The sequence below is a fragment of the Helianthus annuus genome, chromosome 6 (genome assembly GCF_002127325.2).
Source record: "Helianthus annuus cultivar XRQ/B chromosome 6, HanXRQr2.0-SUNRISE, whole genome shotgun sequence".
NCBI lineage: Eukaryota > Viridiplantae > Streptophyta > Magnoliopsida > Asterales > Asteraceae > Helianthus > Helianthus annuus.
Window position 1 is genome coordinate 24,664,360 of NC_035438.2, and position 72,089 is coordinate 24,736,448.

General features: G+C 37.9%; 3 protein-coding genes across 7 annotated transcripts; 2 read left to right on the top strand and 1 right to left on the bottom strand.

Moving 5' to 3' along the window:
- The first annotated feature begins 9,989 nt into the window (after positions 1-9,989).
- LOC110865007 (transmembrane protein 45A) lies at positions 9,990-12,594 on the top strand. 2 transcript variants are annotated; one of them, XM_022114195.2, is made up of 3 exons: positions 9,990-10,199; positions 10,650-11,024; positions 11,840-12,594. In XM_022114195.2, exons 2-3 carry the CDS (start codon positions 10,678-10,680, stop codon positions 12,333-12,335), a joined length of 843 nt encoding a protein of 280 aa, XP_021969887.1. In that variant the 5' UTR covers positions 9,990-10,199; positions 10,650-10,677; the 3' UTR covers positions 12,336-12,594. The 2 variants fall into 2 exon arrangements, with proteins under 2 accessions (XP_021969887.1, XP_021969886.1); XM_022114194.2 differs by having other exon boundaries at positions 9,991-10,199; positions 10,668-11,024.
- A 2,390-nt stretch (positions 12,595-14,984) lies between these two features.
- LOC110865006 (MOB kinase activator-like 1A) lies at positions 14,985-29,931 on the bottom strand. 4 transcript variants are annotated; one of them, XM_035974451.1, is made up of 9 exons: positions 29,796-29,931; positions 28,742-28,790; positions 28,507-28,615; positions 28,293-28,386; positions 27,620-27,753; positions 27,401-27,535; positions 17,760-17,788; positions 17,631-17,683; positions 14,985-15,114 (listed from the first exon to the last, which is right to left on the bottom strand). In XM_035974451.1, the coding sequence occupies exons 1-9, from the start codon at positions 29,816-29,818 to the stop codon at positions 15,096-15,098; spliced, it is 645 nt and encodes a 214-aa protein (XP_035830344.1). In that variant the 5' UTR covers positions 29,819-29,931; the 3' UTR covers positions 14,985-15,095. The 4 variants fall into 4 exon arrangements, with proteins under 4 accessions (XP_035830344.1, XP_035830343.1, XP_021969884.1 ...); XM_035974450.1 differs by lacking the exons at positions 17,631-17,683; positions 17,760-17,788 and adding an exon at positions 27,243-27,295 and having other exon boundaries at positions 27,372-27,535; positions 29,796-29,924; XM_022114192.2 differs by lacking the exons at positions 14,985-15,114; positions 17,631-17,683; positions 17,760-17,788 and adding an exon at positions 27,053-27,295 and having other exon boundaries at positions 27,372-27,535; positions 29,796-29,929.
- LOC110865005 (protein mak16) lies at positions 18,524-23,486 on the top strand. Its single transcript, XM_022114191.2, has 10 exons — positions 18,524-18,630; positions 19,245-19,329; positions 19,715-19,824; positions 19,923-20,041; positions 20,131-20,228; positions 21,606-21,693; positions 21,785-21,937; positions 22,010-22,106; positions 22,563-22,687; positions 23,117-23,486. Exons 2-10 carry the CDS (start codon positions 19,268-19,270, stop codon positions 23,159-23,161), a joined length of 897 nt encoding a protein of 298 aa, XP_021969883.1. The 5' UTR covers positions 18,524-18,630; positions 19,245-19,267; the 3' UTR covers positions 23,162-23,486.
- Positions 29,932-72,089: the final 42,158 nt, after the last annotated feature.

The window sequence follows — 72,089 nt, forward strand, 5'->3', positions numbered from 1 at the left end:
TGTTCATGACCCTCCTTGGTTGTTTTTTTTACATCAAGTGTAGTGGTGAACACATAGAGGTGCCTAAATGGAAGACTTGATCTTCCTACCTCCTACATGACTTCTATGACATTTAGAGGTACTAAAATGAAGATTTTAATCTTCTACCTCATGCTTGAACTATTGGACATATATTATATAACCTAAATATATTATTCGAATAATCGAATCTTTGATGATGAACTAGTGTTCATATGTCGGGGTACTAGGTTACATCATCCTAGACTATGATAACTTGTCACGATTCTAATGGAACCTTGTTCCATGAAAACATCTAAACTCCTTCGAGTTTCCTAGTGTCAAGAACAAGCATCATATGTACTAAATGATTATTTTCCATGTTATTCTCATATCTTATTTTTATGTTGTTTTAAACACCGAATCTCGACTCTAAACATACTTGAACCTTAACCCTTATACATTCGGACTCTAAATCTCTACTCGTCAACAATTGGATAATCGGAAAACATATGCAAACTTTGTGAGTATACTCGTACTTTTCCCCTTTTTACTTTTACTACTTTTGGGGTGTAACATGTTTACCTATTGAAACTTACACATGAACTTTTGTCTAAACACATGAACATTCCTATAACATGCTTGTATATGTGATGACTTGATACTTTAAATTTGGGTGATTCTTATGTGTTGAACTTATCATTAACTTCGTACGAGCCAAACCTTGACATATGTAGCGCTATAGGATTAACGACCTGCCTCTACTAAAACTTTGGTTATGTCATGAGCAAGTTGCGTTTTCTTGGTTTGATATGTTATACACATGCCATATTTAATGTTTATCTTGAATCGCATGCTTGCTATGAGGAATTGTTCACACTTTTATCTTATGCTATGTATGTACCAAACTTGTATACTCGCATTTGCTTTTGCATTGAATTGTATTTTAAACATGTTACAGGTTGATGATGATGAAATGAAAGAGGTAGCACGATGCCTAGATACACACTTTAGATGTTAGGTTTAAATATGTTGTATCGAATTTTGGTTATGTTGGTTTGTTATTTTGATTAAACTTGTTGTTATCTGGGATCTTGTATTGATGACTACTTGAAGTTTGGAAATGAAATTTGGATTATTAAATTATTGTCACAAATAGCGTTATGATGTCTCGAGCAATCTTCACACTTCGTCTCATCCCGATGTTTCCGCCATTGGTTGGGGTGTGACAAGTTGGGTCTAATATGCCCCTTCTCATTACAATGGAAGCATGTGGCATCCTTAAGTTTCTTACAATCTATCGCCTTGTGATCCGGGGACTTACAGATTCCACATGCTTTTGGTTGGGACTGCGATCTTGACTCTTGTCTGCACTTCCCAAAGTGGTGCTTCTTACAAACCTTGCACCGGGGTTTATCACTTGACTGATGATCACCCTTTTTAGATTCTGACCCTTTCTTCTGGTCGTTGTTTCCCTTACGCTTCTTATCTGAGCGTCGCGAACTATCATCTTCGCGTTTTCGTTTCTCGACATCTGCAGCTCTCAGGGATCTCTGTCTAACTGCGTCTAGTGTAAGGGACAGAGATATGTCAGCTACTGATCGAAAAGTTGTGGGCCGAGAGGCCTTGACGCTTGCTTTAATTTCTGGGGCCAGACGCCCAATGAAAAGGGCTATCCTCTTCGGTTCAGGTGTTACAAGATAGGGAACTAGCCTTGACAAGGTATTGAAGGTTGTGAGGTAAGCCTGGCAGTCCAGGTTCTTCATCACCAGAGACAGGAAATCGGACTCTATTCTTTCGACCTCATGCTGAGGGCAGTAATTCTCCTTGATCAGGGCAACAAATTGTTCCTAAGACATGTTGTATAGAGGTACCTTTCCGGTGGCTTGAATCAACGACTTCCACCATGATAGGGCGTCACCCTTGAAAGATTGTGACACAAACTTCACAATATCTTTTTCAGCACAACCACTTATATCCACCATTGTTTCCATTTCATCAAGCCAAGTCATACAGTCCACTACCCCCTTCTCTCCAGTAAAATCCCGGGGTTTACAAGACACGAAGTACTTATATGTGCACCTTTTGACATAAGGCTTGTCTTCCAATACTACCCTTTTGGATGGGACGCTGTTTTCGTTGGAGGAATGTCTGTCATCCTCTTTCTTAGATTCATTTTTTCTTAGACTCATCTTTCTTAGACTTTGGTGGGGTAGGTGGTGGTTTGCTGTGACCTCCCGAATGAGTTTTGGATTTGATATGCGGTGTAGACAAGGTCCTACTATGGGTCCCGCTGTACTCACTGTACTGTCTTTCTAATGCCTTAGTAACCGCATCATCCACAAGCGCTTTCAGCTCTGCGCCAGTTAACTGTATTTTTGCATTATCGTGATTCTCTATCGGACGACTGTTCACTTCGTCCGACCCTGCCATGTAGCTTCAATTGCTACATATAGACAATAATAGGCAAGGTTTTATTTAGGAGCTAATACAGTATTTTATATTTTATTAACCATGGTTTTATATATAACCATTGCTGGTTAATTTGTTAATCAAGTAATTATTCAGGATCTTTATTATAATCCTATATTACAATCAAGATTTAACATATAACTTGGTCATGAAGACAGTGTTAATCTTTAACCCGGATTCTTACAGGATCAAGGTATTAGGGTTTGAATCACAGTTCATTACCCTATTCTAGACAGTGAGTTGCGGACTCCAACTGTCTCTTAGTCCCTAGGACATTTATATATATATACATATTACTCGTAGGCACTTCATCCCCAAGGGATGGTTATTTAAATACAGGGAATTTTAAATTAACCCAATTTAAAGATGGCTTATGTGATTTATATTGCATCACAATTTGCCCAGCATGTCAACATACTTACAGATGTCAACAGAATTTGGAATCTTTTTAGACAGGTTCTACCATTTTGGCCATGTCTACGACGACACGTGGCTAGGTTTTACCCCTAAGATTCTCTTTATAACGCAGATCAATCCTAAGTTGAGACGTTAATTATGGACCTGAATCTAATTATGGAGATACCATCTTGGCCTTGTCTTATAATGACATGTGGCTAGGTCTTGTCCTTTTTTAGATTTTGCCATTCTATATTAATGGTAGGTCTTCTTTATTTTAGGAAATGTTATTTTCATTTTTACGTTTTTATTTTTAAGTTTATTCATATACTTATTTATAACAACAATCATGAAAATTTAAATGCAACATTTCACTAATAAAGATTTAACAGTATAATACTTGCCCTAAACGGGACTTCTACAAATAACATGCCCACGCAGGGGCGAAATACAACAAACAAGAAACAAACAAACCTACGCAGGGGTCAACTGAAAGACATACCCACGCAGGGGCAGAATACAAACAGACAAGCTCGCGCAGGAGCTGAATACAGAAACAACAAGTCCACGCAGGGACTGATTACAACTAAAATAATAAGATCTTCAATAATCCCTTCTTTTGGACTTTCCTTTGATCAAGTCTGATAGTCCTTTGAAGAAACCTCTGTTGTGTCTGCGCTCAGTTTGGATTTCCCGTTCACAACGGTCCAGTCTCTCAAGGACCTCCTGTTGGCGCTCTAGTGGGATAAGCTGCGGCTACGGCGGTTGGTACAATGGCTGAGGAGGTGGTTGCTGCTGGTACACATATGGAGGGTACCCGGTAGTCCAAGGACCACCATAGGGCCCTTCAGGGTGTCGAGCGTTGTAATCTCACGCCTCCTGATATGGGTCCACGTTAGCATAGTTAAAGCTGTTGTGGCCCGGCATTTCAAACGGGTTGTATGCCGCGGAACCGGCATAAGCAGGGATTTGGTTGTCAAAACCCAACGGAGGTGCCACAGGCACGGAGTTGACCTCTGGGATGGGGTTTGATGGACCCCCCATTTGTGGTTCTTCCTTTTCCTCCTGGAGTGGCGGATAATGACTACCACTCGATGGTTGGGGAGTGCTGATGCGGACTCCCCCTCGCACGGACATCCGTGCGTTTGACCTCCTCCGCCTCGGTGGCTCCGGAGGCGGTTGTTGCTCCACTGGTGGTGGTGGTGGCGGAGTGACTGCCACAAATCGTTGATCCTCATAAGGATCCTGCTGCTGCGGTTGCTTCTGTTGCTGATATGGGGACGAGTGTTCAGAGGGCGTGAAGTACCAGTCCCACTGCTTGAACCTCTCTTGGTAACTGTCCGGACCGCGGTACGGCGATCCGTGGAATGATGACCCATCTGAGATCTCGATGGGGTGGTTCGGCGTCCCTGTAGCAAGCTCCATGGGGTCAGTATCCTCGTCCATGTCGTTTTCCCCAGAGAAGTGGTCTTCTGGTCCGAGTGGGTTAAAACCCACGGGTTCTGAAAGAATGTTGGCCGGGTTGAACCGGCTTTGGAAAACTGGGGTTGGGTCACCAAAGGAGTGGTGAGAGTTGGATCTCTCCAAAGGTATGAAAGAGAGTGGTTGTTTGTTGGGCTCATTTTCCGATTGGGGCCCAAAGGAGTGCTGGTAAGAAGGTGAAGAGCTGAGGGAGACTCACCGCCTCCCGGGTTCAACATAGAGCCTCCACGGCTCTTGTGGGCTCGTGCTCATGGTAATGGATGGTGTTCGCCGGTGCGAAGGTCCGGCTTCGTGATCGTGACCCGTGACTGGGCCCTTGCCTCGTCCGCGAAGAAATCTTGGTGGCATTTTGACCTGCAATCATGTTTAAGATAACAACAACAATATATAATAAAATAAAGACCAAAAAATAAAACAAAACAGAGTTTTGTCCTATGTTCTTTGTCTAGACTCGGAACTCGAGGAATGTGCATTTATTTAACTGAGATTAAACACAAAAGGCTAGTGTTTAATTCACACAGCGTTGGCTCTGATACCAACCTGTCACACCCCTAATTCCACGTGTCACCGGTGGGCCCGGTGGGGGTTCCGTGACGTAGTTGATATCGTCATAGTCAAACATACAATAATCAATTGCACAGCGGAAGCAAAAGAAAGATTTATTTAAACTTAAATTATTGTAATATTCAAGTATCACAAAATGTCGAAATAGATCCACAGGCAGATTCAAACGAAAAGGAAACATCATTTCAACAGACTTCACGCATCCTAAGCTTGCGAGACTTCTATGGATGCTTAAGGAGTGACCAGCCTATTACGCGTAGTACCTGCACTTAGCCTTTTTGGAAAATACGTCAGTTTACACTGGTAAATACAATTTAACTGACTCATTTTGAAAATGTTTAAAATTGATTTAAATGCCCGAGGCACAAAACTTTTTATAACTTGGGATAATTATTTGCTCAATAATCTTGTAAAAGAATTACATGTTCGTTATGCGTTCAGTGGCCCGGGTCGTGCCGGGTTAAAGTTCAATAGACACACCACTTAATATAATTCGTCGCAAGACTTCTCTCAGCCGACGATTATATAATAATGAAATACACAACGGGTGTACGCCTACACCCGTGTGCTAAGGTCGTGGCCATTCTTTGAATGATGCCAAGGATATCCGGGACATGGTCATTAAACCCCCAAAGGCGTTAAACAAACAAAACAGCATTTTTAAACGGGTTAATTTGACAACACTTAGCCATCAACTGGTTAACGTCAATTCCCCGACCAAGCGGTATTTTATATACCGTACCCCAAGCCCGTATAGGGAAAATAAGTTAAACGTATTTACCTGCGCAAAGTATAATTCAAAACCAGCGAATGCACGTAGCTTTTACTGGGCTCCTAGATCTGGAAATTAAGGTTTTAATAACCTATTAGAATTCTAACGGGTCTTAAGCTTAGACCGGTTAGTTATAAAGGAAGATTGCGGTTTTAAACGCACAATAAGGCGAAGACCGTTTTAGAATGTGGTTTTGACCCAACAAGCTTGCATGCTTGTTTAATATGGGTAACATAATCACATTCTGGATTTTGAGACCGTAAAGATATGATTTGACCCGTTTCGGCTAAAATGGCCAAACTAGTCACATAAGCCGATCCGAACGCGTATAGTGCGTAACGAGTAACCATAAGAGTCAAATACAAGTTTCTGAAGTTAATATGCTTAAAATATGTTGAGATATCAGAATGATACCTTCCATTACGCCCCAAATGATTTTAAACCAAAACTATGCCTCATAAGGGCGTTTTGGTCATTTTATAAGGTGCAAAAGGGTTAATATAATAACCTGAGTTACAGGTCTGATTAAATTAGTAAATATACTTAATTTACTAAGTTATAACAGTAGGGTATCAAATCTATGTGAAATTTATTATCTTTAACCTTACTATGCACCGTAGGGGCATTTTGGTAATTTCACATGTGCCTAAAAGGTCAATTCTGGAATTCTGAGTTCAAAACAATTGCCTACTGTTTAAAATATAAAAATTCACTGATTACATCAGTAGGTTCAATCCTTTAAGCTTAATAAGGTTCTAGAGCACACTTATGCGTTAAAAATGCCTAAAAAGGCGATTTGGAGCCATTTCCGGGTTTTCTGTAAAAAGCTGATATTTTTAATATTCCAGAAGGCTCAAAATAATTTATTTATCATAACAAATCAGTAGAAATTGGTTTGAGGTCAAAAGGATTTGAAAAATTCATTTTATGGCCAAAAAGGGCAAAACCGGCATAAACCGAATTAATCTTAGAACACTAAGTTATGCTCAGCCTAAAAATAAATAAAAATCCCAAAATAATTTTTTATAACAGTGGATAAAAAGTTTGGTATAAAAATTTGGGTTTTGATAGGCTATACGTAATTTACGCCATTTAATTAGTAAAGAAGCTCTTAATTACGCTATTGAGCATAACTCTTAATCTAGACCTCAAACTGACTTCAAATTTTGGGTGCAAGCTTATAAATCAGTAGCTAAGGTGCCTACCCTTTTATATTTTCAAAAAATCACGTTTTAGGGTCAAATGGGCATAATGGTCAACATATAAGCGATTAACGGAAACATGCATGTGAATAGGATATCTAATGAACCAAGTAGTATAATCTCAGAGAGTTATACTAACATGCAAATAGGTTCAAAGAAGCTCTAAGGCAATCCTAATCTTGGCTTAAACGGGTCAGAACTGATAGTCAAAGCAATAGTCAAACTTTGCGACTTTCGGTTCTAAACCGAGCCTAAACTGAAAATTGTCGAGTTGAACATGTTGGAACATGTTCTTATATTAATTACCAAGTTATTTTAATGATTAAACAGGTTGCATGTATCCTACATTGCTAATTATGTATTAATTCGCAAATAACCTTTCTGTTGACTTTTTATAACAAGCTTTGACTCGACAATTAACATAGTTAGAGTGGGAATCTGGAAATACCCTTTTAAGGGTTTGTTACCCACATAATTACCTACTTAAAGGTACTTTTAATTCGTGATTTGACAGAGCACATTTTAATTAATCACGAAGTCAAACCTTAATTACGACGGTTTGACTTTTAGCTAATTAACTAGGCTAAAACGAATTAGGAAGGGTTAAGGACACTTACAAGAGTCCTAATTGAGATTAGAGATCACTAGGAAGATGGCTTGAAGTCCAGAGAGCTCCAGAAGTGAACTTTTGAAAGTGGGTGTTCAAATGGTTACAACATGAGGCTCCTTATATAACAATTTTGATCTCATAGGATGGTGCCAAACAAGTCTATGAGTGTAACCAGATGAAGACAAGTGCCCCTATTGCATGAAAAACCATTGGAGAGGCTCCGGTATTAGAAAACAAGCCATTGAAGTCGGTTACAGACCTGAACTGGCAGCTGCCAAAACTTTTCTGTCGCTGGCACCCTGACGCGGCCCGCGTGAGGGTATAGGGGATTCTAATGCGGGCCGCATGGACCGGCAAAACCTGCCAAACAAGTTTCATCTTTTGCACTTTTGGTCCCTGGTCCTTTGTAACGTGGTTTTAAGCTTTGTTTTTGCACTTTTGACCTCTTAACCTTATTTTTAAGGGCCTTGGGACTTTTACTAACTTAGTTAAGTCCTTGACCAACCTTGTAACCACTCATAAGGCCATAGAATTCAATGTTGACGCTTTTAACCCCTCGAACACGAATTTGATCATAACTTTCTCATACGATAACGAAACTTTATGAAATTTTAACCACATATTCTAGTGAGTATAATTTATCGTTACAAAGCTTCGGGTCTGCCAAAAGGTCACTCAGAGGTATACTTTGCACATGTTGACACTTTTAGCCCCTGTAGTTTGTAATTCCTCACTTTCTTTCATGTTTTGCTTCGTATGATCCATGATTTATTCCTTGGAAGGTATAAACATTATGTAGGGCTATTTTAGAATATATTTATCCATTGTTGACACTTTGGACCCTTATATTCACATAGTTTCCCCGTTTGTCAACTTTAGTCCCTCCAAAGTATTCTTTCTCACGTTCAGAGCTTATGACACGTGTTTATACATTATTGGACACAAATTTTCAAGGTGTTACACAACCGAAAGTCGTTCCTAGTTGTTCCTATAATTATCGTTGTTTTTCGTAAACGCTTGTACTCCGAGATTTGATTATTACCAAGGGTTAACTACATGTTGGTTAACTATATTTTAAACGCATTTTATATCACTTATTTACTTATTTATGGCATTTAAACGCTTATTGCTTAAACGCTCATCGCAACGCAAACTCAACGAGAACTCAAAATGCGGATTTATTTATATTATTTGTGTTATTTGTGTGTTTAAATGTTAAATATCTTATATGAGTATCAATACATCGCTTAAAACAAACGCTCAATCGCACAACTCAATCTATCACGCTAAAACGCAACGCAACACGACACTTAATACCTTGCTAAAATACTTAAAATACTCGAACTAACTAACGCAACCAAACGCACCAAACGAGCACCCGACACGCGAAACGGGAATTCTAACACTAAACAGGTCCCCTCGTACGAAGGCAAGGCTTCGTACGAAGGCAACCCCTTCGTACAGAACCTGCAGCGCTCTCTATAAATACCTAGCCACTCCCTCATTTCACAACTTGCTGCCATTCTATCAAGAGACAAAGAAATCAAGAACTACTCTGAGCAGGATTTTCAAAAGTTTGAAATAGATGCAAAAGCATTCAGTATTATTACTACAGCTCTACCAAAAGAAATCTATGTTAACCTATTACATTGTAATAGTGCAAAAATGTCTGGATAGTCTATGTGGTTTGCTTCATTTTTACAAATATCCACGTAACTAACCGATAGAATTGTACCACCCCATTTAACCCAATACAATCCAAAAAGGAGGGGACACTCACCTAGATTAACCCACTACCCTAACATTTTCTTATTACAAAATTAAATAAAACAATCAAACATGTTTTAGAAAACAATCAAATATGCTTTAAAAACAAATAAGAAAAAAAATCAAATCATGCTTAAAATTAATTGCTTCAAACTAGAGCTTCACACACTCGACTGTAGAGATGGAGAGATAAAGGAACCCAACGGCGGATTCTGACCAGCCACTTGCAACAACCCAAACCTTCTGCACCTCGGTGGTTCTATTGGATTCCGGTGGTTCACAGCCTTAGATCGACAACATTTGACAGTGATAGTGAAGTCAACAGTTGGTTGTGGCGGGTTGGTTCACAGCCTTTATGTGGTACTTACTCCGGGTTATACCCCCCCCCCCACTCACACTACTCGATTTGCACAACTCGGGTTGATTACTGTGATATACCTGCTCGCCTCTAGTTGCACTACTCAAAGGTGTTCCAAGTAACAACCCCCACCCCCCACCACACACACACCACCACCACCACAACCCCCCCCCCCACCCCTATATATATGTACTTTTGAATCATCAAAATAAAATAGAGATAAAAAAAAACCAATCTTGCTTTGTAATCTATTTCAAGAATCTAACCCATTGGTTGAGAGGGGGTAAAATAACCATGAATGTGGGACCCAACAACACCAAACACAAAGAAACAAATAAATAGTCAAATCAAAAATCGATGTAACCATAGCCATAATTCACACCTTTTTACAATGACAACATTGCCGTCATAAAGCTTCTATTTTTCTTTTCTTTTCTTTTTTTCATCTCTGCCCACCGTCTTCTTCAATAATCAGTTTTCTTTCATTCTCATATCATAAATCTTGATTGTTTCAGTAAACTTTTGGATCGTATCTAATCATCAAACAAGTTTCAATCACCCTTTTCATGCCACTCGTGTGTAAGTTCCAATTTCCCTTTTAAATTTTGTTAATTTTTTTCATTTCGTTCATGTAAATAATGTAATGATATTGATATAGTCATGAAACTAGTGTTTAGGTTAATGGTTTTTATTTATTTATTTTATTTGGGTGATCTGTTTGTTTCTTGATTTCTAGGTTCCATATTAGATTTTGGTTATAGGTTGACTTTTGAGTTTTGACAGTTGAAATGTTTTGAATATAAGCATGATGTTCAAGAAGCTGTTATGAAATTTCTTTAATAATAATGTGTGATTAATTGATTTATCCCACTTGTTCTAATTAGTAGCAAAGGGTTTTTTTTTTTTTTTTTTGTTAAGATCTATCTGTTCCTTGAATTAAAGCTTCCATCTTTGACCTTGGTACTTGTTTGACTTTTAGTAATTCAATCTTGAATTTTATGCTGATTACTAAAGATCAAAACACATCAGTCTCATTTTTTTTATTAGATTCTTGAAGATGGGATCTTTTGCTGGACATGTGGTTCCAGGGACACTGTTTCTTGTAGTTGGGGTATGGCATATATGGTGCACCGTGGTTCGATACGCGTCAGACCCGGACTCGTTTCGTGTTAGAGTTTGGAACCCTGTACCGGGTTTTAACGGGAGATTGAAGTATTTGGAACTTTATGTTATATCGGTTGGAGCTTTTATTGATATGTGTATAGAGCTTTTGTATTCAACCCATCTTAAGTTCTTTGTTAACGGTGTCTTGAACCCGCATCATATGAATGATTTTGAACATGGTGGAATGCTTCTGATGTTCTTTGTTTTCAGTATCGTCGCGTTACTCTCTGAAAAGACCAGGTCAGTCCTCATCATCCTACGTTTGGCTTATACTTTTTCATTTCAAATTCTGTTTATAATTTGCCATCAAAGTTTTGAAATTTGTAGCACGCGTTATTAGGGCTGCAAACGAACCGAACGAACACGGACAAGACCTTGGTCGTGTTCGTTTGTTAAGAAATATGTGTTCACGAACTGTTAATGAACACTTACCAGATGAGATTTTATGTTCGTGTTCGTTTGTTAAGGAAATGAACTTCTTCGTGTTCGTTTGTTAATTTTAGGCAACGAAGGAAAACAAACGTTGATGAACACAAATGAGCACAAACTAATGTTCATGAACACAAATGGAAACAAACGAACACAAACAAGCGTTCATGAACATAATATATAATAAACCGACACTTGTTAAAAAAATATTTATTGGAATTTTGAAGTATTTAAATAATATTTATTATAGAAGTTTTAAAATTTTACATCGAGATAGTTGGTAAACGGGCAACAAGCTGCGCCGCTACCCCTTTATTGAATAGAAACTAAAAACACTAACGAACTATCGAACACAAATGAACATGTTACCAAACGTTCACGAACATAAATGAACGAACGCGGCCCCTGTTCATGTTCGTTCATTTAACTAAACAAACGGAATTTCTCGTTCATGTTCGTTTGTTTAATAAACGAACGAACGCAAACGAACTTCCCGCCAAACGGTTCACGAACTGTTCGCCAAATGTTTGGTTCATTTGCATCCCTACGCATTATGCTATCAATATCTATATTTCTACGTTATAATTCTTGACTTTTGACTTTTGTTATTTTTGGTCAAACTTTAGCTTCCTTCCCTTACCAGAAGGCGCCTTATGCTTAATATCAGCAGCAGCATTCTGTGCAGAGTATCTTTTATTCTTTTTTCACTCAACAACACACCAAGGGCTAGAGGGTCATTACCATCTGCTTCTTGTTTTACTTGTGGCTCTTTGCATATTATCGGTTGTTGGTGGGGCCCTCTTTCCGACAAGTTTCCCTGTTGACCTGTGCAGTGGCATTGCTATAACCCTTCAAGGTTTATGGTTCTATCAAACTGCCTTCACCCTTTACGGTCCCTCGATGCCAGCTGGATGTAAACTCGAAAAGAATGAGATCTCGTGCTCCTCACATGGTCATGAGATTCGCGGGCAGTTGCTAGCTAACATGCAGATGTTTGGGCTTGTTTTCTTGGTTCTTGTTGGGGTTGTGGGGTCGTACCTTTTTGCGGATAAAAGATACGGGAAGTCTGAATTTGGAGTGATTCATATGAAACCTCTTGATGGATTTCATGAGCAGTTATAGTGAGTTTTGTGTCAAAGTTTTGACTTTTTTGAGGTAGCATAGCACTTGCATAAGATCGGGTGTAGATTTGACTTTTATGATTTTAGTAACTTTTTTTTTCGGTATTTCAAATGTGATCAAACCGAATTGGTACCATGTTTCGGTGGATTGAGTTAGAGCTGCGATTGAGCTGTGAAATGATAATCACATATTGGTTTAAAAAGCGTATGGTGCGCCTTTTAAAACCAAGTAAGAACTATGTACAGTCATACTTTATTTAGATCCTCCTATTGTTAATCATTCGGTATGCGAATGACTTTGTTTTTGCATATTTATACCATTCAATGCGGCAAACTAGTAATCCTTCTTTCAACATACCGCAAACCAAACTGGCTAAACACGGTTAGGTTCAGTTAAGCAGACGAAACTTAACTGGTATAGAAGTTTTGTTCGTTTGGAGCAAAATTTGAAGCACTGAACCAAAAAACCAACCAAACGAAATTTCCAAATTTTGTTAACTAGAATGATATAAGCCGATAAACGACACTAGTTACATTAGATAAAAGAGTCTAGCACGATATTTGTAACACCACCACCTTATTCAGCTCCTGAATACTATCAAGGTTAACAATATGGCAAACATGAAGGTTTCCAATAAGTGACAATGGATTATGTAAGCTCATGAAGCGGGGCAAGCTCCTTGTCAATCACAGAAACTCCTGCATATCAAAAGATTATAACTTCAGTGGTTAATATATATACGAAATGTGCTGTTGGCAAGCTGAAAAAAACACTTGCTTGAAACATGTGTTTACATAGGCTTCTTCTTTACGACTCGCAATCTTATGAAAGTGTGTGTGTTAGATATGAGCATATACACGAAACAAACATGTAAATATTGTTTTCTCGACGTCCCTAAAACTGAAAGACCAAAGAGTGATATAGTCTCATTTTGGAATCTTTTTCTGTGTTTATAGAATAAACCAATCTCAAATCTTAGTTTTTTTTATTAGTTTCTTGAAGTTTTGTGTAGAGAGATAGAGAAAGATGGGATCTTTTGCTTGACATGTGGTTCCAGGACACTGTTTCTTATAGCTGGGGTATGGCGTATATTAGGAGTGGCAAAATGGGTGGGTTGGGTAGGTTTGGTTAATGGGTTAGGATGGGCTTGGGTTAGGATGGTTTTATTAAAAAATGGGTTAGAATGGGTTTAGGTCAAGATGGGTTTTTGTCAAGATGGATTTGGGCATGATAAAAAATTCTGTACCGGGTTTAATATGCATCAGACCCAAACTCGTTTCGTGTTTGGAACCCTGTACTGGGTTTTAATGGGAACTTTATGTTATATCAGTTGGAGCTTCTATTGATATGTGTATAGAGCTTTTATATACAAGCCACCTTAAGTTCTTTGTTAATGGTGCCTTGAACCCACATCATATGAATTATTTTGAGACTATGGTTCTATCAACCCTCTATGGTCCTTCGATGCCAGTTGGATGTAAGCTCAAAAAGAATGACATCACATGGCCCTCACATGCCCATGAGGGCATGTAAAGGCCAACGAATACTATACAAGCCTGGCCACCCGGGCAAACCCATTGGTGAAAGGCCACCCACGCCCTGCGAACAATGACAGCGTTGGTGACCAGGCCCGCCCACCATTGTAGGGGAACCCCACTGCCCAGGCAGTTATTAGTTAACGTGCAGATGTTTGGGCTTGTTTTCTTGGTTCTTGTTGGGGTTGTGGGATCATATATTTTTGTAGATAAAAGATCTGGGAAGTTTGGAGTGATTCATATGAAACCTCTTGTCTTGATGGATTTCATGAGCAGTTATAATGAGTTTTGTGTCAAAGTTGACTTTTTTTTTGAGGTTGCATAGTTCAATAACCTTTTTTTTGTAATTCAAATTTGATCAAACTGAATTGGTACCATGTTTGGATAGATGGAGTTAAGAGTTGCAATTGAGCTGTGAAATCTTGGTTTAAAAAGCCTGAGGGACTCAAAGGTCGTTTATGTCCAAAAAGCCAAGGCGCTAAGCGCGCCCATCATGTACAAAGTATTGCTTCTTATACAACAAAATAAGCTTTATTTTACAACAAGAAGCTGCTCTCTCATATGTTTTACATATCAATCTTTTTATTAAAGATTTATTCATCCCCTTAGTTGTGTATACACTTTACATACCAGCCTTCTAAAAGTACAAACTTTAACCAATTTTAACCTAGAAGTAAATAAGGGGTCACCTCTAGCCCCTGATGCAGCCTTCTAAAAGTACAAACTTTAATCACTTTTGACCTAGAAGTTAATTAGGGTCACCTCAAGCCCCTGATGCGTTTTTCTGATCGCCTCACATCTCAAGCATGTGTTATAAAACCAAAAAATTATGTAGATTTGTACTTTAATTGGATTTTCTAATTCTATATTATTCGGTATGTGAATGATTTGGTTTTGCATATTTATACCATAAGACGCAGCATGACGGTAAACATTCCATAAACCAAACTGGCTAAACACGGTTAGGTTCAGTCAAGCAGACCAAAATGATATAAAAAGTTCGGTTCTACTTGTTTGAAGGTTTGGATCAAATATGAAGCATAGCACCAAAAAAGAAAAAAAGAAAAAACCAGCATAATCTTCAAATTTTGTCGACTAGAATGATATAAGCCGATAAACGACAATAGTTACATTAGATAAAATCTAGCACGATATTTGTAACACCGCCACCTTATTCAGCTCCCGAATATTATCAAAGTTAACAATATGCCAAACACGAATGTTTTCAATAAGTGACAATGGATGTCACACCCCAACCGATGGTGGAAACATCGGGGCATGGCACTGAGCGAAACAGATTGTCTAGGAGAAATCCATAACAACTAATATTACCGAATATTTAACGTTAAGTCTCATACCAAAACATATCCAGCAAAATAATTATTACAAACATAGTATCACAAAGACAATAAATTGTTACGACAACTCATAATTTTAATTGTTTGTTTCTAGACTCTCCTAAGCTCGATTCCACATAGCAGCAAAGCATCCTAAACACCTGTCACATACGTTAAAATAGAGGTCAATATACATAGTGCAAAGGTGAGCATACAAGTTTAATAGTATAATAGATAGCGAAATCGTTTACGCATAACTAGCATGTAACATGTAGCAAAGTGAAGCTAGTAGGTTATCGACAATGAAATATGCACAGACGTGACTGCGAGTTGTAGAATGCGCAACACATATCACCACTGTGACACGTGAAGAAATACCCCTAACAACCCCGTCCAAGACAGGTGCTGAGTCCAAACTATAGTACTATCGTTGCTAGGGTGTCAGACAACAATCATTGTGTAAACATAACATACAAGCATTCATCGAGTAACACGTATAACATGCAGTAACGGTTAGCGTATAAAAGTGTTTGCGTTGTGTGATCAATGTGATTTGAATAACGTATGTAACACCCAAAAGTGCGTAAAGCAAAAAGGGATCGAGTATACTCACAGATCGTGTTTAGTAAATAAACACTCTCTTGGATTGAAGGGAACGCTGAGAGATTAGCCTTAACAGAACGATAGCCTAAGCGAAGAACGGCGTGTTAAACGATGTAAGTGAGACAAGTGACGAAAGGTCATCCGATCGGATGACAATCCGGACGGATGGTCATTCGATCGAATGACAATCCGGACGAATTGCCACTCGTTTGGGATGGATGTGTTTGTGTATGATGGCTTTGAAGTTTTCGTTGTAGCATTTTGAAAACAGAGAAGTATCTCTACCTTTCAGGTCGTCTGGTCGAACGGTCGTTCGATCGGATGGCGATCCGTCCAGCGAGACATTTCTTGGAGAACAAGTTCACAGCAGGATGGTCATTCGATCGGATGGTCTTCCGATCGGATGGCAATCCGTTAGTAACTGATGTTCTTTGAAAATTGGAAAATGTTAAAGCGTTGGAGACCCAAATGTCATCCGATCGGATTATCGTTCGATCGGACGGCAATCCGATCGGACGGCAATCCGTTTGACATTCTGATCGTTTGAAATTTTGAAATATTTTGTTAAGTTTCGAAAGTTTGCGGTTCGATCGAGACGGTATGACAACGTGTTAAACAACAGAAACCCCACCAAGCCCAAGTCGTCCGATCGGAGTGGGAATCACCCCAGCTTGATAAGTTAACTGTTCGTGGCGGTTGTTCATGTTCAACCCGAAATCGGTGGTCTCCTTGATAAGAATCAGATCTTGGACCGACACTTCACTAGGAAACGAGTAGAAGGCCTGAACGAGCTTCGATTCTATCGGTTTTGAGTGCATTGAGTGTAAAAGAGTTGAAAGAAGGTTATGACAACATCTTTCCATCCTTCAAACTCTGAAAATGTTTAGATTTATTGCGAAATCAATGTTTAAACATGTTGAAATCTCTTAGATCTGAGTTGTTCTTGGTGGAATGAGGCCAAACCTTGAAGTTCATAAGAACCCCATGATGACATCATCCTAGAACACCTCAAATCGGGCGATTTCATGGTTAAAAGTTAAGATTCAAAGGATGAAGAAGTGTGTGTAGATGATGGATGTACAAGATTTGAGTTGAAAACTTACAAGAATCGCGAGAAATCGAGAGAAAAGAGGGCTGGAACGTGCTGGTCGAACGAGAGAGCTGTCACATCACTGTTTGTGATGTGACAGGTGGTATTTATAGGATTCCAAAAGAGGAAAGGTGTGCACAAGTGTAACGGATTGGATGGCAACCTGATCGGATGGCCATCCGATCGGAGTACGGATGACCATTCAATCAAATGGTGCCGCGAGTTGGTTTTCGATGTTTCGATTTGTGCATTGAGCATTGCGATGCGTTTAAGCGAGGGTCGATTAAGCGATGCGATATATTTAAATAAGAGTCACACAAATACTATATTTAACATACAATCAACATAAATAACTTGCGTTTAGTGTTTCGATTAGATTGCGTTGCGATAGAGTTGTGATTGCGTTTTCGATTAATCACCACAAAACAAATATAAACATGCACAAGTAACACATATTTAGCACACACACTTAAAACAATATTCAGAACACATAATTCGAGTTGCGATGCGACATCGAGGTGATTAGCGATAAATAGATTAGCGATTAACATGCGAATAAACTGCGATTGCTATAGATACTCCACATAATACAACTAAAGCAAACAAATAATAGAATTCGATTTCAAGTCAAGGTGTACAATCCATAGTTAAGCAGGGAGTGACAGATCACAATTAGCAATCTTTTCTTCCTTTGACTTTGACTTTGAAAACACGGGGTGTTACAATGGATTCTATAAGCTCATGAAGCGAGGCAGGCTCCTTCTTGTCGATCAAAGAAAACTCCTGCATATCAAAAGAAAATATTTTTAGTGGTTGAAATAAATAAATAACGCGCTCTTGACAAGTGTAAAAAACTTACACATGTAAACAATATGAAATGCTTGAAACATGTGTTCAAATGAGCTTCCTCTTTAAGACTCACAATCTTCTGAAATGTTACGCGTCGAAACGGTTCGCGTGGAAACAGTTCGCGTCAAAACGGTACGCGTTGAAACGGTTCGATTCGAAAAGGTATGGGTCGAAACGGTTCGCGTCGAAACGGTTCGGTTCGAAATGGTACTAGTCGAATCGGTACGGGTCGAAACAGTTCGATTCGAAACGGTACTGGTCGAAACGGTACGGGTCGAACTGTTCGCGTCGAAACGATACGCGTCAAAACCTGTCCCGTGCAGAAACCCGTGTCGGCCTGAAACCCGACCCGACCCGAACCGACCCCGTTCCGATCCAAAACCTGCGTCGTGCCGAAACCCGTCTCGGCCCGAAACTCAATTTGAACTGAACCCGTTCCGATCCAAAACCTGTTTCGTGCTGTAACCCGTCTCGTGCGGATACTTGTGCCACCTCAAAACACATTCCGATCTGAAACCTGCCCCGTTTCTTTAAGACACTAACCCACATCGACCAATTTCTTTAATGTTGTCGACCCACTTTGACCCGAAAATAACAAGAAGGAATTTCAATTGACCCGTTGTGACCCATTTAGTTAAAATATGTTATCCAAACCAACCCATATAATTTTAAAAACAACCAAACTGACCCACTTGGAAGGCTTTGGGTCAAGATTGCCCCTTGGGAAATATGTAAAAATCCCATTAAAATAATAACCCTAAATAACTAATTAAAGCAGCCGTCTATCTCCCTCCCCTGTTCGCTCCTCCTCCATCTTCTAAACCTAAAAAACAAACAGCCGACAGATCTTCTTTCATTCGCAGGGTTCAATCAGCCAGCAGGTAAGCTTCGATTCAGCAACTTCGAATAGCCCCCCACCATTTCTTCTCTATTACATTTGAATTGTTTTTTCGGAACGCCATTATTTTCTGTTTAAAAATTTATCTAGGTTTCGTTTGTAATGTTTTAGCATATGTGTATCAAGTTATACTGTTGAGCTGTGTAAGAAATTCTTTGTAATATTTACACACACACATATATAAAGTTTTTTATGTGCTGTTAAAGTTTAATAATATTCAAGATTACAAGTGATTAGGTTCTGTTTTCTCCCTTTTTGTACATACATGTAAAAGTTTTAAACTTGTTGAATTAATTTGGTGACAATTAGTTTGAGTTTACCGAGGTTATAGATTATCGTTATGTTCGAAACTTACAATCTGTTTCTAACATGACATTTTTGCTAAAACCAACTCAAGTAACAACTATAGTATTACGTTCTTGTCGATATTCCATTTGATGTCAGACCGGTAGTAACAGTTTGGTTTCGGCTTGTAATACTCAAAAACCTTTGGCTCACGGTTTGACCTAAAACCGGACCATGAACACCTCTAGTTGAAGGTCAATGACGTTGTAATTTTATATTGTAAAGCTCATATTTTGGTGTTCTGAACAACAGGTGAATTTTAAAGTCGGTACAAAATGCAGAACGATGAGGTTATATGGCAAGTCCTCAGGCATAAGCACTGCAGTTTTATGTCCAAGTGAGTCTTTTAATTATGGTTATCAATTCAAAATTATGTATGTAGTACATGATATGTTTGCTCCATTACATATCTTTGTTTTTATAAATATTGTTTTATATGTCAGATAATTTTTGTTATATAAATAAGTTAGTAACATATTAGTTGCCACTTATTCTTCTTTTTAAATCAAAAGAATCACTAGTATTTTATTTGAGTACGATTTAATTGGCTGTCAACCAATGGTTAACTGAAATAACTGAACCATCTCTTACAATAACCAAAATAACATAACCGTTCATAACGAAAATGACCAGTTATGAAAATTTTAAAACCTAATGCCAACTGTGTTTTTGTTCCAATTTTAGGGGTGTAATATTTTCTGGTTTTATTGGTTTATTAACAGAATTACAGCTGGAATCTTTTGTCGGAACCCTTACAATTTAACTGGAGTTTGTAACCGGAGCTCATGCCCACTTGCTAATAGTCGTTATGCTACCATACGTGATCATGACGGTACTGTTTATTACATAGTTGTAGACCTCTTATCTTGATTTTAACGACCTTTTATGTAAATGCAGCTGATTTTAATTGCATACGTTTCTTTATTGCAGGAGTTTTTTACTTGTATATGAAAACTATTGAGCGGGCACATATGCCAAACAAGTTATGGGAAAGAATTAAACTGCCTCGCAATTATGAAAAGGCACTTGAAATTATCGACAAAAATCTGGTATATACATATATTTAGTATGTTATATTGTTATTACTAGATACTTAAATTTTATACTGTAGGTTGTAATATAAATAGCGAAATGACAGATGTACTGGCCCAAGTTTCTTGTGCACAAGGCAAAGCAACGGTTGACTAAAATGACACAAATGCGCATACGCATGAGGAAACTTGCTCTTAAGACAAGGTAGGCTGATATCTTATCTTTCTAATTTCTGAAATGACAAGTATACCACATTACCGACTGAATTTGTATCTTATTATTGTACTACTGAGTTAAGGCGCAACTTCGCATATGTTTTCCTAAAAGCTCAAAGTTCTATAATATTATATATACTTTTTAGAAACATTATAAATATCATGTTTACTCATTCCTTAGTTGATATAAAATCAGTCACTTATAGCAGATTAGCAGCTATGCAACTATTTATTATACGATTAAGGGACAACTTCATATATTCCTAAAAGTTCAAAATTTTAGAGTTAATTACTGTTTTCGTCCCTATGGTTTGTCAAAAATCACTATTTCAGTCCATTAGTTTAAAAATTGCGATTTCAGTCCCTGTGATTTCACTTGCGTAACCATTTCAGTCCCTGTGGTTTCACTTTTGTACCCTTTTCAATCCATTATTCTGTTAAGTACAGGGACTGAAATGGTTACGAGGTGGACTGAAATGGTTACGAAAGTGAAACCACAGGGACTGAAATCGCAATTTTTAAACTAATGGACTGAGATAGTGATTTTTGACAAACCACAGGGACGAAAACAGTAATTAACTCAAAATTTTATAATATTCTATTTTAGATTTTAAAAATACTAAAATTGTTATTTTTCCCATTTCATAGTTTATAAGATAAAATCACTTACTTATAAATTTGACAGGTTGAGATGATCCACACTTCAAAGATGCAATGTTTTTCTTTTGTTTATTAAGTGAAACTAATTGTAAAAAGTAACTAATTTGTTTTTGAGTAAAATGCTATTTTCATCCCTGAGGTTTGGTCAACTTTGTGACTTTTGTCCAAGGGTTTGTTTTTCCGCATCCGGATCCAAAAGGTTTAAAATTTTGCCATTTTCATCCAGCTTGTTAACTCCATCCATTTTTCTCTGTTAAGTCAGGGGTATTTTCATCTTTTTTGTTAATTAAAGGGTAATTTGGTCTTTTTTACATTACGCGAAATGCCTTTCCATAAAGTGAAAAAGACCGAATTGCCCGTTAAGTTAACAAAAAAGACGAAGATATCCTTGACTTAACAGAGAAAAATGGATGGAGTTAACGAGCCGGATGAAAATGACAAGATTTCAAACCTTTTGGATCCAGATGCGAAAAAACAAACCTTTGGACAAAGTCGTAAAGCTTGCCAAACCTTAGGAAAGAAAATGGCATTTTACTCTTTGTTTTATTTACTATGTAATGGGTAAATATGATAATATGAATTTAGAAGTTTATATATATATATATGAGTTAATACTCAAGTTTAATTATTAAAAAAGGTGAATATGTTTCTTTAATTTTAATTAGTTTATATAAACTGTTCTCTTGTGGTCGCGTTTAAAATATAGGGAAAAGATAATGACAACTCCTAGAAAAGAAATGAAGAGAGAATCTAGAAGAGAGGAGAAAGCACTGACGGCTGCGGCTTTGGAAAGGGTTACGTTTTTTCAAACCATATTTGCTACGTTTAGATTCTTGTAATAAATATTTAGTTATTTACAATGCTAACAAGATAATGCTTTTACAGAATATTGAGAAGGAACTGGTTGAGCGTGTACAAAAAGGAACGTATGGTGATGATATATATAATTATTATAAGGAAGAGATGTACGCAAAGGTTCTTGAGCAAATTGAGAGTGAGGGAAAAGAGGTTGAATTTGAGAAAGAGGTTGAGGATGAGGTAGAGATTGGTCTTAGAATTTATATAATTAACAGTTCAATTCGGAAACCATTAATATTATTGTTTTAACAGGATGAAATAGAGTATGTTGAATGGGATGGGGCGGATGAAGAGGATATGGAGGATTATATCGCTCCTTCAAATGAAGGATCTGATCAAGATGATGATGGTAAGACTTTTATCGTTGTGTGTGTAATTGAAGGCGGTTTTTGTTCTTAATATATGGTTATTATTCAATTCATACCTTGGTTTTAAATTGCGTGATGCGCTCCGAGGCTTTTGGTCTAAAAATCTGATGCGTGATGCGAGTACGCTCTTTATAAAAAAAATATTAAAAATTATTTATACATAAAAACTTATGAAAATATACTTGAAGTAAAACAAATGACGCAATGTTGCGTGCATCAGAGCGCATTATGCGAAATGCGCGCAATATACTCGCATCACGTAAACGCAACTCATCAGTTGTGGCGATGCGCTCTCATCAGCGCATCGGGCACATCACGCATTAATGCGCACATTTTAAAACCAAGATTCATACCAAGTTTTAACATAATGATCGCAATATTAGGTACGTCGTACGTGCTATATGACCTGAATTCTTTTTTTTAATGTCCAATGACAGAGAGTGATGACGATGAATCAGAAAAGGTGGTGGTGGATAGAAAGAGGGGGAGGGCGGATTCCAAATATTCTCTTAAGAAGCAGGAGAAAGACGCTAAAAAGAAGAAAGGAAGAGTACTTGTTGAGGTACAAACTGATGATATTTATTTTATATACTGAATAGCAAGTTTTTAAAAGCCCAGATTTATTACCTGTACCAATGAGTCGGGTTAGACGAATATTAAATTAGCTAAAAGTTTGTCAAAAGTATATTTCTAAGTTCTAACACATGCAATCTTTATCCCTTTTAATAAAAACTTTAGTTTAAATTGTTTTACTGTAATAAATTTTTTAATCATAATCGTGTTGGTATGGTTGAGTTAACTTGACACATATCTACACTATTCAACTCATTAAATTACTTGTCAAACTATAGAACTAACATATTTGGGAGGGGCAAGTTAGACTTAAAAGTTACATGACCCGTTTCTACCCGAACTTGTTTTTGACCATTAACCCGTCCATTTAGCTACCTCTATATGCGTGCGATCTTATGACGTGTCGAATTTGATATAGGTTGAGCACGATGAAGCAGATAGAAGGCAAAAGGCAATTATATGAGTACGCGGTTGAATTTTCGTTAATGCAAAAGACCTGAAAAGGAAGTTTTGATGCGGTGGATGACGTGTTGTAAAAGTTTTGATCTCTATTCATCTTTGACTTTGTTATTTATAAGTAGTCGTTACCAACATTCTGATGTTGGTAATTTTGCATTTTGAACTTTTGATTAAGGATCGGGTTTATATTGAGTTAAATGTTTTGCTCATGTGGGTCATGCTTAATTTGGGTAATACCGTGTTCGTACGGTTTTTAATTGTCAAGGTTTACGTTTGTATGATTCGTAGGTGTTCGGAACTATATATAGTAATGGTAGTCTGTTTTACGACGACGAGTGACGTCAATATTTCTTGGCTACACTTCGGATTGTATGCGTTAAAATTAGTGACCCTATGATGTTTTGCTACGCATTAGGCTGTCATTTTTAAAACTAAACCTGATGAACCAACCTGGTCTAGCAGTCTGGCCTCGAAAATTCTAGCATTTGATTGTGAGAAATTTGATCACCAAAAAAGTGAACCCATAGGGAAAGAAATTCTGGATCCGCCGCTACCATTAACTGACACAAAAACCGAATAAATGAAACGGGTCGGTTATGAAACTCCATTATTCAAAAACTCCGGTTTTAGTTTGGGTGAAAGCTCATAGCCGAACTGAATTGAATTGAACCGTGCTCACCCTAATCTTGATTATTTCAGTATATGTCCTTGATTACAACTATAAAGTCGTAATTATGATTTCAATATGGGGTAGTTTTGTAATTGTTCTCAGTTTAAATTGAAAAATAAAAACCCACAACCTAGTTTCCATTAAAGGGTTACTTTCGTAATTTTAACTTAAAAGCGAGACTTTTAATTTAGTGTTTTCGCGCACAACACGCTTACGGGCTGTGTTACATACTGGATTTTCATTTTTTTCGTTCAACTTGTCTCTTATAACATGTCATTACACGTTTGTGTGTATGTTTTCTGGCGTGTTTATTTGTATGCATTTGTGCATTCATATTTCAAATTTCCTTAAAAACCATCCAGTTTTCCACATCAAACCTTCACAACCACTATTAAAAATATTAAATTTATACGTGAGAGAGGAGGGACCGCCACCTTGGTCCGTTGGCGGTCTGCTTCTACGAATTGGGCCGACCACACACCACCCCCACGTAGCAAGGCTTGTCCGTTGGGGTTGGTCCGCAAATACAAACCGATGCCAAGTCATCACGTTGTGAATTCTCTTGGTTTTTTAAAGTACAAAATCGTAATTATAACCACGATTTGTGGTATTTTCATAATTTTACCCTGTTTAAATTAAAAGCTAAAAAGTTGAAAAACCGACCAAAGTCAAACTTTTGACAAATTATCTGAAACATTCCAACTTGCAAGAACAAAAAGATCAAAACCTGCAACTGTTTTCACAATCAGATAACAATGGTTAAGTTATTTTACAAAGACTCATAATTGTAAGAAGTGTAAGAAGAATTTATAGAGTGACAAATGTCCAATAACCTAAACCTAAACCCACTACACCACCACCCAAAACCTAAACCCCCCACCCCCACCCCCTCTCGACGATATATATATATATATATATATATATATATAGAGAGAGAGAGAGAGAGAGAGAGAAATTATAATGTACTTCACGGCTTAACGTACGTTAACGTACGCGACAAGAACACAACATGCGTGATTAATATAGATAACATGCGTAATTACATTTTGATCAATGTTCCATGCGTGATTATGCTCCCATGCGTGATTATTTATGCTCCCATGCGTGATTATCACAAAACAAACTGATCCATGCGTTATTAACTGTTCCATGCGTGATTACAGCCCTGATCTGATGGTTACGATTGTCGCGTACGTGAAGTATGATAAGGGCTTTTGTATGTTAACCGCTCTCTCTCTCTCTCTCTATATATATATATATATATAGAGAGAGAGAGAGAGAGGAAGGTTAACGTACATTACGGCTTAACGTACATCACGTACGACAGGTAATTACGCACGTTCATTTTAAAATCACGCACGTTATAACTCAAAAATCCAAAATCACGCATGTTGAAACACAATAATCACGCATGTTATATAACAAATCACGCACGTTATTGTACGTGAAGTACGTTAAGCCGTAATGTACAATATACTTTTTCTATATATATATATATATATTTGGGTGGGTGATTGGGGGGGGGGTGTGTTTAGGTTTTTTTTTTTTTGTGTGTATAGTGGGTTTTTTTTAGAAGTCTTTGTACCCTTCTTACAATAAGAAGTCTTTGTATTTGATCCTAATTCCAGATAACAAATATGGATGATATTATAAAAGTCAACGAAGATGCCGATGAAGTCAACCTTGAAGTTGTACGAGTATTAAACAAAGCATCGGAAGAAATCTTCGACAGAGTTGACCTCTACGGTCCCTCGATGCCAGCTGGATGTAAAATCGAAAAGAATGAGATCTCGTGCTCCTCACATGGTCATGAGATTCGCGGGCAGTTATTAGTTAACGTGCAGATGTTTGGGCTTGTTTTCTTGGTTCTTGTTGGGGTTGTGGGGTCATACATTTTTGTAGATAAAAGATCTTGGAAATCTGAGTTTGGAGTGATTCATATGAAACCTCTTGTCTTGATGGATTTCATGAGCAGCAGTTATAAGGGGAGGAGGGGTGGTTACTAGTGATAGAATTTTATCACTCTCAATATTCAATCAACTCATGTCATGTCATCACCCAATATTCTATCACTAGTGATAGAAATGTAGTGGGGGTGGTCACTAGTGATAAAAAAAGCCAACTTCAACTAATTAATACATTGATTTCTGGAAAGTGTTTGCTCTTTTGAAGTTGGTCAACAGGTGTTAAATATGCAATGGGTCCAGAGCGTACAGGTGTCAAACATGCAACATTTGTCAAACATGCAGAACAAATGATAGATTGAAGTTTCACGCGTGATATTTTGTACGCGTTGAAAAAATAACGCGTTAAAATTCAAGGGGCGGCGGTGTTCGTGATGTTATAACTCGTGGCTGGGCGTCCATCACAGACCGCCCCGCCTGGCCTAATGAGTTTTGTGTCAAAGTTGACTTTTTTTTTGAGGTTGCATAGTACTTGCATAAGGTTAGGTGTAGATTTGACTTTTCTTAGTTCAATAACCTTTTTTTTTTTTTGTAATTCAAATTTGATCAAACTAAATTTGTACCATGTTTGGATAGATGGAGTTAAGAGTTGCAATTGAGCTGTGAAATCTTGGTTTAAAAAGCCTGAGGGACTCAAAGGGCGTTTATGTCCAAAAAGCCAAGGCGCTAAGCGCGCCCATCATGTACACAAAGCGTTGCTTTTTATACAACAATACAAGCTTTATTTTACAACAAGAAGCTGCTCTCTCGTATGTTTTACTTATCAATCTTTTTATTAAAGATTTATTCATCTCTTTAGTTGTGTATACACTTTACATACCAGCCTTCTAAAAGTACAAACTTTAACCAATTTTGACCTAGAAGTAAATTACGGGTCACCTCAAGCCCCTGATGCAGCCTTCTAAAAGTACAAACTTTAACCAATTTTGACCTAGAAGTTAATTAAGGATCACCTCAAGCCCCTGATGCGTTTTGCTAATCACCTCACACCTCAAGCATGCGTTATAAAACCAAAAATTATGTAGATTTATACTTTATTTGGATTTTCTAATTGTATATTATTCGGTATGTGAATGATTTGGTTTTGCATATTTATACCATAAGACGCAGCATGACGGTAAACATTCCATAAACCAACCTGGCTAAACATGGTTAGGTTCAGTCAAGCAGACCAAAATGATATAAAACGTTCGGTTCTACTTGTTTGAAGGTTTGGATCAAATATGAAGCATAGCACCCAAAAAAAAAAAAAAAAAAAAAAAACCAGAAAAAAAATCCAGCATAATCTTAAAATTTTGTCAACTAGAATGATATAAGCCAATAAACGACAATAGTTACATTAGATAAAATCTAGCACGATATTTGTAACACCGCCACCTTATTCAGCTCCCGAATATTATCAAAGTTAATGATATGCCAAACACGAACGTTTTCAATAAGTGACGATGGATTCTATAAGCTCATGAAGCGGGGCAAGCTCCTTCTTGTCGATCAAAGAAAACTCCTGCATATCAAAAGAAAATATCTTCAGTGGTTGAAATAAATAAATAACGCGCTCTTGGCAAGTGTAACAAACTTACACATGTAAACAATATGAAATGCTTGAAACATGTGTTCAAATGGGCTTCCTCTTTAAGACTCACAATCTTCTGAAAGTGTGTATGGTAGATATGCGCATATACACGAAACAAACGTTTAAATATCGTTTTCACAACGTCCCTAAAATTTGCTGGAAATGGCGCGCCTGCAAATTAGTTCAAAACTATCGTCACAATCGGTAATTATTTACGGTCAAAACAATGAGAATCAATTCAATCCAAGGAAATACCAAGCCTTTGAGGAAATATAGATTCGTCATCTAACTGTGATTCAATCCAATCCATCAACAACTCAACATATTTTGGAGCCGAAACTTCAATAGGTTTCTTGATTTGCACGCCATCAGCCCATCGGTACTCATACCTGTAAATATTATTTACAAACATTTAAGAATTAAGTATCTCTATAAATAAAGTGAGTTACGTTTTTCGTCCCTGTGGTTTGTTGAAAATAACCATCACACTCCATTAGTTTAAAAATTGCCAAAACAATACCAATACTTTCCTCTTTGTAACAATTACAATCCACCTTCGTTAGCCCCATCCAATGTACCGTTAAGTTTTTGGTGAAAAGACTAAAATACCCCTCATATAATTATGTCATTTGTTTATATATTGTTAAGTTTTTGGTGAAAAGACTAAAATACCCCTCATATAATTATGTCATTTGTTTATATATTGTTTGTTAGATGAGGGGTATTTTAGTCTTTTCACCAAAAACTTAACAGTAAATTGGCCGGGGTTAACGAAGGTGGACTGTAATTGTTACAAAAGTGAAAGTACTGGTACTGTTTTGGCAATTTTTAAACTAATGGACTGTAATAGTTTTTTCCAACAAAAAACAGGGACGAAAAACATAATTAACTCTTATAAATAAGATAGATTAGTTTTAACAAACCATACTTGGGACCCGCGGTCATGGTGGGGCAAATCTCCGGTGTACAGAACTCGGTTAGGGTGCCATAAAGAAGATTGACTTGATTGAAGAAATCCACAGCTGAGACAAAAAAATTGAAAGTCAAAAATCAAAAGTGAAAAGTCAAACCACCTTCATTTGGGTTTCAGATAATGAAGTTTATTGCTTTTAACCTAGATGACAATAAGAAAAGGGATTAACTGTTGACGGCAAGCCATTCGTTTATATCCTCCCCAGGAGGAAGTCTCACAGCTTCTCGCAGGTTTCCGCTACCCAACGTAGCATCAATGTGTTGCCTTAGTTGTGCCCCCTGAAAATTAAAACAATTTTTTTTTTTTGGGATTTTTAGAACATATTTCAAGAATCAAGACAATTTTAATGCAACTTTAATGTATAATTAAAAAAAAAGCCAACACCAAGAATAGAAGAGTTTGACCTTACTCCCCGAAGGTGCACTCTTCTTTGGACGAAACGTCCTCTGGTTCCTACAAAAGTGCCACAAATATTTATTATCATCTCTAGGGAGAAAACATGACATTTGGAATGTAACCGTATAACTCATATACATGCTTTTGTTTTAAAGTATTTATTAACGCTTCATGCAAGATTTATGGCAAATCCCCTTTCCTAGTAAAAATCGGGTATAGAGAACCAAATCCAATGAAATTTTTGGGCTTCCGTCTCTCACTTTCTCTTTCTACAAACAATACAATTACTCTAGCACGCTTAACTGTGGAGTTCTCCTCTCATCCACAGCCAGTGCGCCCAAAACGCGTTAGGCGAGACATTCCTTATCGCCCAAATTCTTTCACGTGGACGTACATAACAAAACAGAACGATAAGGGATTCACCTACACTTGCATGTGCATATAAGCAAAGGAAATTGACCGGATAGAACCACTACTGCTTCGCTCCGGTGCCTATATATATTAGCAACATATGGCAAATACATAATATTACCGTTGAGCTAAAATCCGCGAGTATCAAAAACCCGTTTTTTAGAATCATTCCCAAGATCCAGTTAACTTTTTTTGATTCCACAATAAAGTTTCCCCCAAATTGGATCAACAAAAAATCATTGGCCCTAACTTACCAAAAACCCCAAATCAAGAAATCCTCATCTCACTCATAATCAACACCCTGTGATCCCTAAATCCTTATACAAACATCATCAACACAAACTCCCCTAATTTCAAAACTTATTCAAAATCATACAATTGTGAATTGTTCATGATGATTCAATACAAACCCTTTTGTTTGGTGAATGAAATCGAAGGTATATGCATTCTTTTTGGTAACGAATCGAAGGTATAATATAGTGATTGAGCTTTAATCGAATTTATAAACGTGAAATCGAAGGTAATAATAATGAATTAAGGATACCCAGATCAAGAAAGTCCAATCGATGCGTGATATATACAAGGAATATTAACGAAATCAAATGAAAACCCTAAAAAAACGATGATGCAAATTGAAGAAATTAATCTTGCCTGCCGAGACCGAAGAGGCTCATGACTATGGAGAGCGCACACAGAAAAAAGGTGGACTTTGATGGAGATATTTATTTTGTATTTTCTTGATGAATAGCACTTTATTAGGGCTGCAAACGAAGTTTGGCTTTATTAGCACTTACCAGACAAAATTTTTTATTCTGTGTTTGTTCATTAAAGAAATAAATGTGTTTACAGACACAAACTGGTATAGCCTTTTCTAGTAGGCAAACACTCCAAAGAATTGAGAGAGAAGGCAAGAACTTGGGGCAATTTTCTGATGATTTTCATTATGCAAAAACTGAAATTTAAACATGCTGAGACATGGAGTTCATGTCCTTATTTTGTGCTACTAACTACCCATGTTCTACCACTACTTGACAAATTCAACCATGCATACTGAAATAAAATAACAAATAAAATAAACATGCTGAAAAGGAAACGTGCATAATCTTGGGCATCAAGCTTCCAATCGGGCTGGCCTTTTAATCAACCTTTTGGGCCTTGCATCCTCCAACTTGGGCTCTGGACTAGCTTGGGCTGCATCTTGGCTTGCAACAGGCTGGCCCGTATCATCCCCCTCTCCTTGAGCAATGACATTGTCCTCAATGTCAGTGAAACCTGGAAATTGTAACTCGATGTCGTTGACATCTTCCCATGTTGCTTCTTCCAACGGTTGCGAATCCCACTTAACCAGAATTTCCGTTTTACCCTTCGCTCCCATGCGAGTATCAATAATAGCTTCCGGTAAATGGCCGATGTCGATGTCTTGACCAAAATCCGCAAGATCGCCTTGAGTTACCACGTCGTTGGCATAGCTTGGTTTGAGAAGTGAAACATGGAAAACCGGATGAACTTTAGATCCCACTGGTAGCGCTAACTTATAAGCGACCTTTCCGATACGTTCAAGAATTTTATAGGGCCCAAAAAAACGCCTGGAGAGTTTTTGATTAGCTCGCTGTTGCACCGACTGTTGACGATATTTATGTAGACGGAGATAAACCCAATCGCCAACGCCAAATTCTTTGTCGATCCGTTGCTTGTTAGCCTGTTTAACCATTCTCGCTTTGGCCGCTTCAATCGCTTCTTTTAAACGTTCCATAACACGTTGGTGGTCAATTAAAGATGACTCGATAGACGCTGTGCTGGTGGTACCCGGAATGTAATTATGAATGGAAGTTACCGCGTGACCATAAAGAGCTTGAAATGGTGACATCTTAATCGAGGAATGGTGACTAGTGTTGTACGAAAACTCGGCTAAATACAAATAACGTTCCCACTTTTTTGGCTCGTCACACACATAAGCACGAAGATACATCTCGAGGCAACGATTAACAACTTCCGATTGACCATCGGTTTGCGGGTGGTATGCACTTGAGTGAAGAAGCTTAGACCCCATTATCTTAAATAATTCACGCCAAAACTTACTGATAAATAGCGGGTCTCGATCTGAAACAATTGTTTTTGGTAGACCATGCAAACGATAGATTTCCCGCATGAAAATACCGGCCAAAGAGATTGCAGTATACCCCGGAGGTAAGGCGATGAAGTGAGCAAATTTCGACAAGCGGTCTACAATAACCCAAATTGATGTCTTACCTTTCGATGGTGGCAAGTGGGTTATAAAATCCATTGAGATGTCAGTCCATGTATGCTCTGGTGTAGGCAGAGGCTGTAACAAACCATATGGCTTATGGTTTGGAGTTTTAATGGCCTGACAAATACTACACTTCTTAACAAAATCCGAAACGTCTTTTTTTAATCCAAGCCACGTGAAAGTAGACGATAAGCGATTAACCGTTGCATTAACACCCGCATGACCCCCAACAAATGACGAATGAAACTCGTGAATTAAACGTGAACGTAAATCTGAAATGGGGGGAATCAAAAGTTTACCATGCAAATAAACCAAGCCGTCGCGAACTGCGTGAAAAGGAAACGCTAATGGATCTGCGATGATGCTGGTAACAAACTGAATTCCGACTGGATCTTTGCTGAAATACGAGCGTACCTCTTGAAGCCACGTTGCCGTAGGATGTGAGATAGCTAACATGACCGGAATAGTGACACGACTCAAAGCGTCAGCAACAGAGTTTTCTTTACCCGGTTTGAAATGGATTTCGAAATCGTAACCCATAAGCTTCGTAATCCAACGTTGTTGTTCCGGTGTTTGAATTGTCTGGGTAAGAATATGCTTTAAGCTGTGATGATCGGTGAAGATTCTGAATCGACGACCCAAAAGATACTGTCGCCATTTTTTACCGCTTCCGTAATCGCGTACAATTCTTTAGTGTAAGTTGAATGACCTTGCATAGTTGGGCATAATTTCTTGCTGAAAAAGGAAATTGGGCGTGAATTCTGAGACAAAACTGCGCCAATAGCGACGCCCGAAGCATCCGTTGTAACGTCAAATGGTTTTGTGAAATCGGGTAATGCAAGAGTGATCAGTTCCTTCATTTGAGCTTTGAGAGCAACAAAAGCATCTTGTGCTTCTGCGTTCCAACAGAATTCCTTTTTTTTAAGAGGTCCGTAAGTGGACTAGCTATTTTGGCATAACCCGGAACAAAACGGCGATAATAACCAGTTAAACCCAAGAATGCTCTTAAGGTAGTAAAAGAAACTGGTTGTGGCCAAGTTTGAATAGCTTCCAATTTATCTGGTTCCGGTGCAACCCCATTACCTGATATACGGTGCCCCAAAAACGAAATTTCTTGTTCGGCGAACACACACTTAGAACCCTTTGCATAAAACTTGTTATCGACAAGAGTCTGAAAAACGTACCGCAAGTGGGTGTAATGATCTTCCAACGAGGCACTATAAATTAATATGTCATCAAAAAACACGAGAACAAATTGTCTTAGAACACTTCGGAAAAGATCATTCATGGCAGATTGAAACGTAGACGGAGCATTTGTGAGCCCAAACGGCATTACAAGGAACTCGTAATGACCGTCCGTCGTACGAAACGCTGTTTTATGTACATCTTCTTTAGCGACACGAATCTGATGATACCCGGAGCGTAGATCAATTTTAGAAAAGATTTTCGCACCGTGAAGCTCATCAAGAAGTTCATCGATTGTCGGAATCGGAAATCGATCACGGACTGTAGCGGCATTGAGAGCTCGATAGTCGACACAAAAACGCCATGAACCGTCTTTCTTTTTGACGAGTAAAACCGGAGATGAGAAAGGGCTTTGGCTCGGACGAATTACTCCATCATGCAACATTTCCGATATCAAACGCGTCATTATTTGTTTTTGAAAATGTGGGTAACGGTATGGTTTGACATTGATCGGCTGGTCATTGTTGAGTAGCGGAATATGATGGTCATGTGGACGGTTAGGAGGTAGTTGATGTGGTTCTTGGAAAAGGTTTTTAAAAAGTTCCAGCAACGAAATGATATGGGTATCAGGGGAGTGAGGAAGTATGGTTTTTTTTTTGTGGTTGTGGAGGCTGGGTATCAATAACCAGAGTGTGTAAGGAGGCAACTGAACCATGTTTAATAAGAGCAGAAAGTGAACTGGATGAAAGATGTTTGGAAAGTGGTTCTCCTTTAAGAGTACATTGTCGACCATCTTTATGAAAGGATATCTGTGGTATTGAAAAATCCGCTACAATAGAACCCAAAGTGCTTAACCAAGCAATACCGAGCACCAAGTCTGCACCTTCAATAGGTAATACAAAAAATGGAATAGAAAACGCAGTTTTTTGTAAGTGCAAATTTACCTCAGGGCAGTAATCGCTGCAACTGATAAACTGCCCGTTTCCGACCATAACGTTGAACGGCTCGAGTGGCTTCGATGGTAAAGCGAACAAGGATGCGATTCGGGGTTGGATGATGTTGTGGGTGCTACCACAATCGACCAACACAGTGACCGGTCGTCCATTGATGAACCCGGTGACACGTAGGGTTTGAATGGATGATAACCCAAAGTATGCCGCATCAGAGAGTGCTAAATATTGTGGACCGGGCGGATCATCGGTACACGGTTCCTCAGAGTTATCCGGCGTATTCATATGTTCGTCGTTGTCTACAATAAGAAGGAACTGTGGTGGAGAACACTTATGACCTGGATAAAATTTTTCAGGGCAACGAAAACATAAGCCGTCTTTTCGCCGCTGTTGGATAGCTTCAGGAGATAATTTCGTAAACGGCAAGGGTTTCGGGGGTGAAGGTAGCAGGGGAGGGGTGGAGGTGGTCGCAGGTTTTGGCGGAGTAGAAGGGTTCTGTTGCTGAGAATTCGCTTGTGATGTTACAGGAACTGGATTGGTTGCAGGAGTATAAGAGCGAGTGGGGTAGAAAGGTTTGGGTTTAGCCGATTGGGCCAACTTATCTTCAACCCGGCGGGCTAGCCCACAAGCATCATAAAGAGACGTGGGCCGGATAATAGCGAGTTCAGATTGTATTTCCGGTTTCAGCCCAGAAAGAAAACAATTAAGTAGGGTTTGTGCCGACAACCCGGTAATCCGATTACTGAGCCGCTCGAACTCGGTCTGGTAGTCAGCCACCGAAGAGAGCTGGCGAAGCTTAAAAAGTGTAGCTTCGTGATTTTCGAACGTTGATGGTCCAAATCGGAGTTCGACAGAGCGCTTAAACTCGGTCCAAGACCCAAGGAGATTGTTGCTGGACTGGTGTTGGTACCAAGAAAGAGCATCACCAATACAATGGAAGGCAGTTAGCGTAATTCGTTCGGCTGGAGGAATTTGATAGTAATTGAAATAGTTATCGGCTTGAAAAATCCAAGCGAGTGGGTTGGAACCATCGAACAAGGGTAGTGAGATTTTTGGCGGTCTCGGGTTGTTTGGTGTGGTTTGTTTTTGTGCGGGTTTAGGGCCGGAGTTTTCTGGTTCGTTGGTGATTTTATCAGTGAGTTGAGTGACATGGTTAACAAGTCGGGCGGTAGTTTCGGTTTGGGTATCGAGTTTGGAGTTCTGTGCATCAAGTTTGGAATTAAGGTTGGAGGTGGCTTGAACGAGGGCTGCGATTTGTGTTTTAATATCGGATTGGGTATTAGCGGCTGTGGTGGTGACTTGTATAAGTTGGGTTAGTTGATCGGTGATATTAGGTGGAAACTCATCGGAACCGGCGGGATCACGACGGGGCGGCATAGCGGAGGATTGGAACGTGAATGAAAGCACCAAATGGTATAGCCTTTTCTAGTAGGCAAACACTCCAAAGAATTGAGAGAGAAGGCAAGAACTTGGGGCAATTTTCTGATGATTTTCATTATGCAAAAACTGAAATTTAAACATGCTGAGACATGGAGTTCATGTCCTTATTTTGTGCTACTAACTACCCATGTTCTACCACTACTTGACAAATTCAACCATGCATACTGAAATAAAATAACAAATAAAATAAACATGCTGAAAAGGAAACGTGCATAATCTTGGGCATCAAGCTTCCAATCGGGCTGGCCTTTTAATCAACCTTTTGGGCCTTGCATCCTCCAACTTGGGCTCTGGACTAGCTTGGGCTGCATCTTGGCTTGCAACAGGCTGGCCCGTATCACAAACGAACATAAATAAAATCGGCGAAGGTTAAAGGCGTATATCGAAGAGAGAGCGTTGGAACTTAAAGCCCTAATCGTGGAACGGGATCGATAGTATTTGTCGATGTGAATAATGATGACGAAGGAAATGGAAATAGTGCATAAAGAAGGTGAGGAGTTTCTCGTTTTAATTGTTAGGGTAATAAAATGAATAAACTAAAGAATATAAAAAGTTTAGATAAAATAGATAAATGTACAAAAATCTTTAATGAACAACAAAAACAAACGAAACATGAACGAACAACAATGAATAAACTTTCACGAATACAATTTTACGAACGAGATCTCTGTTCATGTTCATGTTCGTTCATTTAACTATCGAACGAATTTCGTGTTCATGATTGGTCATTTATTAAATGAACGAACGTAAACGAACTTTCCGCCAAACACTTCACGAAGTGTGCACTTTGTTTGCACCCCTAACTATAACAAAATCATAAGCATATGATGTTTGTATGTAGGTTTTGTAAGTCAGACAGGGAATTGAACCGAATCCAATTATCTAGTGATAATGGTGTTACATCCAGGGGCGGACTCACCTCAAGCCGTTGGTGGACGGTCGCACCCTTGAAAAAAAAATTTAGTGTTATTTTTTGCCAGAAATCCCGATCGCACCCCTTGGAAATTTTCACCCGCACCCCTTGAAAGTTTTGACCCATGATGAAGAAGATATGAAGTAAAAGAAAAAAAGTTGGGTCACCGGATTTTATTTTATTTTATTTATTTTTTTTGCAGAGACCACCTGAGAAGAGAAGAACCGAGAAGAAGTCAAGAAGATGATATATTTAAATCTATATTTTATTCTTATGCATTGGGTAATGAAAAGTCTTATGCAAAGTGCTGAATATGTAGTACACTATAGTATAAACTTATTTTTTTATTTATGTTTAACCCTGAAACAAACAATGTACAACAAATACTTCAAAGCAAAAAAAAAAAAAAAAAAAATACACCTATACAACTATTTTGATAAATGATCCAACTTAGTTCTGTATAAGATATAAAGTGTGAAAAGTTTATACAAATAACAACAATATAAAATTAATATGCTATTATACTTCAAGAGTTTTTATCTTTTTTTATTTATATCTACTTTGTAAGTTTATTTAGTTTATATGTTATCATTCCTATAATTTTAGGTATACTTTGATTCTTGATTGCTTGTTTGTGATTTGTTTATGAATTATTAGTCTAGCAACTTTTTTAAAAGATGAAGCTCGCATTAAAAAAATTGTAGATATTTTTTTAATTCGTAAAGACAATCGTATTTTTATTATGTGTATTTATAAATTCCAATGACAATGTTTTTTTTAATAATTGTATCGTATATTTATTATGTAACATATGCCAATATTTTTTTGTTATTGTATAGTATATTTTTTTATTATTGAGTGGTTGATATGGATTATAAGTTTAGAACATTGAATATTTGAATAACATAAGTTATAACCGAGTCCAATCACGAATTTGAGTATGTAAAATCCATGTTAAATACTTAAAGTGTGAGTGAATATGTGATGGTGTGATATTGAGATATATTATTGAGTTATTGACTTAAATGAGAATCATGGTGAGAATTTCTGCCCTCGATCTGACCCGACTAGACTTGATCCGACCCGAATTGGACCGAAAATCTACTATATAGCAATTGACGACATGACCCTTGAAAAATTCCGCATCCCATAAAAAATATTCCTGTATCCGCCACTGGTTGTATCATGTTATTTCATATTTGATATTACTAACCTATATCAGTAGTATTAAATTTCGATCATAATACATATAGTTGACATCACATTCGAGTAATAGCGTAGATACACCATAACTTGACCAAGGGTATTGAGAATGACCTGTTTGCAACGTATACGAAAAGTAGAGGTAGCGATGTGTGTTTAGATGATTTATAACAATTGAGAAATTATTTCCATATGTATAGTAATTTAATTCATAATTGTGTAAGATTAAATATATTATGATTTAATATTTAATCTAGTAGCCATTATAATCATTTACATTATATGGATCAAAATATATAACAACCTATTAATAATTAGTTGGTAATTGTTGATGGACCATATTACCCTTATTAACTAATTAGGTTTCCTCCTGGGTGCTTATATAAGGAGAATTATGTGGAGGTTAAAGGGTTACTCAGTTACACACTTAGACATAACCTAATTAGCATAACATCAATCGGCCTCTTCTCCATAACCGAATCCCCTATTCGGTTTCTTTTACCACTATCATTAGATTGCACCCTAAGGAGGAACCAGACCAAAACTGACAACTATGTCGAACCTTATTGCTGCGACTCCATCTGGATTCTCTGCTGGCCTGTGCTGATGCAATCAAAGGTATGTTTTCATGTTTTCCATTATACCTAAAACAGAACTGACCAACATGTGGTATCAGAGCATATGTTGATTAATTCAGTTCTGTTTTCGTATCCATTATTCTGGAATTGAAATCATGAAAACAGAAATTTTGAATAAATTCGTAAACATAACTGTCGATTTTGGGTCTTGGACCGAAATCACTGTTTTCAGAAAAGAATGGTTTATCATGTGACTCGAAATCAAGAACGGGTAAAAAAAATTATATCCGAAATCTGTTTAGAAAACTATTAAAATTCAGGTTTCGGGTTCCAGAATTTATGTTTTATGTTTTAGGGTTCATCATGTTCTTAGGAAAATTCGAGAATTCTATTATGTTTTGGAATATGTTTCGGATTATTAAGTGTTTTCCTAATTTTGATCTGATTTTGTCCTCTAAAGTTTTTCAAAACTGTTATTAGATAAACATATTATATTTTTTCGAGATATTTGACAAAATCAGATCAACATTAGAATAGGAAATCATATCTCATAATCCCTTAGATTTCGAATTTTTGGTTATGTTATCACAATAAACAGCAACTGAATCGCACAAGATCAGATCACATAAGAGATGATCTGATCGCATAAGATAATCGCACAAGATCAGATCACATAAGAGATGATCTGATCGCACAAGACAGTCGCACAAGATTTGTACAACTTATTAAGCACATTGTACAAGCTAAGACTACATAATCGCACAAGATTTGTGGATCGCACAAGACTTGTGGATCGCACAAGACTTGTGGATCGCACAAGGCATTATTGATCGCACAAGTTTTTGGGCATTACTGATCGCACAAGTTTTGGGCCTTATTGATCGCACAAGTTTTGGGCCTTATTGATCGCACAAGTTTTTGGGCTTTACTGATCGCACAAAACTTGGGCTTTACTGATCGCACAAAACTTGGGCTTTACTGATCGCACAAAACTTGGGCATTACTGATCGCACAAAACCGGGCGGGGGCACGCTGTCCCCCGTAACCCCTAGCGAACTCACCGCGGAGTTCGATCCGCGCTAACGGGTGGTTTGCTATTAAATAATTGGTTTTGTAATCACTTAGTTAATTAATAAGGATCAAATAATGTTTTTTCAAAACCAAAATGGCTTAACTTGAATGAGCTTCTGATGTATCAATTCTGGCCAAAGCTGATTTGATGCGTCTACTTATCGTTCAAGTATTACGAAAGCTATGTTGATGTGCATCATAAGCATGAATGTCTTAATTTCTGGCCAAAGCTGATTTGTTACAACCATTTTGCACATATGCTTAAATGATTACACTTCTGGCCAAAGCTGTTTTGTCTTCGTTTAAGTAGAATTTTAGCTAAGTCTATTATTTTGATGTTAGTAATAGACATATCACAACATCTTCACATAATGATTCTTATATTAATGATCCTTAATTAATTTTTATGATCATTTCGTCTGCCTTATTCTTAGTACCCATAATTTTTACTCACTATAATTTTCTTCTATAAATCTATATCTCATCCACTCTAATTCCTAAGCCTAAAATGTTTTGCTTTATTTAAAGTTTCTATAAGACTTAGCTCTTAAATTAAATCCTTGATTATCTCTTAAGACACGATAACCCTATTGCTCTCTTCTGATAAAGCACTACAGAAGAAAAGTAGAGCATGATGATTAGGATAAATCGAACATGATGTCTCTTATGATAATCAAGAACTCTGTAACATAAGTGCTGTCACTAAAAAGTTATTCCAGATTAAGTCTTTCCTAAGACTAATCTATTATTGTGGAATAATCACTAGAACTCCTAAGATGCATGCCTTCATTTAAAATTATATATTATAAAGCTAAGTGGTATATGTGAATACATAACAATGTACAATACCATGACCCATAAAGTTAAGGGCTTACGCATGGAAATAAGTACATTTTTCTAGTACATTACATACTAAGATTTTCACTTGTACAATTTGATGCCTTATAAATCAACTATAACACTCAAAAATACCAAAGTATAATGAGTATGTTGATAAGCAACATATGTACATAGAAAGAAATGTTTGAAACTGGAAAATAAGATGTTATTCACCTTACAACCACTAAAACCTTAAGAGAGGATTGTTCTAAGGTCCATAGACAAATTACAAGTGCTAATCCCAACGTTAAGGTTCTTCAAGGGAAAATCTCACTGCATAATTATGTCATTAGACTAGGCATAAGCAACGAGACTATCCATTATTCTAAATAACAGTTGGATAAATTAATTAGATAGTAACTTACTAATGATATTTAACTCTGCTAATTCTTTAATATTCCTATTAACACATGATTAGTTGACTCTAGTTTTAAACGTTTCTTTACCAGAACTCAACAAATAACTAACATGAGAGTTAGTGACAAAATTAATTGTTAAGGCTATAAGAATAAGCGGTCTTCAAACAACGCTTTTTGATCCCTTATATATTCTGATAAATCAGAATATAGTATCATAATTAAGCAAAGATATGAAGATTGTGAGGTTTGCATAGTCAACATAAAGTCACACTTACCGTAAACTCTCATTTTATTTGTTCTAAATATCTGGATAGAAACATTACTAAGATGAAACTAGATGATACCTTACTTTTTCACAACTTTTGTCATCATGCAAATGAGAATTTGACAAAAGGAAAATGAGACTTATAAATTTCATCCATTAGAACCAAAATTCATGAGAAATCATAACATGGTTAATGAGGATGGTTTTTTCATCTAATCTCATTTTAAGTGATTTTAAATCATGACGTTAAAGCCCTAAAATATAACTTGGCTTAAGGAATAAGCATGGGTCCATCATAAGTCATTCATTGACATTCGTGGAACTTATTCCAAATGGAATATTCAGACATAATTCATTTATCATTTGAAAGACTATCAACTTGTATCTAAATTTTGTCGCATATGGCCCACGGTCTTAGAAGAACTCTATTCATATATGTACTTAATAAGATTTCTATTAAATATGTCCCTAAAGTTTCTTATGATATCTGGACATTAAAGAAATCAAATAAAGTCTAACGTATATGTGATAGGTTCCCACGTCACGTAGCTCCTTGAAACTTCTCTTGTAGCATTCTAGAGATATTAAAGATCAGTGGGAGCATTAAGTGTCTTAATAATAACTTGCAATAGTTGCAAGAGGTGGGGGAGTGAAAATTTTACATTACCTAAATTTGCACCTCTTGTACAAGACACCGCTCCATCATGACACTGTTCCATCAATCCTTATCTCCTTAAATCTAATGCTACTCTTACAAAAGTTTCATTGTTGCCTAATTGTGGGCGCACTTAGATTTCTTGCCTAAACTAACATAATCCTCAACAAGAGAAACTACAACGACTAACGTCATTAACTTGTTTCTCTATTAGAATTTGTTGGTCGTTACATATTGACCCTACGCATGCTGAGTTCCTAAAGATTTCTAAGCTCGGTGGGAGCAGTCAAAGGAATACAAGAGGCGGGGGGAAGAGTGTCATTAAATTTCACTCCGAATTTAACTCCGATTACACCTCTTGTATACCATACTGCACCAACTCTTACAAACTTAGAATCCTTAAAATGATAGCAACCTAACCAAGAGCTAATCCATAAAACTGAAACTTCTAATGAACCCAATAATCAACTCAGGAGGTCATCTAGGTTTAAAAGCCTACTAACTTTGATGATTACATAACCTCCCTAATTGAAGTTGAAATGGATTTTGGAAAAGTTTACTGATCCTATCTCTTCAAATTAAGCCATTAGTGTCAATCAATCCTCTGAATGAAATAAAACTGTTTTCTAGTAAAACTGATTTTATGTGTTCTTATAACGTTTGGGATTTGATTGAATTACCTAAGAGTGTTCATAACTAAACCAAATCCTAATATAAGCGTTAAGACACTAAGAAGCTTGATTGATTGTCAAAGGTTGTACTCAGGAAGAGATAAATTATTAAAGAATCTTTATTACATATCTAACAAAAGTTTTCTTTGATGATCATCACTGTTCTAGTAGCTTATAATAATTTAAAGCTACATTAGATGAACATTATAAATAATTTTCCATGACAAATGGCTGACACATTTACATGTTCATTAGATAACAACCTAAAGTTTCAAACTGAAGGTTAAAGAACACTTTATTTGTAAGCCAATAATATCCATGTATGGATTTGCAAACATTATAATGTGATGAAATCTTAACGTAATTATTTTCATCAACAATCAAGTGGATTAATGTACTTACCTCAAGATGAGTGGGAGCAACTAAGATAAACTTGTCTATATAGATGATATTCTCTTGACAAGTATATGTTACATAAGTCAAAGCATTGTTAACACAAACTTTGATATAATAAATCTCAGAGATATCTCTTACGTGATTGATATCATAACATGCTGAGATAGACCCAATGGGATATTAGTTCCGTTCCATAAGTTTAACCATAAATGGGTCCTCACACATGTAACAAACAATTTTGCTCTCCTTTAGAGGATAATAGGATAAATGAGATTATTTCCTTACGCTTCATTAATTAGAAGCCTTATGTAAGTTTAAGTCTGTACTCGTTTAGATATTACTCACATTGCAACACACTAGATATGTTTAGATTAATGTGTAGCATCTAATGGAGTATTACAATATCTTTAAAAGAAACGAGAGACTACAATTTAAAGAAGAAGTGAGAATTAAAACCGGTTTATTACTCTAACTTTGTGATATTCAAAGATTATAAAATGTAATTTCGGGTATATTTTATGTCAGCAGACAAAACCTATTTCATGGAGGAGTCATAATGCACTGATATTAACAACCTAAGTTATAACGACATAATATAGTCACTAAATGTTGTTGGAAATTTATCAGTGGACTCATAAGTTTATTAACTCCATATAATTAATGTTTTGAAGAATTAGTGTGATAAAGTCAGCTACCATAACACCTTGAACAGTAACAGTTCAAGAGGTGCTGCATTAAGTTTCGATACGCAATTGATTATTCGTTTATGAACGAATTGAGGAAACTAAGTTTTGTATCGAATACATTCATGATATGCTTAAGGATCCTATAACTGAAGGGCTATTACCCATAAGTCTTATTAAGAGAGCTCATAGACGGGTATTAATTAATGGTCGTGCGCAATTGCATATCGTACTATGAATGACTAAGTATTAGTTAATTTTCCTCATCAGTTTGATTTTGTATGTCTCTAAGAATATGTCAAGCTAGCATAATGGCATATAGACAAATATAGTTACAAATCAAACAAAGGGCTTACGCGTATTTTGATCATAACGATTAGGTTTTAAATTAAGGCTATAGTATGATTAATGGGGGTCCTGAGTCGCATAATGATTCAACGGCTGTATTTCTCTGCTATAGTACTTGTTTAAGGCTAAAATGAGTGTTAACTCCTGATCAGGCTTATCTAACACTCATAGTAAATGATTACTCGACTAAGTGGGAGAATGTAAGATTAAATATATTATGATTTAATATTTAATCTAGTAGCCATTATAATCATTTACATTATATGGATCAAAATATATAACAACCTATTAATAATTAGTTGGTAATTGTTGATGGACCATATTACCCTTATTAACTAATTAGGTTTCCTCCTGGGTGCTTATATAAGGAGAATTATGTGGAGGTTAAAGGGTTACTCAATTACACACTTAGACATAACCTAATTAGCATAACATCAATCGGCCTCTTCTCCATAACCGAATCCCCTATTCGGTTTCTTTTACCACCATCATTAGATTGCACCCTAAGGAGGAACCAGACCAAAACTGACAACTATGTCGAACCTTATTGCTGCGACTCCATCTGGATTCTCTGCTGGCCTGTGCTGATGCAATCAAAGGTATGTTTTCATGTTTTCCATTATACCTAAAACAGAAGTGACCAACAAATTGGACTTAATCCTCTAGTCCTTCAACTACACCCTTTGTGTGTCAAACTTGATTTTATAGTGTTTTGACTTCATTGATGTTCGTTCGAATTTGAGGTCTTTCGAATTAGATCAAAGCTATGATCATTCGAGCAAGAAGATTGTACTAAAGTCAAAAGATGTTAAGTATTGATAAAAGAAGCGTTGGTTTGGGGATTATGATATAATGGCTTTAGTATATACCCATAACAATAATTGGCGTCAACTATTTATTGCGTCAAGTCAAGTGATCTATATCCTTAAAGCAATTTCATTTCCATTTCTTATTAAACATCATGCATAGGGTTTTATAATGATTTGCTTTCCAAGTTACATTGAAGCAACGAATGTAGAATCACTTGTCAACACTACACTTCGTGGTGATCAGCTAGTTGAACTCATTATCATGTGACTAGAGAATCATGCCATGATTCGAACATAATTGTTTAGCAATATGGTACATAAGAGAAAAAGAGTTTTTATTAAATAGAGTTTTCATGACATTACAACAACCAAATCTAGGGATATCAAATGTGTCGAGTGAGCGAGTTGTGGGTTGAATTGTTCAACCCGCAAATGACCAATATTTTTGTTAACCCTTACACACTGAATTGTTCAACCCGCAAACAACCAATATTTTTTTTTGACACATCAAAAATATTTGTACGTTTAAGTACCAAAGAACTCGTGGTAACTCCCGATAAAATCGTTGTGACGGTTTTAAAAACTTCTAGTAATTGTGTTAACGTTTCAATACACCTCCAACCAAGGTCATCAAATGGTTCCACCAAACCGGCAGCTGCAAGACTATCGTGGAATTGTTTTAAGGTTTCCTTTTGTAAAATAGCGCAATCAAACATTTTCCACGTAGAGTTCCAACGGACGGACATGTCAAAATGCACGCTATAACATTTCTTTTTTAAAGTTCTACACCATTTTCTATAATCCGCATATCTTTTTTTACTACCTATAAAAACGTCATGTAACATATCTTTAGAATTTTCTTTAACTTTTTTAAAGGACTCAACATTTAGCCCGTCTTGCACAACCTAGTTAATGATGTGCGCAACACATCGACTATGATAAAAATATATCCATTACAAATCGGATTGTATTTTATTTTTAACATTTGCACCATAGTTGTGTTGTTCGACGCATTATCAAAAGAAATAGACAGTATTTTATTTTCTAATTTATAAGTTTTGATAACATCAAATATATTTTCCTCCGTGTGTGGATAACCAGATAAATCGAACATGATTGTATGTTTCATCATGTTCCACGAATTGGGATCGATCCAATGCGCGGTAACACAAATGTAAGAATCCGGTAAACCTAATGGAGCCGACCACACGTCGGTTGTTAAACTAACAGTGGCATTTAATTTTTCAAAACCTAAAATCATTTCTTTTTTTAGCTTTTACTCACATTTGTAAACAATCGCGTCTAAAGGTCGAACGACTTACGTTAGTGTAACGTGGTTGAAACGTCTCTTGAATCAACTTAGTCAAGCGCGAATTGTCAAAGTGATCGAACGGCAACGATTCTTGTATAACAAATTGAGCCATCCTTTGACAAATCGCCTCCGGATCGAAATTCCAGATACCCAAACCCCGTGAAATTTGCGCTTGATCACTAGCGGGATTCTTTTTCAACGCCTTGCAATGTGGCGCCAAATGTGCTCTCAAAGTAGAATTCGATGACGTCGCAAGAAAGGACCCACAACTTTTGCACCGTGCCTTTTCCTTACCATTCAACATCTCGCATAAGTCAAAATTCACCGATAGTGTTGGATCCCTATTCGTGCTCAAGATCCTCTTCACAAGCAACTCACTAAAAGAAGCACCAACACCAACCAAACCATGAGCACTCGAACTAGCCATTTGAAACGTACTCAACTTGTGCGTTTTTTCGATTTGTAAGTGTGTGTTTTAGCTAGAAATAGAGTGGGACTAAACCAACACATCAATACATTATTTATACATGTTGTGGGGCTTAGAAACCCACAAAATACCACCCCAACGCTGACTGCAACGGCTAGGAGAACATTTCTGCAGAACTGGGCGATTTTTTGTGTAGGATTGCACCGGTTATTATACTTTAAAAAACCGGTTATTAATAACCGGTTACTACTCCAAAATATCCAAACCGGTTAGGAACCGCCGTTTTTTTTATAACCCAAACCGGTTATTTTAATGCCGGTTAAAACCGGTTACGGTTACGATTAAGGTTAAAAACCGGTTCCGGATTAATAAGGGTAAGATATAGACAGTCTTACCTCTACCCGTAGAAATAGAGAGGTTGCTTACAGTGAGACCCCCGGCTCGATTTGAACACCTCCAGATCCAACCCTTAATTCCTTAAATTGCTAAATGCTGAGAATGCCTTCTGTGGGCCTGTGGCTCGGTATACAGTATACAGTAGGATTGGGCTAAAGTCTATGGGCCTGAGAATGTGGGAGTCCAAACCCAATAGGTAGTATTTTGTTATGTTTAACAAGAAAGATTTCAATAAGTAGTAAGCTCCTCAATTATGAAGAGTTAAGATTGTATCATCTTACCAACTATTTAGCACATTTTATATAAGATATTGACTTCCAGCTAGATTATGGATGATTGGATGGTATGGGCAATGGGGCATCCTTATTGGTCTACAAGATTTCTCTTTAAATAACAAACATTTGAAAATGGTTTTTTATAGAGTTTCTCAAACTTACAACCTTAAAACAAACAAAACTTTTTTACTTTTCTACTCACTATAACTAAAAAGTCGATTATGATTGCTTTTTTTCCTTTTTATTTGATTATCAATTAATCTGTAAATTTTTATAAACTTATTTCCTTCATAACTAATTTCAACCTTTTCATTTACTAAAGATGTCAAAAACTAATACATTAAAATCATTGTTGATAAAGTTATTCTATACTTGAAAGTGAATATTATGTTGTTATGCATGTAAGCTTAGACGTGAAACTTATTAAACCTCATAGTTTTGATTAAAATCAATTAAAAAGACCTTTTTTTTTTCTTTTTATTGATCCTTTAGTTTCGTAATTCATTGTTTCATCTGACATTACCGTTGTTCAAAAGTAAAATTGACATCACCATCTTTCACACCTAAAGATTTTTTTTATCAATCATCCATTCTAAAAATCTCCTAACATCTCGTCTATCGTTATTGTTAATAAAGTTATTTATATACTTATCTATATCTATATCTATTTACACTATATAATAAAATATATTGGAGGGCACTTGTCACCGTTCTAGGTCATCACTTTTTTGGTTTTCCCGTCTTTCTTTCCTACTTAATTATGGATAACTAGTGTGGGGTTGACCCGCTTAGTAGAGGCATGTAAGGTAACATATTCAAACATGGGTAAGGGAGATTATTTTAGTTTTATTCGTGTAATAGAGTAAAAGTAAGTATTGTCATTAAAAAAATTATGAATAACATTAGTTAGTTAAATATTGATAATTATATCCATTAACTAGTGACTTTTATATGAAATTAATTATGAATTTTCAACATAAAATTATTAAATTTATAACATTACATTTATTAAACTTGTGTAATACACGGAACTCTAACCTAGTTAATAATATATCAGATTATATCCAACTTATATTGCTGACATATGATCTTTATTTTATTTTACTATTAAATGATAATTATCCCGCTACTCTCTCTTTTATGAAATAATATTATTAAATAATAATATCCCGCTTATATCTTGTTTGTTTAATATTCCTTTCTTAACTATTTCTTTTACATTTTTCCACTTAACAACTATTTAATATTTCATTGATTCAACCACGTTATGCATATGTTTCTAACATTATAATGAATAAAAAAACAAAGTAAAATGCTATAATCCGTGTATTACACAAGCGCTAACCTAATAATAAATTAAAAAAAAACAAAGTAAAATGTTATAATAAGTAAATATTACATCAAAGTTCATTTTTTTCAAAAAAAAAAAAAAAAAAAAAAAACATATCTTGACGATTGTATGTATTAATCGATTATATTATATTTATTTAACCCGTGTAATACATGTATTTATTCAACCCGTACAACATCGGGTTTTTTTTTTTAAATATGGCACACCTTTAGTATTTAGTATATATGATTATATTTATACCCGGATAATTAACGAGATTCTAACCTAATTATTATTACATGATTTGATGATAACATTGTTTTTTAATTTATTTGATGATAACATTGTTTTTTTAATTTATGTTAGGTATTTATTTATAAATTCTAGAAATAACATGAATAGAATCTTTGTGGATTAACAAGAGCCACTAAGAAAATACCACACATTATCTAATCGAAAAAAAAGACACAATCGGGGAACTTAACATGCATCATGCGTGACATCACCCTTCTAACCAACAACTCCAAATAACCTCTCCGGATTTATAATACTTTCTTTTTATAAAGTCTTTAATTAAAAATTACATAAATACATAACAAGTGTGCCTATTGGTTTTCGTCCTTAAGAGCGTTATACTTCAAAAGTTTTATGTAAAAGTAATTTAACTAACTATTTTACATTATTAACTAACTAAAACAAACTAATAAACATACAACTTATAAAAGCAATTCAGTAACTATTTTACATTATTAACTAACAGTGGCGGACCCAGAAATTATTTGTTGGGAGTGCGGATGAGTGGTTCAAGCATATTTTCAGGGGGTGCGGTCAAGTTTTTTGCCTAAAAAATACACTAAATTTGTTTTTCAAGGGGTGCGCCCGCCCACCCTAGGCTTAATGTAGGTCCGCCCATGTTAACTAACTAAAACAAACTAATAAACATACAACTTATAAATGTAATTCAGAAGTAGCTGCTGACGATTTGAACCTTACGCTTTAAAAGTTGTAACTTTCACCGGGGTATTATGCTACTATTGGTGGGGTTTTCGGCAGACAAGAAAATGGGTAACTGAAGTGAGAGACATGTATTATACATATTAAATACACACAAAAGTATGAGGTAAGTCATACGCGTCAAAGCCTCAAGAACCAAAGGGGTGTGTGGCATTACCAGTCTTTTCTTATCGATTAACAAAACAGTTGATATTCCAGAGGAACTATTCATAACGCATTACAAATCATATATAGATAATGGTGGAGAGAGTTTGAGCCTATTAAACAACAAGAACCCATAAATTCAATAGTGTTAGGTTTAGTCTGCTTCAGCTTAAGAGTTGACCAAAGTAGTGTTGGGTTTTGTTTGCATCACCAGGACGAGAGATGAGAGGTTGGTTTTCATCGGATGCTGGGTTTATTTTACTTATTAGGAGTAAATTACAAAAAAAAACGTCCTTTATGTTGATACCTGATTGCAAACTATATTCTTTATCTTCAATAAGTACAAAAAACGTACTCGATGTTTGCAAACCCTTGCACATTATGTCCTTTAGCCCTAACTCAGTTAGTTTTCATGGTTAAATCTGACCAATTGTGTGACAACCCGAGATTTCAAAGTCTTTCCTCTACGCATCACTTGTTTCACAATCCTGTTTTTACAATTTGTTTTACGTGGTGTCATGTGTAGTTTATTTGAATGATTAAAGTATTCTGATGCTTGGTTGTTAAATGTGTAATGTTTAATGTGTAATGGAATCCCAAGATGACGAAGAATGACTCTTCGCCACAACTCTTCGCCGCAACCTTTGCTGGACGAAGAATGATTCTTCGTCAGCACCAACCTCGACGAAGGAGGGTCTTCGCCAAGATGATCCTTCGCCGTAAAGGGGCTCTCGGCCCAGAACCCTTCGAAGCCCAAGAGAAGTCCGGCTCGTCTGTTTGAATTTATACATGCTTAGGGTTCACGAAACTCTGGATATAGCAAACCCTAATCTTCTCTTGGGAGTTCGACGGCAGCCTGTTCCCCTTCGAAGCCTTTTTGTGAATCGTCATCATCTTCCCTTCGTCCTAGCCAACCCGCGCGATCAACACTTCTTCGGTTAGTCCTCATCTCTATAATCAGGGTCCATTGTGTGATTAATTATGTTACTAGTTGTGTTTGATTGTATGATGATAAAGCTTTGATGAACCATGAATTGCTTGAAATCATAGACTGTTAACAAAAAACATAGAGGATGTTCATGATGATAAAATCAGTAGATAGAATGCTTATGCGACAGGATTCTTTTGATGTGTTTGAAACGATTAAACTGTTAAGTGAATCTGGAACGTTCATAAAGCCGAACCGATGAGGAGGGTTGACTAATGATAATAATGCGAGGAGAAGATTACGATTATTTGATTGTTTTGAATGATTGATACAGTTAAATAATTAAATGATGATGATTAGCATTAGGGTGTTTACATGGAAGTCCTGGTTACTGGTTAGTCGATAAGTATTTGTGATGACAAATTGCCTTAATGATAAACTGTAACTGATTAGCCGAACCAGTAAAGGAAATCATGAAACTGTTGAGGGACGACGAAGGACTCCTCCGACGAAGAACCTAGGTCGACAAAGAATTGATTCTTCGTCGACTGATCCTTGATGAACCTTTATGGTTCTTCGCCACACTCAATCTTGACGAAGAATAGTCCTTCGTCAAGATGAATCTTCGTCGCAATCACTTCTGGATGAAGTATAGACCTTTGCCGAGAGGATTCTTCGCCGCGAAGGCATCCCAATGTGATGAATATGATAATGAATATTTGTGTTTATAAATTATATCTGTTTGCATGATAATAATGCTGATTAGGGATGAGAACTCTGATTTGATTTGTGTGAGTAGCAAACGCACCTGTTAAATGTATTACGTGTCATGCACATGGGATGTGGATTGGTGTGAGATTGAGCAATTGCTAAGTGTTATATGGTGATTTTTGTGATGAATGTAAACTGTGTAAATACGTGACTTAATTTATTACGAAACTGATTTCATTGGTAACCACGGTAGGGTTGGTTGACTAACTGGAACGGGTAACTTAATATACCGAGCAAATCTAAGGTGAGTTCACTGCTCTTTTTCAAGCACGCGTCCCGGGAGGGACATCTGGTAAATATCCCGGGGAGGATGTCACACCCCAACCGATGGCGGAATCATCGGGGCGCGGCACTGAGCGAAACAGATTGTTCAGAAGTTTCCACAACAACTATCATACAATTCAGTTATATAACACGTCCCATACCGTGTCCCAAATAATAACAAGTTATCATAGAAATCAACTAAACAATATGGGAACTGTTCCGACAACTCGGATTCTTAATTATTACAGACCAAAAGTAAATATTGTTTTAGGACTTCTAGACAACTATCCGTAAATCTTACTGACTACAGGTGCCAGTACAAGATCTACAGATAATTATGGCCCTGGAGCAGATACATGGACACTGTCCTAAGATCACAGACTCCTAGAAGCTTATTATTGCCTCGCTTCCCTAGCACGCTAGTAGCTTAAACACCTGTCACATACGTTAAAATAAAAGTCAATACATATAATGTAAAGGTGAGTACACAAGTTTGATATAACATATAGAGTTCGAATAGTTTACGCATAACCAAGCACGTACACAAGGGCAAACGATGCATGTAAATTATCAACATGGGACCATCGATACCAATGACTTCGAGTTGACTGTCCGAGACAGTTCGCAATACATGATTACCACCGTAATCCATGCAAGTAATTGTCCTTAGCAACCCCCGTGTGAACGGGTGCTGAGTCCAAACTATAGTACTACGTTGCTAAAGCAGGCAGATAGCACTCCACGCGTAAACATAATAAACAGCAATCATTTAGACAAGTAATACATGCAAGTAGGTTAGCGTTCAAATAGTTTGTGTTGTTTGTGATTTTGATAGATTACGTATGTAACACCCAAAAGTGCTGAAAGCAAAAAGGGATCGAGTATACTCACAGTGATTGGTTGTGGATTGAAGGGAGCACTGAGAATAGGTTAGCCTGAATAGTTCGATAACACAACGATGAGTAACGCGGAAAAAGTAAACAATGTACTTGGATCGAGTAGGCCATTCGATCGGACAGCAGTTCGATCGAGTGGGCTGTTTGATTGGTTTGAAAGTCCGTTCGAACACCCATTCGATCGGCCGGCTGGCTCGATCGGCTGGTTCCTTCAAGTGGATTGTTTCTTCCTTTGATGTGAGGGATGTGTTTGTGTAGGATGGTTTGTACTACCTTTCAAGTTGGTCGATCGAACAGCTGTTCGATCGGTTAGCCCAACCGATCGGCTAGCACTTTATTGTTCTCAAATATGTCACTCGATCGGTTGGCATGTTCGATCGGTTGACATTTCAACGTTTCGAAGAGTCTAAGTGTTTTGAAGTATAGTATCTCATGATTCGAGCAGTAATGTTTACAATCGAGTGGCTCGATCGATCGAACAGAACCCTTGTCAATACCACACTTCATGAGTTTGTGGGACTAAGTGCCAGTCGATCGGTTAGCCTAGTCGATCGGCTGGCATAGTCGTTCGGTTGGGCTGTTCGATCGAACAGCCTAGCCGTTCGGCCAGCTTCTCGATTCAGTTAACCTATCACCTAACACTTGGTTATTCCCGTTGTTTGTTGATGTTTTAGAGATATTTTGACTACGAGTTGAACCACAAAACTGAAGTCCCCACTTAGCCTACTGACTCGAGCAGGAATCACCCAAACTCGGTCAGAGACGGTTTGGAACCCAAGTTTAACGTTTAACCCGGAATCGGTATATCTCTCGGTAGAACCCGAATCTTGAACCATGTGTTTGTTTAGATTGATTTGTAAATCGGTTCAAGCTTCGTTTTCACCGGTTTGAGTGTAAAAGAGTTGAAAGATAGATGAAAACCCATCTTCCAATCCTTTTCCACCGTGAAATGTTAAGATCTTTGGTAGATTTTAAGTTATTGATGTGGAAATCGGTTAGATCTAGCTTATTCATGGTTGAATGAAGTCAAGAACATGGAGTTCTTGATGAACACCAAGAACACCATGATGACATCACTCAAGAACACTTAGATCTTGGTGATTTCATGGATGAAATTCAGATTTTGAAAGATAGAAAGATGGAGAATCGATTAATGAACAAAGACGTACAAGGATTAGAGTGAAATACTTACCGGCTTGAGAGAAATCTTGGATTTAGTGAGAAGAAGAGGCTGGTCGGTCAGAGCTTTTCCAAAAGTGGAAAGCTTGACAAGGACAGCCCTATTTATAGGCTTCCAAAAGAGGAAAGGGTGAGCTGATCGAACAGCATCCCCGATCGAGCAGCTGTCCGATCGAACAGTCCTGTTCGATCGGCTAGCCTGTTCGATCAGGTTGCCCTGTTCGATCGGCTTGCCTAGTTTTGAGTGTTTCGCGACGATTTTCGATATTTCGAGTTCGATGAACGATGATTGGAGAATGATAGAATTCCTAATCAAATTACTTTTAGTTCCAACTACTATATCAACATACAAGCATCCTTACACCATGATTTGAATTCGATTTCGATTGAGTTTGATTCACCTTCGATTCTTGATTGATTTGATTGATTCACCACACACCTTAACATAAAGGTAAACATGCACAAGTAACACATAGGGCACACACACACGTATAAAAAAAATACTAAAATCCCCACACTTGAGCTTGATGATTGATTCGATTAGCTTGATTATTGATTGACTAGCTTTATTGCATTGTTACTTCCTATCATTCACAGTCGGTCGTTGATTCACAGTTCGATTATCGGTCGATTAGTTTGATTATACAACACTTACTCCAAATAATACGAAAATCAAAATGAAACTAAAATGAAATACATCTTTATTAATCTTTAATTCCAATAACAGTCAACACTTGACTTTGACTTTGACTCTTGGAAAACACGGGGTGTTACAGTCTCCCCTCCTTTAGGGAATTTCGTCCCGAAATTAGGCCGAGAACTGTACATCGCCGTGTGATTTTACCAATTTGATGCTTCAGATCTATCTGAACAACTGTGGGTACTTGGCCTTCATGTCACTTTCGAGTTCCCAAGTGAACTCCGCGCCTCGTTTGCCTTCCCATCGTACTTTCACAATAGGAATGCGAGAGCGTCTGAGTTGCTTGGTCTGTCGGTCCATGATTTCGACAGGCTTTTCCACGAAGTGCAGCGTTTCATTGACCTGAAGATCGTCGAGTGGTATTATTGCGTCGTGGTCGGCTACGCATTTTCGAAGGTTTGAAATATGGAAAGTCGGGTGGACATTGCTGAGTTCCTCCGGTAATTCGAGTTTATAGGCAACTTTACCGATCCTTTCCAGAATCTTAAAAGGTCCAGCAAATCGAGGCGCAAGTTTCCCTCTTTTGCCGAATCGGACTACTCCCTTCCAAGGTGATACCTTTAGGAGCACGTAGTCGCCAACTGCAAATTCGCGGGGCCTGCGTCGTTTATCGGCGTACATCTTCTGTCTGTCCCGGGCCTTTACCAAATTTTCCCTTATCTGGTGGATCTTGTCAGTCGTTTCTTGCAGAATCTCGGGCCCAGTCAATTGTGAATGACCGACCTCGTGCCATACAATAGGCGAGCGACATCTCCTACCATACAAGGCTTCGAAAGGTGCCATTTCGATGCTGGAGTGATAGCTATTATTGTACGAAAATTCGACCAATGGTAGGTGTTTGCTCCAACTACCACCAAAATCGATAACACACGCACGGAGCATGTCTTCAATAGTACGAATCGTTCTTTCCGTCTGCCCGTCGGTTTGCGGGTGGAATGCGGTACTCAAATTCAGCGTCGTACCAAGAGCTGCTTGAAAAGTTTCCCACAATCTCGATGTAAACCGAGCGTCGCGATCAGAAATGATGTCTCGAGGCGTACCATGATTCTTAATGATCTCGTCGGTGTAGATTTGGGCTAGTTTGGCCACCTTATAGTCTTCTCGTATTGGCAGAAAGTGGGCTGATTTGGTTAGACGGTCGACTATAACCCAAATACTGTCGTGACCTGATGGCGTGGTCGGAAGCTTAGTTATGAAATCCATAGCTATGCTCTCCCACTTCCATACGGGTATCGGCGGTTGTTCGAGTAAGCCTGAAGGTCTTTGGTGTTCAGCCTTGACTCTTGCACAAGTTAAACAGCTACCAACATATAGAGCAATATCCCTTTTCATCCCAGGCCACCAGTACTTGTAGCGAAGGTCCTGGTACATTTTGTCCGCACCGGGATGAATGGAATATCGGGATTTGTGGGCTTCGTTCATGATAATCTTTCGCAAATCTGTCCTCCTCGGAACCCAGATTCGATCCAGATAATAGAATATCCCGTTGGCTTTGCTCACGAGTTGAGTTCCATCGTGATAGATTCGTTCTTTCTTCAACGTACGCTCGTTGAAGCAAGCGTGTTGTGCTTCGCGGATAAGAGCTTCGAGGTTATACTGAGCCTGGATGTTTCGAACACCTATCACGTAATTCTTTCTGCTGAGGGCGTCTGCAACTACATTCGCCTTGCCTGGGTGATAACGGATCTCACAGTCGTAGTCGTTGAGAAGTTCTACCCATCGGCGTTGACGCATATTGAGTTCTCTCTGGTTAAAGATATGTTGTAAGCTCTTGTGATCGGTGAAGATCGTGCACTTTGTACCATACAGGTAGTGTCGCCAAATCTTTAAGGCAAAGACAACTGCGCCTAGCTCGAGGTCATGGGTTGTATAGTTCTTCTCGTGGATTTTGAGCTGTCGAGATGCGTAAGCTATAACCTTGTCTCGTTGCATGAGAACACAGCCAAGTCCAAGGTTTGAAGCATCACAATAGACAACGAAGTCATCGCTTCCGTCCGGCAGTGTAAGAACTGGTGCATGGCACAGCATGTGTTTGAGGGTTTGGAAAGCAGTCTCCTGCGCGGTTCCCCACACAAAAGGCTTGTCTTTATGAGTAAGGGAGGTAAGCGGTACAGCAATCTTTGAGAATCCTTCGATGAATCGTCGGTAGTAACCAGCTAATCCGAGAAAAGAGCGAACTTCTGACGGATTCTTTGGCGTAACCCATCCCTTGACTGCCTCAATCTTTGCAGGATCAACGTGTATACCCCGACTATTCACAATGTGACCCAGAAATTGAACCTCCTCCAACCAGAATTCACACTTGGAGAATTTGGCGTAGAGTTGGTTTCCCTGAAGCAACTCGAGAACCAATCGCAAATGCTGCGCATGTTCGGCCCTCGATCTGGAATAGATCAGGACATCGTCGATAAATACAATGACGAAACGATCTAAGAACGGTTTACACACGCGATTCATCAGATCCATAAAGACCGCGGGTGCGTTGGTCAAACCAAAAGGCATGACAACAAATTCGTAGTGGCCGTATCGGGTTCGAAAAGCGGTTTTGGGTATGTCTTCCTCTTGAATCCGCAACTGATGGTAGCCTGAACGTAGATCAATCTTGGAGAAACACTGAGCACCTTGTAGTTGGTCAAACAGATCATCGATTCTTGGTAAGGGGTATCGGTTCTTGATGGTTAGCTTATTCAATTCCCGATAGTCGATGCACATCCGGAACGACCCGTCCTTCTTTTTGACGAAAAGGACTGGTGCGCCCCATGGAGAAGTGCTCGGGCGAATGAAGCCTTTTTCGAGTAACTCTTGGAGTTGGTTTGAGAGTTCTCGCATTTCAGATGGAGCGAGTCGATACGGAGCTTTGGCCACTGGGTTGGCTCCTGGAATAAGGTCGATTCGAAAGTCGATATCACGACTTGGAGGTAATCCAGGAAGATCATCAGGGAACACCTGAGGAAATTCTCGGACAACGGGGACATCCTTGACTTCAACTTTCTTTTTCTTGTCCGTCTCAGCTACAACAATGTTGGCCAAAAAGGCTCGATATTCCTTGCGGAGATATTTGCGAGCTTGAAGACAGGACATGAGCTTGAGATCTTTCGCAGTAGTTTCACCATAAACACATAGAATATCACCACTAGCTAGCACAAAACGAATCATCTTATCGGAACACACAACTTCAGCACGGTTTTCACGAAGAAAGTCCATGCCTACTATGACATCGAAACTTCCGAGTTGCATTGGAATGAGATCAATCGGGAATATATGTTTGTTGAGCTCGAGGGTACAATCACGGAGCACAGAATTGACAGCAATGGTTCTTCCGGTAGCGACTTCTACTTCGAAGGGTGTCGAAAGATAAGAGCGCTTACGTCTAAGAAGTTTCTCAAACTCAAATGACACAAAGCAGTTATCGGCTCCAGTATCAAACAAACATGATGCATATATACCATTCACAAGGAACGTACCATTGACCACGTTGTTATCAGCTTGAGCCTGGCGTGCATTGATGTTGAAGGTTCTGGCGTGAGCTGCTTGCTGTTGAGGCGGCTGTTGTTGTTGCTGCAGGGGTTGTTGAGCTTCTTGTTTCACCACCCTGTTCGGGCACCGGTTTGCGAAGTGGTTAGGGTCACCACATGCAAAGCAGGTCCGAACATTGTTTGCCGGGGCCTGTGCAGCTTGAGGAGCTTGAGGAGCAGGGAGCAGGGCTTGGTTAACAGCAGCCTGAGCTTGCGTTTGACGGGGACCATAGCGGCAATTCGCAGTGAAATGCCCGTAAACGTTGCAGTGGGCACAGAATCGGCAGGCCACACCCACCGGGTGATGATAAGAACATGTAGCACAGAGTGGGTGGGGGCCGGTGTACGCACGCTTCGCTGGCGGCGCATTGATCACTGGCGCTGAACGCTGTGGTTGTTGTTGTTGTGGCGGTACTGACTGTAGAGGAGCAGCGTTGGTTGCGGCAGCGCAATTCTTGTTCTTCCTTCTTCTTCTCGAAGACTTGGAGGCTTGAGCAGTAGGGTTGTCGGTTGATGCGGCAGTAACTTGATGCAACGACTTGGATGGCTTATCCCAGACACCAGCCTTAACTCGCTTGTCATTAATCTCGGCAGCGAGTAGGTAGGTTTCCTCGATCGTTGCGGGTTTGGCGGCGTGAACAAAATCTGCGACACAATCCGGAAGAGCACGGATGTATTTCTTGATGGTCATGTCAGAAGTCTTGACCTGGTCGGGACATATGATACTCAATTGCTTGAAACGGGCAGTGAGACCAGCATTGTCTCCCTCCTTTTGCTTGATACTCCAGAACTCATCCTCCAACTTTTGGCGTTCGTGGGGAGGACAGAACTCGTCCATCATGATCGCTTTCAATTCCTTCCACGTCAGCTCGTATGCAGCGTCGTTCCCGCGCTTGTTCCTTTCCGCAGTCCACCAGTCCAAAGCTCGCGACTGGAAGACACCGGTAGCATTGAGAGTACGGAGGTGATCTGGGCATCCGCTTTGACGAAGGGTGACTTCTACCGAGTCAAACCAATGAAACAGAGCCGTAGGGCCATCTTCACCGGTAAACTCTTTTGGCCCACATGCCTTGAATTGTTTGAAGCTAAAAGTAGCTTTGTTGGAGTCTTTGGGCGTGAGGGTTCGGGATTCCTCAGATGACTTGCTTGCGTTCTCGAATACTTCACTCACAGCCTTTGCTACTGTTTTAGAGAGGATAGCAGCAAAACGACGATCTCTCTTCTCCCGACGAGTAAGACGTTGGCGAGGCCTTGATGATGACGACATGGTCTGCAATAGACATCGCCATTGGGCTCAACACAACGAATTTGAATCTCGCACGTCTTAGTTTACTAAAGCTTAGAATCACGTCGCATCGTCACGTAACTCATACAATCACATAAGCACATAATCACAGAGGCACATAGGCACAGAAGCAATTAGAGCACATAAGCAATTAAGCAAGTAGAGCACTTAATTTCCTAAACACGTACGCAATTTTATCACAGGAGCAGTCAGAAAACAGAAACCTATAACCACAAGTCGAGTGTCGTTTGTTTTGCATATCGGGTAATACCACATCGTATCGTCTAACTTAGTCGTATAGCGTAGCATAGCACACTGGTTTCGTTTAGATCACATCAACAGGGATTTGAATCGAGATGGAATAGCAACAAAGGTCACGCAGATTGATAACAAATGGAGTACCCAACAATCTTAAAACACGTAAACAGGTAAATCATATAAAATCATCAAAGCAACACTCAAAATCGGAAAATGGATTGTCTGCGGCTACTAGACTTCGACTAACCATGGCAATTTAACTATTCACAGTTGACTTGTCGTCACTTTCGACTCCAGGGGACATGTTTCTGCCTCGATTCTTGGGCATTATGCATGTGCATTCTAGGTCATACTCGTGAGTTCAGGTCGTTGGAGTCCGCCAATTGCCTTGGCGAGATGAAATAAGGTCGGAATAACTGCCAAGGTTAGGGTTTCACCCCTAGCTTAGCAATTTCTTCCTTGTTTTAAGAAAAGTTTAGAGGAAAGTTTTCGTCAAATTTCGGGTTTTCAGCCCTGATTTGGTATAATTCTCCCCCGTTTGCTGATAGAAAATCACACAAAATAATTGGCAAAAATTTGTAATTTAGGCAGGAATTTGCGGATTTCACTCCTAATCCCGTCCAAACTACAAAATTTGGCTCGGAGTTCGGATGTAATGATAGAATAGAAGGAAACAACATAAAATAAGCACATAAACTTGGTCTCTTGGTTCCTAACTATAGTCTAGGTCTCTAAGACAGCGATCCGGACTAGATCGTGTCTAACCTAATTCCCTATAGTTATGGCTCTGATACCAATCTGTCACACCCCAACCGATGGCGGAATCATCGGGGCGCGGCACTGAGCGAAACAGATTGTTCAGAAGTTTCCACAACAACTATCATACAATTCAGTTATATAACACGTCCCATACCGTGTCCCAAATAATAACAAGTTATCATAGAAATCAACTAAACAATATGGGAACTGTTCCGACAACTCGGATTCTTAATTATTACAGACCAAAAGTAAATATTGTTTTAGGACTTCTAGACAACTATCCGTAAATCTTACTGACTACAGGTGCCAGTACAAGATCTACAGATAATTATGGCCCTGGAGCAGATACATGGACACTGTCCTAAGATCACAGACTCCTAGAAGCTTATTATTGCCTCGCTTCCCTAGCACGCTAGTAGCTTAAACACCTGTCACATACGTTAAAATAAAAGTCAATACATATAATGTAAAGGTGAGTACACAAGTTTGATATAACATATAGAGTTCGAATAGTTTACGCATAACCAAGCACGTACACAAGGGCAAACGATGCATGTAAATTATCAACATGGGACCATCGATACCAATGACTTCGAGTTGACTGTCCGAGACAGTTCGCAATACATGATTACCACCGTAATCCATGCAAGTAATTGTCCTTAGCAACCCCCGTGTGAACGGGTGCTGAGTCCAAACTATAGTACTACGTTGCTAAAGCAGGCAGATAGCACTCCACGCGTAAACATAATAAACAGCAATCATTTAGACAAGTAATACATGCAAGTAGGTTAGCGTTCAAATAGTTTGTGTTGTTTGTGATTTTGATAGATTACGTATGTAACACCCAAAAGTGCTGAAAGCAAAAAGGGATCGAGTATACTCACAGTGATTGGTTGTGGATTGAAGGGAGCACTGAGAATAGGTTAGCCTGAATAGTTCGATAACACAACGATGAGTAACGCGGAAAAAGTAAACAATGTACTTGGATCGAGTAGGCCATTCGATCGGACAGCAGTTCGATCGAGTGGGCTGTTTGATTGGTTTGAAAGTCCGTTCGAACACCCATTCGATCGGCCGGCTGGCTCGATCGGCTGGTTCCTTCAAGTGGATTGTTTCTTCCTTTGATGTGAGGGATGTGTTTGTGTAGGATGGTTTGTACTACCTTTCAAGTTGGTCGATCGAACAGCTGTTCGATCGGTTAGCCCAACCGATCGGCTAGCACTTTATTGTTCTCAAATATGTCACTCGATCGGTTGGCATGTTCGATCGGTTGACATTTCAACGTTTCGAAGAGTCTAAGTGTTTTGAAGTATAGTATCTCATGATTCGAGCAGTAATGTTTACAATCGAGTGGCTCGATCGATCGAACAGAACCCTTGTCAATACCACACTTCATGAGTTTGTGGGACTAAGTGCCAGTCGATCGGTTAGCCTAGTCGATCGGCTGGCATAGTCGTTCGGTTGGGCTGTTCGATCGAACAGCCTAGCCGTTCGGCCAGCTTCTCGATTCAGTTAACCTATCACCTAACACTTGGTTATTCCCGTTGTTTGTTGATGTTTTAGAGATATTTTGACTACGAGTTGAACCACAAAACTGAAGTCCCCACTTAGCCTACTGACTCGAGCAGGAATCACCCAAACTCGGTCAGAGACGGTTTGGAACCCAAGTTTAACGTTTAACCCGGAATCGGTATATCTCTCGGTAGAACCCGAATCTTGAACCATGTGTTTGTTTAGATTGATTTGTAAATCGGTTCAAGCTTCGTTTTCACCGGTTTGAGTGTAAAAGAGTTGAAAGATAGATGAAAACCCATCTTCCAATCCTTTTCCACCGTGAAATGTTAAGATCTTTGGTAGATTTTAAGTTATTGATGTGGAAATCGGTTAGATCTAGCTTATTCATGGTTGAATGAAGTCAAGAACATGGAGTTCTTGATGAACACCAAGAACACCATGATGACATCACTCAAGAACACTTAGATCTTGGTGATTTCATGGATGAAATTCAGATTTTGAAAGATAGAAAGATGGAGAATCGATTAATGAACAAAGACGTACAAGGATTAGAGTGAAATACTTACCGGCTTGAGAGAAATCTTGGATTTAGTGAGAAGAAGAGGCTGGTCGGTCAGAGCTTTTCCAAAAGTGGAAAGCTTGACAAGGACAGCCCTATTTATAGGCTTCCAAAAGAGGAAAGGGTGAGCTGATCGAACAGCATCCCCGATCGAGCAGCTGTCCGATCGAACAGTCCTGTTCGATCGGCTAGCCTGTTCGATCAGGTTGCCCTGTTCGATCGGCTTGCCTAGTTTTGAGTGTTTCGCGACGATTTTCGATATTTCGAGTTCGATGAACGATGATTGGAGAATGATAGAATTCCTAATCAAATTACTTTTAGTTCCAACTACTATATCAACATACAAGCATCCTTACACCATGATTTGAATTCGATTTCGATTGAGTTTGATTCACCTTCGATTCTTGATTGATTTGATTGATTCACCACACACCTTAACATAAAGGTAAACATGCACAAGTAACACATAGGGCACACACACACGTATAAAAAAAATACTAAAATCCCCACACTTGAGCTTGATGATTGATTCGATTAGCTTGATTATTGATTGACTAGCTTTATTGCATTGTTACTTCCTATCATTCACAGTCGGTCGTTGATTCACAGTTCGATTATCGGTCGATTAGTTTGATTATACAACACTTACTCCAAATAATACGAAAATCAAAATGAAACTAAAATGAAATACATCTTTATTAATCTTTAATTCCAATAACAGTCAACACTTGACTTTGACTTTGACTCTTGGAAAACACGGGGTGTTACAGAGGAATATTGGGTAATGGGTTTGACTGGAATGTTAAACCGGAATGTTGGATAATACACTCACTCCTATCACCTTAAGTCCCATCTTCTACCGAAAAGGTTGCCGGGGAGGCAACGGGGTTATTAGTTGATAGCGCTATTAGGTTTGGCACCCTCACACCGTACCGGGGAAGACGGGCGTGAACTAATTACCTTAAATCATGACCAATGCTTTGATAGGGGCATTGGGGACGGGCAAATAATCTGGAGCCATCTTGTACGGTATTGAGTTATTATCAACATTGTTTTTGGAAATGCTTTTGAACTGAACTAAACTTTTGGCAGCAAAACCTGTAACACGATTCTCGGTAAACAAAACTGTGAACTCACCAGCGTTGTCTGATACACTTTTCTGCATGCTTGCAGGCCTATAGGTACATGCCGTTGGAACTTGTTGTCTGGAATGCTGGAATGGTCATGGGTCGAGTTGCATGGAATCACGAGACACGACTAATGGCTTTTATACACTTGGGATATGAAATTCTTAACTGTTGTAGTATGCTTCCGCTGATTAGTAAACAATGTTTTGTAACGCTTATTTAAATAAATGAAAGTTTTATTTTAAATATTGCTATGAGTTCAATGTGATTAGTGGCTAGATCCTGGTACGTCACACGCCTCGCAAGGGTTCCCGCATGTGGTATTTTGGGGTGTGACAAATTGAACCTTACATGAGGGTATTTTGGTCATTTTACCTTAAATACTAAAATATATAATTATCCATCGCCCATCACCACCTACCCCCACTGGCTACCACCACCAGACTCAAATTAAAATCCACCAAACTCAAATCAAACTCAACACCTGCTATCATTGTATACACTCCCCACCAAACTCAAATCAAAATCCAAAACCCAATTCCATTTATAATCTTTATAACATACCTAAATAATCAAAACCTAAGTTATACCCGATTCAATCAAACCCACAATAAAACCCCCCACGATTGTTCAAGAAAACATAAAGACCAGTCACCATCGATCAAGCACCTCGCTACCGATCTGCTGTTTAAAGGCCACAACCACTAGGTCTGCCTCAGCCACCCACAACCGCCACGACCACCACCGATCAAAACCCCCACCACCGATCTGTTTTCTAAAGGCCACAACTATATGATCTATCTCAACCACCATTGATCTGTAGGTATGCGATGATGGACTTGAGAGAGAGAGAGAGAGAGAGAGAGAGAGAGAGAGAGAGGAGAAAGAACAAGTACATGTGTGCAGCGAGAGAGAGGGACTAAGTGGCCGGATATGCGGGTGCCCAGGGTTACTGATGGTAGAGGGTGGACGACGTTATTGATGGTTGAGGTGGGATTGGTGGTGGCTAAGGGTGGCTGTGATTGAGCCATCGAAGTTGTGGTTGTAGGTGATTTAAAGGAAAGTTAGGTAGAGAGTGAGGAGAGAGAGAGAGAATGGTAGATATGTGTGTTATATTAATATTTTAAGTTTATATTTTGTTTTGTTTTTTAGAATGTTTAAATAAAAGAGTAAAAAGCCTAAAATACCCTTGTGTTACCTAATTCAACAATAAAAATTAACTGGGTTAGGGCTAAATGACATAACGTGCAAGAGTTTGTAAACATCGAGTACGTTTTTTGTACTTATTGATGATAAAGGACTTAGTTTGCAATCTAGTGTCAACATAAAGGACGATTTTTGTCATTTACTCTACTTATTAGAGCATTCACATTAGACCCTTCATATTTTTGTGAGTGGATTCTCAATGTTATATAGAGTGGTTGTTAGTGGAGAAGTGAGAAAATGTTACTGTTATCAGTAAATTTGGAGAAAACATTGTTCACACTCTATAATCTTTTAATATTTTTGAAAGTAGTTATGAGTGGAGGAGAGAGGAAAATAATGATAAATGTACAAAAAATATTATGTAATTGAAAATGAGAAATAAAAAGTTAGTGATTTTTTAGTATAATTATATAAATAGAGATAGAGGGTTCAATGTGAATGCTCTTACAACATTTTTATCCAATTCTCTATCTCTATCTATATAACATAATTCATCTAAACTTTGTTTACTTTTTTAAAACATCTCACATCTGACCCTTCATCTCCATCTCTAACTTTTAAAACATCTCATATCCAACTCTTCATCTCTGTTAGGGGTTAAATTTTTATAACTATGGATCACTTATCCTTAGATTGGCCTGGATCGCTGATCCTTAACAGATGGTGCAGGAATTCTGAGAATCACGAATCCTTATTTATTGTTTACATCAACTAACAATTGTATCCTTGTTTAGAACTTGTATTCGCAGGTGTATAACGACTTGAACTTAGTCAATGCTGGAATATCAGAGAAAATGCTCTCTACTTCGCACGAGTTGAAGGCATGTAGCCGTTATTGGGTGAACGTGGGAGCTTCCTTCATTTTAGCTTAGTTGGTTACTAGCTAAATTAGAATGTATATGAGGGATATTGAGCTTGATTAGACACACACTTACACATTTTGCTACTCTCGAAAACTGCTCTCGAATACTCACACCAGAACTCAGTTGTAACGAGCTCAATATCATCCGAAGTTGTAATCTTTATTGTGTATTATAGTTGATAGTGATAGTTTTCACTATCCAAGATTTTTTATGCCGGAGATCTTATAAAGATCAAGGGCTATTTTTTCGTACAAATCCTTGTGTTCATTGTCATTTATCTTTCATTCATTGATCATTCAATTATCTATCATTCAAGCACACTACCTCACAAAATCAAATTTGGTTACATAATCCTTAGCTTGATTTTTGATCAAAACAATCTCTATCACTAACTTACTCACAAACACTTATATATTGCTTTTTTTTCTCGGTTTTATACACTCACAATAATACATAGAGAGAATAATAGAGGAAACAACAAAAACACCGCTACATTGGAATCTCAATAATAATAGAGAAAAATATATAGAAAGTAAAGTACACCTTTATATTTAGAGGTTTTTATTCAACCCTCTATATTTAAATTGTGAGTGTGTAGAAAAGAGAAAAAATAATAAAATAATTGTTTGTGAGTAACAAATAGATAGAGAAAGAGAGTTGGGTGTGAGATGTTTTTAAAAAATTAACAAAATTTGAAAATATATGTGTTTTATATAAAAGGAGATGAAGTTTCCAATATGAATGCTTTAAGCATCTAAATGTAGATGGTCACTTTAATTTTTTATAAAACTTTTTCTATCATGGAGGCTTCAATGTATTGAGTTTTGATTGTTTCTCTATTTTTACAAAGAAAGAATGATTTAGAAGCTCCAATTTAAAAGGTATCATGATGACGTTCAATTTTTTATTTAAATCCATTTAGATAAAGAACCAACTTAGTGACAAAGCTAATACCAAAAGGTGTTGGTTTCATTTTTTGAGTTAATTACAAAAATAGCCTATATTGTTTGGCTCTAATCACACCTGTTGTGATGTCTAAGTCTTATTGCAACACTTGTATAGTTTTGATTTACTAACATATTTGACGTGTAACACAAACTTTTATGTTGTTTCTCACAAGGGTTAGGTAATCGTAAATATATTACAAAAGTTGCACGGAGTTGGTGAAATTTTCTATCGATTTATAGGGTAGTGGCATCTTTGGAGTGAGATAAGACTTTATAACCAATAGATCCTGGTTTCGATTCTCACAAGGGGGGTTTTCCCATATTTATTGGATTTCCTCCTGAATTGGGGTATAGACATTATACCTAGTGGAGATGGATATTATCGGGTGGTTCCGCCGGTGACAGATGATACTCCAGTGGTCCGTCAATGATCCAAATTTGCCGTTCAAAAAAAAAAAAAAAAGAGTTAGTGAAATTTGTTACAAAGTTAAAATTGTAACTCTTTGAACTTGTACCTAAGTCAAATTTGGAGTTTTTTTCCATAGTGGTATTGGTGGAAAAACTATTTAACAAAATGGTGTTGTGAGAAAAATATTTACCAAAATAGTGTTTTTAAAGGTTAATTTGTTTCTCAATCTCATCCCATTGGATAAGCCCAATTTATTAAATAACTTTTGCTTTATCAAGTCTCTCACCAAATTTATCTTTTTAAGAATATTGAAAAAAAGACTATTTTTTAAATCTACTTAAAAAACCTACAATAAAAATCTTAAAATCTGTAGCTAATTAAAAAATAACCTACATATGATTCGAATGACATTAGTTGTACCCTCTTTATTTAATAAAAAAAAAAACTGAAAAACCATTCAAATCTATATACGGCCACGCTCATAATTCCTTCCGCTTATGTTATTTTTTATATAAACAAAACAATATAATTTGTTATATTAAAACTTGCTAGTTGAATATATGTTCAACACATAATATAACACAATATAATTTGTTATTTTAAAACTAGCTAGTTTAATATACGTTCAACACATTTTATAATGAACCCTATAATTATTCGATATCCTTTTATATTAATCTAAATTATAATATAAGAAAAGCTTTTATATATACCGGTTTAATTGTAAAATTTGTTTCTCTTATATTCTACTAGATGGAAGGAATACATGCCGTCTAACCCAAACCTTGAGAACTAGATTTGGAGAAAAAATAAGTTAACATAATTGGTGATTAAAAATAGTTTGAACTAAATAAGTTACATATTGTGTTATTTATATAAAAATAATAAGCCAAAGAAATATTAACAATGATCGTATATACATTTGAGTGAATTTTGAGCTTGTTTTTTTTTATTTTTTATTACAGAGTAATGAGGGTATAGTTGAAGTTATTAGAATCACACGCAGTAGATTTTTTTATTAAATATTGATTTTTAGATTTTCAAAATATCATTTTTTTAAACTAAAGTTTTATAAATAAAAAAAAAGTTTCAGTAAGATTCTTAACAAAAAATTAAGTTACATGAGAGATCAAATAACATGATTAATTTGACATTTATTTAATTAATTGTGTTTATCCAATAAGGTTAAGAGTGAGAAACAAATAAACTTTTAAAAACACTATTTTGGTAAATATTTTTCCCACAACACCATTTTGGTAATTACTTTTTCCACCAACACCACAATGGAAAAGAACTCATTTGGAGTTACAAAGTTAAATATACCCAAAAGTTAACATTTCAGGAGAGAGAAGAGTGGACGGGAGAGAGAAAAGGGACATTAATTACCCAAAGCATTAATTACCTAATATTTTTATTTTATTTTTTAATTATTAATTACAATCATTAGCTTTTATATTATTTTTAAGTGAACATAAAATATTTTTTATAGAATCCAACTTTTATGTAACGGGTTTTCTTAATCTTTGTTATAACATACAGACTTGACAAATGTTTTTGAATAAATTATTCAACTTTTAAACCAATCAAGTTGAATAAAAAAGTGGTCTGAAATGTGTAAAAATGTTAAAAGATAACAACTTATCATATAAATGTTTTAGTTTTTTTTTTAATTTAAGATGGTTAATATATAAAGCTATGGTGCTTCGTCTCACCAAAAACAATTCTACATGACATTTATAAAGCTATGGTGCTTTGAAAAAATAAGATAAATGTCTTTATTAATTATAAAACATATATGAAGCAACATTAGCATGTCTGCGGCTGGATGAGAGACAATGCATTGGTGGCGCCTATAATTATATACCCAACTTTATCGTCGTGGAAGTGGTTTTGTCGATCTAGGTGATTAATTGTTTTAATTGTTTTAGTGTTTGCACGTTTACTTTTTTATTAGAGACTTGTTATTTATTTATTTATTTATAATGAACCTTTTCACTTTGGTGTTTATAATAAAGTGTCTTGATTATTTATTTATTAATATTGATATGAATACTAATACTAATAATAGTATAACAAAATATAAAAAAGTAACAAAAGTATTATAAAATAAAATAATATAAAAAACTATAATTATTACTTTTGACTTTAGAATAAAATAATGTGTTAAAGTACTTAAACTTGATTATTTATTTATTAATATTGATATTAATACTAATACCAATAATAGTATAACAAAATATAAAAAAGTAACAAAAGTATTGTTTTTTTTTTTGAAACGTATACTTCATTAACAAACCGCCGACCCAAATCGGGCCGACAAAAACAACAACACAAAAACCAACCTACATATTAACAAAAGAAATCCAATCTATCCACTCTACCTCTTTGTATCTAGACCTCTTAGAAAACCAAAAATAACTGAGAGCTTTAACTTCACTCAGAATACAATCTATTTTCACCTGAGAATTAGAAAACTTGAGATTGTTCCTCGCGCGCCATATACTCCAGCACGCAATCGAGATGATACCTTGAACCGCAGCCTTTTTTCTATCTGAAACTTGTAAAGTGTCGTGAAAAGTAAGAAGGTCCCTGGAGGAAAAAGCGAAAATGTGAGGGATCTTGCACCAGGAACTAAGCCCATTCCAAACGACCGCCGCCACGCTACAAGCAGTAAACACATGGTCTACCGTCTCGTCATCCGAATTACACAGCGGACAAGAGATATCCTCGATGTTAACGTTCCTTTTTCTCAGAGCCTCTCCCGTTGGCAGCCTGTCCATTTCCATTCTCCAAACATGAATATTAACTTTTGCTGGAACCCACCGGCACCACTCCATAACGAACCACGAAACAACGGAATTGTCACTAAGCAAAAGACGTTTTGTCGAGCTAACGGAATACTCGCCCTTGGAATCAGCCAACCAAGCCCAATGATCCTTGCCGGCAACAAGCCGCACCTCAGACAACAACGAGCAAAGGATCTGAATTCTGTCCGCTAACTCCGCCGCTTGCGACGAAGATTTCCACACCCAGTTGAAAAGCAACCCCTCTCCCTGCTCCACAAGCCTATCCTCCACTTTACATTTCTTGTCCGCCTCCAACGAAAACAGGTCCGGGAACCGCAACTTGAGAGGCTCGTTAACTATCCATGGATCTAGCCAAAACGAGATATCCTTGCCATCCTTCACTTCACCTTTGATGAAATTACGCAGCGGAAACCCTCCAACTTTAGTCTTAATGAAAACTTTGGCAATATTAGACCACACGCCACTAAGGGAGCTTTTAAAATTTATGGCTTCCCACCCCCCTCTACTTGAGTGAAGCGAGTCTATCATTTTCCTCCAAAGATTGTTTCCTTCCGTTTTGAAACGCCAACCCCATTTCGTCAAAAGAGAAACGTTAGTCCCTTGTAACTTGCTTAACCCCAGACCGCCTTCTTTTTTATGCCTCGCCACCCGATCCCACTTAACCCAATGCATTTTTCTTTCTTCTATCGACCCTCCCCACAGAAAGGTTTTTATCATCGACTCCAAATCCGAAATAACCTTTTTTGGCGCCTTGTAAAGAGAAAAATAATAAGTCGGTAAACTTTCCAAAACCGCCTTGATGAGGACAACTCTTCCTCCGATAGACAAGAGGTGTGATTTCCATTTGGCAAGACGCTTCCTAAACACCTCCATGACCGGGCGCCAATTATTTACCCGGTTCATGTTGGCACCAACAAGTAATCCAAGGTAATTGAAAGGAAGGGAGTCCGGAATACACCCGAATTCATTAGCCAAAGCCCCGATGTCTTCCCCACTAACGCCTATACCGAAAAGATTTGACTTGTTAACGTTTATCTTGAGGCCCGAAACAAGGTAGAAACATCGGAGAATTCTCATGATGTTTCCAAGCTCCTGGTTGGACCAATCCCCCATAACAATGGCATCGTCCGCATAAAGTAAATGAGACATAATAGGCCCATTGTTAGGCAAACGAATGCCTTTAATGATACCTTCCTCCACAGCGCGGGACAACATGCGAGAAAGACCTTCCATCACCACGAGGAACAGGAATGGAGAAAGGGGATCCCCTTGTCTCAAACCTTTCTCACAACGGAACTGAAAAGTAGGAGAGCCATTCACGAGCACCGACGACCTGGCCGAGGAGATAATCCCCATTACCCAATTGCACCAAATAGGAGGAAACCCCATGTGACGAAGCACATTGACCACGAAAGGCCACCTAACGTTGTCATAGGCCTTTTCAAAGTCAATTTTGAAGAGAAAAGCAGATTTTTTCGATTTTTTTAACCAAGAAAACAGCTCATTAACCATGAGAGGCCCATCGAGAATATATCTACCTGATAAGAAAGCCGATTGAGATTCAGAGATAACCCCGTCCAGAACTTTTCTCATGCGGTTAGCAATAACCTTAGAGATCACTTTGCTAATTACACCAACCAAGTTAATAGGCCTGAAATTACCAAGAGAAACTGGGTCCTTAATCTTGGGGACAAGGGTTATAAACGACGAGCCGCTATCAATACTAATTTCACCCTGCTCATAGAACCTAGCAAATATACGGCCGAAATCCTCTTCGAATAAATCCCAAAAGCGCTTAATGAACCTAAAGTTCATACCATCCGGGCCCGGCGCCCTATCAGCCCCACACTGATTCACAGCTTCCTTGATCTCCGACAAAGAGAATTCCTCAACCAAAAGATTACGTTCAGTCTCCGAGATTTTATTAAAATCAATATCCAACAAATCAGGCCAGATCTGATTATCCTTCTTAAACCTCTCGCGAAAATACGTAAAAATTTCCTTCTTGATCGCGGTCGGTTTATTATTCCACTCTCCATTGACGTTAAGCCCATGTATGAAATTCGAGGATTTTCTGTTGTTAACGAGGGCGTGAAAAAACTTTGAGTTCTCGTCCCCCCCCACCGCCCATTTCACCCGAGACCTTTGTCTAAGATCCGCATTCCTTCTGTTTTCGGCATCAAAGATCACTTTCTTATTTTCGGCCATGGTCCATTCCTCTTCTTCATTTAACTCCCTGTTTTCTAATTCCAATTCCAAAGCTTCAAGCTCGGACAAAGCGACTTCCTCGCTTTCCCGTTCTTTCCGAAGAAAATCATCTCTCCACTTTTTCACTGCATTCCTAATAGCTGCAAATTTCTGAGAAAGACAAGAGTCCGGGGGCTCGGACTGAACAAAACCTTCCAAACATCCCCTAACCGTCTCCTCAAAACCCTCCTTACCAAACCAAGAATTAAAAATCCTGAACGGACGAGGCCCAAAATTGAGCTTGACAAGCTCCAGAAGAATAGGGCAATGATCAGATTTATATCCTTGGATAACCCTCACACAGGCCGTCGGCCACCTGTTGAAAAACGCCGAACAGACCAAAAATCGGTCTAATTTGCTTAGTTTTTTACCGTTCTCTCTGACACATGTAAATTTCCTACCTTGCATCGGATATTCGAAAAGATCGTTGCTGTAAATAAACTCGTTAAAATAGTTAGCACAAGCCACTTTGAACTTTGATCGTAATCTTTCATCCTCCGAACGCACAGCGTTAAAATCTCCAGCCAGAACCCATTCTCCTCCCACCGGGTTGATAAACTCCGAAATCTCAGCCCAAAGGTTTCTTTTTGCCACAGTACTCTGAGGGGCGTAAACATTAAGAAGGTTGATACGGGAACCAGAACCCACTTCCGAGCCAGAAATAAGAAGGAAATGCCTGTTCTTGATGATTTGATCAATCTTAACGACCTTCGGATCCCACATCCAAATAAGCCCACCAGAGTGACCCACAGGATCCATACTAGCAAACTCAAAATTCCTATCCCCCCAAAAAGGAGCAAGCAGATTAACAGATACCGATTCAACCAACGATTCCTGAAAAGCAATTAAACTGACATTATTCTTCTTTTTGATCTCTCTAACCCAAGCAGCCTTCCCTCCCCCTCTCAAACCTCTTATATTGTAGGATAAAATATTCATTGATGACCCGCATTAAAACCTTCAATTTCCACAGCTTTACTGATGAGATCAACATGATTACTCAGGCGAACTCCCACCAATTCCCCAATTTTGATTGTAGCAGCCACTTCTTCCGGCAAAACCCCATCACCCTCCACCGCATCCGTCTTATCAAAAACGCCGGTCCTTTCCCCCGAGACCACCGGGTCATTCCTCTTGAGGCAATTTTCCTCCTTCCTCT

Bases quoted from the DNA above. Each gene is read 5' to 3' on its own strand.
- LOC110865007 (XM_022114195.2), top strand. From the start codon at position 10,678: ATGGGATCTTTTGCTGGACATGTGGTTCCAGGGACACTGTTTCTTGTA. The intron at 11,025-11,839 runs GTCAGTCCTCAT...GTCAAACTTTAG, and splicing joins TTACTCTCTGAAAAGACCAG to CTTCCTTCCCTTACCAGAAG.
- LOC110865005 (XM_022114191.2), top strand. From the start codon at position 19,268: ATGCAGAACGATGAGGTTATATGGCAAGTCCTCAGGCATAAGCACTGC. The intron at 20,042-20,130 runs GTATATACATAT...GCGAAATGACAG, and splicing joins AAATTATCGACAAAAATCTG to ATGTACTGGCCCAAGTTTCT. The intron at 21,694-21,784 runs GTTACGTTTTTT...ATGCTTTTACAG, and splicing joins CGGCTGCGGCTTTGGAAAGG to AATATTGAGAAGGAACTGGT.
- LOC110865006 (XM_035974451.1), bottom strand. From the start codon at position 29,818: ATGAGCCTCTTCGGTCTCGGCAG. The intron at 28,616-28,741 runs GTCAAACTCTTC...TTTAATTTTCAG, and splicing joins GTGCACCTTCGGGGAGTAAG to GGGGCACAACTAAGGCAACA. The intron at 28,387-28,506 runs GTTAATCCCTTT...TTTTTGTCTCAG, and splicing joins CGAATGGCTTGCCGTCAACA to CTGTGGATTTCTTCAATCAA.